Source organism: Lissotriton helveticus, chromosome 9 (assembly GCF_964261635.1).
Source record: "Lissotriton helveticus chromosome 9, aLisHel1.1, whole genome shotgun sequence".
NCBI classification, from domain to species: domain Eukaryota; kingdom Metazoa; phylum Chordata; class Amphibia; order Caudata; family Salamandridae; genus Lissotriton; species Lissotriton helveticus.
In genome coordinates, this window is record NC_136070.1 from 47,907,573 (window position 1) to 47,979,661 (window position 72,089).

Sequence of the window (72,089 nt, forward strand, 5' to 3'; positions counted from 1 at the left end):
AGTTTGGTATCCCTGAACTCAGGGTTTAATAACGCATCCGTTTGGGTGGATGGTTTTTAGACTCTGTGTTTGAAAATAGCGCTTTTAGAAAGTGGCTATTTTCTTGTCTGACTGTCTACTGGTCTCTGCTGGTTTGGTGTACGTGTGACAGAAGCTGGGTGGCTCCAGAGGTCTGAATGAGTCAGTGTGGGGTGAGTGGGGCATTTGCATTGAGAGTAGGGGAAGAGTAGCTCCTGATAGCCTGCCCTGCCTGACACAATGCTGACTCCACCTCCTGCCAGGCGACTGATGACTCTGTGCCTGCCAGGGACGATCCTGGCCCCACCTCCAACCGGGCGACTGATGGCCCTGCCCCTGCCAGTGACAATGCTGGCTCCGCTTCCTGCTGGGCGGCTGAAGACTCTGCCCTGCACAGTGAATAGGCCAGGTGCCTCGGCCTGGCAACACCCACAACAAACCCAGGATGGGGGGAAATTCCCCTGCATGGACAAAGGGATCAAAGCCAAAAAGGGGTATAAGAAAAGGACCCCTGAACCAAGAATTTAGATCACTTCTGACAAGGAAACCTGAACCAAGGACAAGAAGCCTGCTGATCCAAGGACTTGCCTACCCATTCTGCCAGTGTGCTGTTTGTTGGGGGAATCCTGCAGTTGCTTCTTTATTTTTGCCAAGGAACCAGGAGAGAGGAACTGAGTGTGTACTCTCAAGCTTTGCCAAGGAAATCTCCAAGGGTTGGAAGAGTGCCAGCCTCCTGTTGAAGCCACAGGGACAAAGGACTTCATTTATTTGCTGAAAGTGTTTGTTGCTGGAACCTGAAAATCCAGCACCTCTGAAGAATCCAGCAATCCTGACGCAGACGGACGCCGCTGAATCCACCTCGACATTGTGAGTGCAGCTCCCGTGTCCCACACCTTCGACGCCAGCCGCCGGGCCCGATCGACGCTAGTAGCGAAGCCGCTGCCGACGCCTCGACACCGAGCCCTCTCAACGCCGTGAGCGCTGCTCACTCTTGCAACGTCGTTACGTCGGTAAGGTTTCGCCGAACAACCCTTGTAAAAGGCCCCCCTCCCCACCCCCCTGTTTGTTATATGGCATGTCCATAGTTGCCATACCCGCAATAGGCATTCCAAAACTGAGCGCTTCTAAAACTCTTTCGCTCTTTACCTAGGTTAATCTAATTGTAATTGGGGCTTTGTATCATCCAAACAGGCTTTTTTCGTCTGAACTAAACCGCCCATGGGAACGCAAGCGGAGTTGAAAATCACCTTGCTTTCCGCTTTGCTCGTGTTCCAGTGATCAGTGCAAGACAGGTAAATCATTAGCAATAAAGCTGATAGTTTCTAAACCGCTGTTGTTATTTTTAAGAGCGGTGTAAAGACAAACATCAAACTTTAGTCTGTATCATTTATTAGGTATTTATTTGGAACCTGCAATCATTTTGAATCACTTCCATCTCTTAAAAAACAAGCGGAACGGAGGGAGTCTGCGTTTTACAGCCTGGCGTCTGTTACCTTTCACCTCTCAAATTGTATTACACAACAGGTAAATTCCTATTAGAAAGCGGAACTAAAAACTTGGTATGCAATTCCAGACGCACTTTCCAAGTATAATATTGGATTTTATCTCATAATTTGTAGCTGATGTACGAGATAGAGCCGCCTGTTTGAGAGGATAACAAAGGAAGCGCATACCACTGTTTTTCTTTACTCCCAGCGTCCTTCTGATCACCGGTTAAAAGGTAAACAACAGTATTTAGGAGTCTCTACTTAGATCTAGTACTCAGACCAAGTCCATAATCCTTTGAGTAGCTAGTGAAATAATAGGATATATATATCTTTTTCTCTCTAGCCTAAATTGAAACATCGTTCTTTTAAAGAAAACAACGAGGAATTCTGTCCTTTATTTTTTTTTAAAAGCGTGAAGAGTATTTGTGGGCAGTGGTAGGAAGACAGCAGTGATTACTGTCTAAACAGGTAAGAATATCATCTGTTGTAATCACCGTATTAGACTAGAGAGATATTTTATAATATTCCAATGAACATATTTCTCTCATTGAACAGCCATCACATACCGTCTCCAGCTATAAAAGGAGAGGTGCCTTACCCGCCCCATCTACCACGTACCTAATAATCTATAACTTCTCTATTTTAGGTAAGGTTTTTCAGCAATCAAATCCTAAATGTCAATAAACGGTTGTAGTTTCCTCACCTGAATATGATTGCTCATTTGAATTTGCTAATTAATTATGGACCTTGCAGTCAATCACAAGTGAGAATTCTAAAAGATTTGGAATAGTAGTTTCTAGAGTAGATATCACAATTAATTACTCTAGCCTAGGCATAACTAATTCCTTTACCCATGCAATACTACATATGGATGTGATATATGCAGTCAAGATAAATAGGGAATAATCTCTGGTAAATATTTCAGTATAAAATTCTGGAACTATAGGATCTCCCATAGACACTGGTCTTTTAAAAATGTTACGCCTCTTTCTACCATATGACCACCCTCGGGATTCATCCCGTGTTTTTGTTAATGTGATATTTATCAAATATGTTAGTGTTTTCCAACCCTTTGCTCTTATATCTTTGTTGTACTTGGATATAAAGTCTGGCTATGTAAAGAAAAAGAAAGTAAAAAAAGAAAAGAGAAAAAAAGAAGGAAAAGCTTGCTTAAAACGGAATTATCTCTTATATATGTAAATAGTAGCACTTGCAATGTACTGTTATGTGTTTGTGATTTTGTTTTATCTTTTTTTAGAAATAATGGCTGATATCGAACTGTCCTGAGGAAGACAAATGTTTTTGTCGAAACGCGTAGACTTACAGCCTTAGATACTTCCTGCATTGGAGAAATTATTTTTAAGAAAAAGTCTTCTATTCCACTTTTTATGTATACTGATATGTTTGTTTGATATATATTGTTCGAATAATTCATGTTTATTCATATCATGCAATTATCTTTTTATTGAATCAGATGTATCCACATATCTTTTATAATTATATTAAAAATCAACCCTTTTGATATCATTACAGTCCATTGCTTTTTTAATGAGTTGTCCATGAGTATGTGTTTCTTTCAATAGCCAGTGCTTGTTCCTATTTGTCTGCCTGGGTAGATACCTTTGCACAAAAACTGTTTTCCCTGACCCAGGAGTACGATCCAAATCAGGGGGTCCTTGTTACCCACAAAATATTACCCACGGTATATCCGTGTGGGACTTTTTTTCTCTTCCACTTGATTATCTGTTTGTTGGAAACTATCCCGTTGTCATATGTTTATGGTTTTTATGGTGTTTGAATTATTTGAGATAACTGTCACCATTCTTTAGAATTTGGCGTAACATTTCTCCCACATAACCCTTAGGGTAAACCTCTTGAATTAATAATGTCTAACCTTCAAACGTTTGGTTTCTCGGATGAGGACTTTGCTACGTTGGTAGGCACTAGTGTAAATTTTGGTAGCAACCAAACAGGTAATCCACAAAATAGTAGTGATTACAATAAACTATTAGATCTTCAGAAGAAACTAATTAGAGTGGAAGCCCATGGGGAATTTATGTTGAATTACCTTAAGAATGGCATAATCCCTATGGGTCTGAGAATTCGGAACATTCCAGGTCTCTTTGTAGATATAAAAACTTTTCTAGTTAAGTGGAGCATGATTGCCAGCCGTTGCTCGAGAGATCTTATGATTCTTATCATTTCCACATCTAAAGATTTAGTGGCTGAAATAAAAAAAGAAATAGAAGAACTGGAAGACAAATTGAAGAAATCAACTACCTCGGAGGAGGCAGAAAAACAACTAGAGATAATTAAAAAAGACATACTATCATTCTCTGAATATTTAAAAAAAAGAAAGGAGGACAAATTTGTCAAAGACAAAAGATTCTACTCTGTAGGAAAAACATATCCCTACATTGTGGAAGGCTTTTATAATCCGGAATCACAACCAGGAACGAATAACCATACCTTCCAAAATAGAATCAATAACTTCTCTCATTCTTCAGCCTCTAATTCAGAATCAGAAGGGGAAGATAATGTGGGTTATCAAGATGATAGACCCTTTGACCCCAGAAATGGCCAAAGAAACTCTCGTCGTCCTTTTTTAGGTCACCGAGGGGGGAGGGGTGGCCGCCAGAGAGTGAGGTTTCAAAATCACTCGAGGGGCAACTACCAATCCAATCAATACGCCCAGGAACCTCAGCAATACCTAGAGACGAGAAGCAAGCAGTATTGGAGGAACGGGATGTAATCCCAATATTCAATCTATCCTCCCATACCTTGAATGCCCCAGACCTATCATTACTTTCCAAAGGTCTATCTTTTGTCCCTCATGCAAATTTAAACACTTTTGAACTGTATCGTGACATTCATTCTTTTCTTCGAAAAGTTAGATTAAAAAAATTCTTCCAACAGGCCGACCCCTTAGAACTAGACAATACTAGGAACAATATTGTAGCCCTACCATCTACCTTCACTCCCTCTTTACAGCAGGTAGGCCCAGAAGTGGGTATTTTTGAAAAAGTTGTATTGAAACGTTTAGAACAAGCTTTGAGGTTTATACCAAAACCTAAGTACAACATTTCAAAAGAAGAACATCAATCCCTTGAGAGCCTTAAGAACAATGACACCATCGTCATTAAAAGTAGTGATAAAGGCGGAGGGATAGTTCTAGTGGACTGCAATACCTATGAGGAGAACATGATTAGGATGTTAAATGACCCGATTTTTTATAAAAAAATAAAAACCAACCCTACGGAAAGAATAGTGAAAACCATCAATAGGCTGACCACGAAAGCATTAAATGACGGCGTGATAAATAAAAAGGAATACGAGTTCCTGAACAATTCTGACCGAAAGGTATCCTGTATATATGGATTGCCTAAGATCCATAAGGACCAGGAAAATCCCCCATACCGTCCGATTGTCTCTACAATCGGTACTCCACTAGAAGCACTTTCGAAATATTTAGATCAGATTTTACGTCCGTACATCTCTCTTTCGCAATCTTACGTAAGAGATACTGGTGACATCATTGCGAAAGTTGAAAATTTGGCCTTCAAAGAAGATAAAGACATCTTAGTGACTCTCGACGTAGAGTCTTTATACAGTAATATACCACAGGCAGAAGCTATTGAGGCCACAATGTGGTTCATTGATGTATACAAGATTCCCTGTTCTAAACCGTTCATTAGAGACTGTCTCTCTTTAGTTTAGAAGGAAAACGTTTTTGAGTTTGGTAAGGATCTGTTTCTACAAATCAAAGGAGTAAGCATGGGGGCTTCAATAGCTCCATCAATAGCTAACATCTATATGATCTTGTTTGAGAACAAATTCATCTTTAATGAGGTAGCACCCTTCTTTGAGTCTGTTTCCCATTGGTACCGTTACATTGACGATATCTTTTTTGTCTGGACCGATGGGAAACAGACTCTGGAAGAATTCCTTTTGTGGCTGAACCTGGTGGATGAAAATCTACGATTCACGGCACACATTAATGAAAGTAATGTTGAGTTCCTAGATATAAATATTAAAAACAAAGAGGGAGCCCTCGAAGTAGACTTATATACGAAGCCTACCGCTCGAAATACCCTTTTGCATTATACGAGCTATCACCCACGCTGCCAGAGGGACAGTATCCCCTTCTCGCAATTTTTGCGAGTGAGGCGGAATTGTACTAATATTAGGGACTACGACACTCAAGCCGAGATCATGAAACAAAGGTTCATAGAAAGAGGTTATCCTCGTCGCCTAGTTAGAGTTGCTTACAAGAGAGCAAGATTTTATGATCGCGATACCCTTCTAAACTCACAGAAACAGAAAGCAGATCCGAAATTAGTATGTATTACCAAACACTCAACCTTGAATTCCACGATTAGGCAGATCATAAATTCGAACTGGCATCTTTTAAATGTTACAGATAACCAGAACAAATTACAAAAAACAATGTTTGCCCACAAGCGAAATAAAAACTTGAAAGATTACGTGGTCCATTCACGACATAAGGGCAATACCATGAATATTCCCTTCATTCAAAAATCCATTGATGGGGCAACTGCCATTAAGGGTACCTCACGTTGTGGTTCCTGCCAATCGTGTGAAACCATCATAACAGGCGAGACTATAGATTTTAACAAGATAAAGATCCAAGCCAGAGAACTTTGGACTTGTAACACAAAAATGTGGTATATCTACTCACATGTCCTTGTAATCTTGGATATGTGGGTGAGACGTCACGCATGATTAAGACCAGGCTAACCGAGCATAGGTCAGCGATTAAAACAAAAAAGGTCACAGCTCCGCTAGTTAATCATTTCATTGAATTTAACCATAAACCTGAAGAGTTGAAATGGCGCATCTTGGAAAAAATCCACGCACAACAAAACCAAGGAGGAGACGCTATTCGCAGAAAACGGGAAGTTTTTTGGATCTTTACCCTTGGTACTTTTGTCCATGGATTAAATCAAGATTTGCTGTGGGAAAACGCAATTATATGACATCACTGCTATTCTCCATCATATAATTGCTATGGATAACGGTTAAGAATATATGTAATAGGATACTGCCTTTCTCCATTCAGGTAATATTTACTCTTCCCCCTCCTATAAAACAACATTGCCCGCGTCCTCTTTTGGGTTACTCTATAAAATTTGTAAGTGTCGCTATTTAAATATGGATCCCGCATTTGTCCGCTTTAATATTTCCCAAACATCTAGATAGTATTCACTGAAGGACGATGTCACTTTAAATAAAGGCGGAGCACGTATGAGGGCGGAACACCTTCAGAGTATAAATACTAGTAGAAAACGGACTACAGGAAATCATTGTTTCCTGCACGAACCGCTGAGGAGGACAGAGCTACTTCGAAATCCGCGTCTCATACGTCGGTAAGGTTTCGCCGAACAACCCTTGTTAAAGGCCCCCCTCCCCACCCCCCTGTTTGTTATATGGCATGTCCATAGTTGCCATACCCGCAATAGGCATTCCAAAACTGAGCGCTTCTAAAACTCTTTCGCTCTTTACCTAGGTTAATCTAATTGTAATTGGGGCTTTGTATCATCCAAACAGGCTTTTTTCGTCTGAACTAAACCGCCCATGGGAACGCAAGCGGAGTTGAAAATCACCTTGCTTTCCGCTTTGCTCGTGTTCCAGTGATCAGTGCAAGACAGGTAAATCATTAGCAATAAAGCTGATAGTTTCTAAACCGCTGTTGTTATTTTTAAGAGCGGTGTAAAGACAAACATCAAACTTTAGTCTGTATCATTTATTAGGTATTTATTTGGAACCTGCAATCATTTTGAATCACTTCCATCTCTTAAAAAACAAGCGGAACGGAGGGAGTCTGCGTTTTACAGCCTGGCGTCTGTTACCTTTCACCTCTAAAATAGTATTACACGACAGGTAAATTCCTATTAGAAAGCGGAACTAAAAACTTTGTATGCAATTCCAGACGCACTTTCCAAGTATAATATTGGATTTTATCTCATAATTTGTAGCTGATGTACGAGATAGAGCCGCCTGTTTGAGAGGATAACAAAGGAAGCGCATACCACTGTTTTTCTTTACTCCCAGCGTCCTTCTGATCACCGGTTAAAAGGTAAACAACAGTATTTAGGAGTCTCTACTTAGATCTAGTACTCAGACCAAGTCCATAATCCTTTGAGTAGATAGTGAAATAATAGGATATATATATCTTTTTCTCTCTAGCCTAAATTGAAACATCGTTCTTTTAAAGAAAACAACGAGGAATTCTGTCCTTTATTTTTTTTTAAAAGCGTGAAGAGTATTTGTGGGCAGTGGTAGGAAGACAGCAGTGATTACTGTCTAAACAGGTAAGAATATCATCTGTTGTAATCACCGTATTAGACTAGAGAGATATTTTATAATATTCCAATGAACATATTTCTCTCATTGAACAGCCATCACATACCGTCTCCAGCTATAAAAGGAGAGGTGCCTTACCCGCCCCATCTACCACGTACCTAATAATCTATAACTTCTCTATTTTAGGTAAGGTTTTTCAGCAATCAAATCCTAAATGTCAATAAACGGTTGTAGTTTCCTCACCTGAATTGGATTGCTCATTTGAATTTGCTAATTAATTATGGACCTTGCAGTCAATCACAAGTGAGAATTCTAAAAGATTTGGAATAGTAGTTTCTAGAGTAGATATCACAATTAATTACTCTAGCCTAGGCATAACTAATTCCTTTACCCATGCAATACTACATATGGATGTGATATATGCAGTCAAGATAAATAGGGAATAATCTCTGGTAAATATTTCAGTATAAAATTCTGGAACTATAGGATCTCCCATAGACACTGGTCTTTTAAAAATGTTACGCCTCTTTCTACCATATGACCACCCTCGGGATTCATCCCGTGTTTTTGTTAATGTGACATTTATCAAATATGTTAGTGTTTTCCAACCCTTTGCTCTTATATCTTTGTTGTACTTGGATATAAAGTCTGGCTATGTAAAGAAAAAGAAAGTAAAAAAAGAAAAGAGAAAAAAAGAAGGAAAAGCTTGCTTAAAACGGAATTATCTCTTATATATGTAAATAGTAGCACTTGCAATGTACTGTTATGTGTTTGTGATTTTGTTTTATCTTTTTTTAGAAATAATGGCTGATATCGAACTGTCCTGAGGAAGACAAATGTTTTTGTCGAAACGCGTAGACTTACAGCCTTAGATACTTCCTGCATTGGAGAAATTATTTTTAAGAAAAAGTCTTCTATTCCACTTTTTATGTATACTGATATGTTTGTTTGATATATATTGTTCGAATAATTCATGTTTATTCATATCATGCAATTATCTTTTTATTGAATCAGATGTATCCACATATCTTTTATAATTATATTAAAAATCAACCCTTTTGATATCATTACAGTCCATTGCTTTTTTAATGAGTTGTCCATGAGTATGTGTTTCTTTCAATAGCCAGTGCTTGTTCCTATTTGTCTGCCTGGGTAGATACCTTTGCACAAAAACTGTTTTCCCTGACCCAGGAGTACGATCCAAATCAGGGGGTCCTTGTTACCCACAAAACACTCTTGCAACATCATCATCGACATCGACGACAACGCCGTATCCTGCTTCGCCCCGTGAGCGCTGCTCCTGCCTGACATCTGTCGACGCCGCTGCAGATCGCCCCGACTCCGAGGCCCGATCGACGCCGAAGACGCGACGCCGGACATCTCGACGCCGCTGATCATCGTGTGCTTCACTTTTCCAAGGTACTGTGTTGTGGGGTTCTGTGCGACTCCGGGCTCGACGTAGCGCTCCTCGCGGTCGACGCCGAACCTTTGGATTAACTTTGCCTCGACGTCGTGTGACTCCCGTGTGGGTTACATTGTTGCCAAGAACTGTGTTTTAAAGAAGAAGAGTTGCTTTTGTTACTAAAGACTTTGTGCTAAGAAGAAACTACGCTTGAACTATTATTTTTTCCTTCCAAGAGTATTTATTAAGATTGTGGTATATTTTTGTCGTTATTTGGTCTTGTGCTAAGCCTTATATAAACATCCTTATTTTTATAATACTACTGTGTCGTGTCCATTTGTAGTGTATTCACTTTATTATTGTATGTGGTCATAAATGCTTAATGCACTGCCTCTGAGATAAGCCTGTCTGCTTTGCCAAGCTACCAAGGGGGTGAGCAGGGGTTATCTAAGTGTGTGATCCCCTTGCACTGACTAGAAAATGTGTGTCCCTATTTGTCAGAAGTGTATACCTCTGCCAACTAGAGACAGCTGCTTCTAACATTGGTGGGTCAGCGGTGAGGATCTGAACTTTGCATTTATGACCCATGTGCAGTGATTAGTGTGCGCTACATAGTGAAAGCAGACCATAGCGCAGCCACAATCTACTTGGTTGGATATTCTATTTTTGTTCTCCGCTTTCCTGGAGCTTGATTTTTTAAACTGCCAGTTTTGACCATGAGTGATGCTGGAGTCACTACCCCTGTTGTTGTGGAAGAGTTTGATAGGGAAAAGATCAACGACTACCCGTTAAAGATGCTGAAACACTTTTGCAAGCAGTTCAAAGTCCCTACCACAGGCCTCAAAAATAAGCCAGAATATCTCAAAGCATTGGAGGCCTGGTTAGAGGCCAGAGATCCCTCTGATCCGGTGGTGGTACCGACAGGGGAAGGGGAAGAGGAAGTGCCCGTGAATGGGCCTGGATCCCCTCCCGGCAGCAGTGTTTCCTCCAAGGGTCTTTCTCCTGAAGAATTGGAAGACAGGGCGAAGGAGCGAGTATACCAGTTAGAAATGGCAAAACTTAAGATAGATGGGCAGTTGGAGTTAGAGAATGCAAGAAGCAGGAGAGAAGCTGATATGGAGATCAAAAGATTAGAGTTTGAAAGAGAAAAGTTAGCTTTTAAGCGTGAGAAAACGGTGAGGGAAATGGAGCTCAAAGCTAAGAATTTAGAATTGAATCCCTCTGGTGGCAGCATCCCATCTGTGCCTGCAGAAAGTAGGTTTTATTTTCCCAAAGATGTTATCAAAGATTTTCATAAGAGTGAAGATATTGGCCAATGAGTTAGCATTGTTGGCCCACCGGGTCCCTGAGAAGGATTGGGGAGCGGGGTTGTGGGGTCGCTTTGTGAATGAGGGAAGAGATACCCTGTTAGACATTCCTGTGGAGGATAGGATGTCTTATACTCATATGACAGATGCTTTAATGTTGAGGTATGGCCTAACCCCAGAAAAGTACAGACAAACCTTTAGAGAATGCAAGAAATTGCCTGGTACCACGTGGGTTGAATATGTGTCATTTTTTTGCAGAGCCATGGATGGTTGGGTAAAGGGCAGCAAAGTGGAAAGTTATGATGCTCTTTATGATTTGTTTGCTTGGGAGCACTTGTCTAATAACTGTTTTCCAGAGCTGCGCCAGCACCTTATTGATAGCAAGATATCTAACCCTAGAAAACTTGCTGAGGAGGCGGACCGCTGGGTCAGTACCAGGGTCCACAAGGGTCCAGTGGGAGACTCAGCCAAGGGTGGGCAGGGTCCCCAGCAGAAGAGTGGGGGGGGGACAAGGGTAAACAGAAGGAGTTCCAGAAAGGGCCCCAAAGTAATCCCCAAGGGAACCAAGGGAAGGGTTCCCAGCCTCCCCCAGTGAAGAAGTCAGAGGCCCGACAGGTAAACCTGTTCATAGGGGCCCAATGACCTGCTACGCTTGTAAGGAGGTGGGACACCGTTTTTATGATCCCCAGTGTCCCTTGAAGAACTCTAATGCACCACCCCGTGCACGCCCCCGTCAGTTGGCGAGTGTAGCCCTGGGAGGGGAGGAGATGGTTGCCCCTGGTGGTGAGGGTCCCCCAGAGATGTCCCTGGTCTCTTTAGGAGACATGGAAATGGTCCCTCCACCCCCTCTGCCTAGTAACACTAAGAAATATAGGCAGTGGGTGACCATTAATGGCCATAGAGTGGAAGCCTTCAGAGACACCGGAGCGAGTGTGACAGCTGTCAAGTGTCACTTGGTGTCCAGAGAGCAGGTGGTCCCCCACGCATTCTACCCTGTGATAGCTGCTGACAACTCCCAGAGAGAGTGTTTGGTAGCTCAGGTTCCCTTTGAATGGGGGGGGGGGGAGTTTTAGGTACTCTTCAAGTTGCTGTAAGGCCCGCCATGCCTGTTGATTATCTCCTGGGCAATGATTTGGAAGACTCCCCTTGGGCTAAGGTGGAGCGAGAGACACATTTGAAAATGTTGGGTGTGCCACAGTGGGTGTGTGCAACCACTCGATCGATGACAGCAAGTAAGGTTGTTGATGGGGTCCCGGAGCCTGAAAGTATCGCCCAGGACCCAGCTGTGAAGAGAAGAGGCAGGGGGCGTAGGAAACCATCCCCCGTAGTTCCTGTGGTCCAGGAGGAGGCAGGCCTTGAGGGGGATGCCCTGGAGCCTACAGGGGAACAAGTTGCTGAACTGGGAGACCTGCCCGAGCTGACCCACTGGCAGCAGGATGGTGGTCCCTCCAGGGAAGAATTTTGTGCAGAACAGAAAGTGTGCCCTTCTCTTGTGGGTATGAGGCAGCAGGCCTCAGCCCAGACAACAGGTGATCAGTCAGGGTCACATTTGGTCTACTGGGAGAACGATCTCCTGTATAGCGAGCCTAAGGCTGCTGAGCCTGGGTCAGCCCGTGTGCTGGTGGTACCCCAGCGCTTCAGAGCCTTCCTACTGGGTTTGGCTCATGACGTCCCGTTAGCTGGACATCTGGGGCAAGACAAGACCTATGACAGGCTTGTCACCCATTTTTATTGGCCTCACATGAGAAGGGATACAGATATCCATTGCAAAACCTGTCAAACTTGCCAGGCAAGTGGGAAAAGAGGGCGGAAGCAGAAGGCTCCCCTCCAACCTTTTCCCGTCATCAGTACCCCCTTTGACCGGTTGGGGATTGACATTGTTGGGCCCCTGGACCCCAAGACAGCCATGGGCAACAGGTTCATCCTGGTCTTGGTGGACCATGCCACACGGTACCCGGAAGCCATCCCTCTCAGAACAGTGACGGCCCCCGTGGTGGGACGGGCACTGATGGGTGTTTTCTCCCGAATGGGGTTCCCCAGAGAGGTGGTGTCAGACCGGGGCATCAACTTCATTTCCAATTATATGAAGTCTCTGTGGAAGTAGTGTGGGGTAACCTACAAGTTCACCACTCCTTACCACCCTCAAGGTAATGGGTTGGTTGAGAGATTCAACCATACCCTTAAAGGCATGATTATGGGTCTTGAAGAACCAATGAGGTGTAAATGGGACGTCCTCTTGCCATGCCTGCTGTTTGCTTACCGTGAGGTGCCACAGAAGTCTCTAGGTTTCAGCCCCTTTGAGCTTTTGTATGGACACCCGGTAAGAGGACCTTTGAGTCTGGTCAAAGAAGGCTGGGAGCAATCTCCCAGGAAACCTCCCCAGGATGTATACAGTTACATGCAGGCCTTTAGGTACCAGACTCGGCGCTTCAGAGATCTTGCTCAGGCAAATCTGGAGGCCAGCCAGGAAGAGATGAAGCGGTGGTACGACCAGAAGGCCACTCTGGTGGAGCTTCAGCCTGGTCAGAAAGTTTGGGTCATGTCCCCTGTGGAACCTTGTGCGCTCAAGGACAGTTGGACTGGACCATTTGAGGTTGTGGAGAAAAAGAGCGATGTCACAGGTGGACTTGAAGTCTCCCAGGAACCCCTTGCGGGTCCTGCATGTTAACCGTTTAAAACCCCACTTAGAAAGGTCCGAAGTGGGCATGCTCCTAGCTACAGATGCTGGAATGGAGGAGGAGAGTGAGCCTCTTCCTGACCTCCTGTATGCAAAAGAGCAAGATGGGTCAGTGGATGGTGTTGTCCTCTCTGACACACTGACCCCTGAACAGCAGCAAGATTGTCGCCAGCTGTTGGGACAATTCCCTGATCTGTTCTCCTTGATTCCTGGTGTCACTCAGTGGTGTGTCCATGATGTTATGTTATGTTATGTTATGTTACGACTATTTATTGTGCGCACAGATACTCCAGCCAAGGAGCGTCCTGGCGCAGAGACAAGGTAGCCCGTAACACAACGAGAGGCTAAGAACAGAAACTAAGAAACAGCTAAAACAAGAAGGTTTTTATAGCCCTCCGAAAGGTCAGAAGGTCCTCCAGCAAGCGGATTTCAACAGGCAGGGAGTTCCATGCTGACGCAGCCATTACCCTAAACGAGCGGCCTCCCATGCGGCTGAGCCTGAATCTGGGAACCACCGCAAGGGCCAGACCTTGAGAGCGGAGGCTACGGGCAGGGACATAAAAAGACAGACAACTCGACAGGATTTCCGGGCCTGTACCTCTCAAGATTTTAAAAGCAAGGCACAAGACCTTGAAGAGGATGCGCTTCCTAACCGGAAGCCAGTGTAGGGAGCGAAGGACACCAGTCACTGAGCAGAATCTGGGCAAACCAACAATCGCCCTCGCCGCAGCATTCTGAACCCGTTGTAGACGGGTTAGTTCAGCCTGGTTAGCCCCAGCCAGGAGAGAGCTGGCGTAATCCAGGCGGGAGATGATAGTAGCCTGGATCACCAGCTGCCTGGTCGGGGCATCAAAGAACTTGAGAACAGGTCTCAAGCCCCTCAGGAGACCAAAACAACAGGCCGCGGTTCTTTTAGTATGGCCTATAAAGGAGAGGCCCGCATCCAGCCATACCCCCAGATTTTTCACTTCCGATACCGAGATCGGAGTAGGTCCCAACTCTGAGGGCCACCAGTGGTCACCCCACAACTCCACTCCCTTCCCGACGACCATCACCTCTGTTTTAGTGGCGTTTAGCTGAAGGCAATTGCCTGTCAGCCAGCTAGCCACCGCCTTCAGTCCGGACTGAAACCTGGGGGCCTCAATTTCCGCATCCCCGCTGAGAGTAACCGCCAGCTGAGTGTCGTCGGCATATGAGACCAAAGTAAGGCCCCACTGCCTAGCGACATCAGCTAGCGGTCTCACGTAAAGATTGAACAACGTGGGACTCAGCGAGGACCCTTGCGGAACCCCCATGGTTGTGGGATGTGGACACCGGGGACAGCACTCCTGTGAAGCACAAGGCTTACAGAGTGACTGACAAGGTCAGAGCATACATCAAGGAGGAGGTCTCCAAAATGTTTGCCTTAGGGGTGGTTGAGTCCTCTAGCAGTCCTTGGGCCAGCCCAGTGGTCTTGGTCCCGAAGGCTGCAGCGCCTGGTGCTTCACCAGAACTTCGGTTCTGTGTGGATTACCGAGGACTCAATTCAGTCACCAAGACTGACGCGCACCCCATCCCCAGAGCTGATGAGCTCATCGATCGTTTGGGGGCTGCCCGGTACCTTAGTACATTTGATCTAACGTCTGGGTACTGGCAGATCGCCTTGACTGATGGGGCAAAAGAGAGGTCAGCATTCTCCAAACCAGATGGGCACTACCAGTTCCGGGTTATGCCCTTTGGGATGAAGAATGCCCCTGCCACCTTCCAGAGGTTGGTCAACCAGGTATTGGCTGGACTGGAGGATTTCAGTGCCGCCTACCTGGACGACATCGCAGTGTTCAGCGCCAGCTGGGAGGAATACTTGCGCCACCTCCTGGAAGTGTTGTTGGCCCTGCACAGAGCAGGCTTCACAATCAAAGCCAGTAAGTGCCAGATTGGGCAGGGTTCAGTGTGTACTTGGGGCACCAAGTAGGGAGAGGCAAAGTGGCCCCCCTGCAACCCAAGATTGATACCATCCTGGCGTGAGCACTGCCCAAAACCCAGACTCAGGTGAGAGCCTTCTTGGGTCTCACGGGTTACTACAGGAGGTTCGTCAAGGATTATGGTAACATTGTGCACCCCTTGACTTCGCTGACTTCCAGGAAGCAGCCACGACTTGTGATCTGGACTGACGCCTGTCAGACGGCCTTTGACACCCTGAAAACTGCAATGTGCACAGCACCCATACCCCAGGCACCCGACTTTTCTAAAGAATTTGTTGTCCAGACGGACGCTTCAGAGCATGGTGTGGGGGCTGTTCTAGATCAGGTGAATGAAGAGGGCCGAGACTTACCTGTAGCCTTCATCAGTAGGAGTATACTTCCCAGGGAACAGAGGTGGAGTGCGATAGAGAGAGAAGCATTTGCTGTGGTCTGGGCGCTGAAGAAGCTAAGACCCTACCTGTTTGGGACTGACTTCCGGGTTCAGACAGACCACAGGCCCCTCAGATGGTTGATGCAGATGAGGGGTGAGAATGCAAAACTGTTGAGGTGGTCCATTTCCCTACAGGGGATGGACTTAATAATAAAACAGCTTATAAAGCGCCTGGTAACACCTTCACGGCGTGTCCCCGCGCTAGTGAGGAAAAAGTAACCAACAATAACAGAGACTGCCCACCCTTCCGTGAACCCTACATCCTATACAGATGAGTTTTTACCAATGCTCTAAATTTGACTTCAGCGCCTTCTAGTCTCATCTCCAAAGGGAGATTGTTCCAGCTCCGTGCCGCAAGCACACTAAAGGAGCGCCCCCCCATTCTTGCTTTCTTCACTCGAGGAACCACCAGCAAGCCCGTTCCTCCCGAGCGAAGAGCTCTTGAGGGTTCATATTTATGCACCAAGTTTTGCAGGTAAGAAGGAACCCTATTCCATACAATGCGATGGCAGATCAGGAGGCATTTATAAAGCACTCTTTCCTGACCGGCAGCCAGTGCAGAGTATCCAGGGCCAGACTGGAGGCTGCTCTCCTAGGCCGCCGCAGAACTAACCGTGCGGCAGAATTTTGCAGAACTTGCAGCCGCCCCAAACTTTTCTCTGTGGCCCCCAGGAATAGAACATTCCCATAATCCATCCGGAAGGTCACCAGGGCCTGAGTCATGGTCCGTCTGGCTGGCTGGCTGGAGGTCAAGCGTTTTATTTAAGGTCTTCAAGACTTCAAAACACTTCCCAACTAACCGGCGGATATGCCCTTCATAAGAAAGGGTAGGATTAACCCATACCCCCAAGTTTTTAGCCTCCTCACAGGGTACCGGGGTGGGACCCAAACATGGCGGCCACCACTCGGCTGTCCAACTGCTGGTCTCCCCGCCCACCACCATCACCTCCGTTTTAGAGCCATTCAATTTTAGGCAATGGGAGTCCATCCAATTCACCAGAGCCTGCATGCAGGCCTTAAAATTGGGCGCTGTCATTGCGGGGCCTTGAGATAGGGATAACAGCAGTTGGGTGTCGTCGGCGTAGGATACCAACTCCACTCCATACGCCTGGACGACCCGGGCCAGGGGGGCCATATACAAATTAAATAGAGTGGGGCTCAGGGCAGAGCCCTGAGGCACCCCCTGGTCAAGTGCCAGTTCAGCAGAGCGGGCAAATCCCTGCTGGACCTGGAAGTAGCGGCCCGTGAGGAAGGACTTTAGCCAACCCCCAGCAGACCCGGTGACACCACCATTGCTAAGACACTGTAGCAAGATGGAGTGCGCTACAGTGTCAAAAGCGGCACTAAGATCTAGCATCACCAGAGCCATGGTGTGCCCGCATCTGCTCCCTGTCTCAACGTTTCAGTAGTTCTCAGAAGGGCCGTCTCAGTCGAAAACCCCGACCGGAAGCCCGACTGAGAGGGGTGTAAGATCTCAGCCTTCTCCAGGTGCTCCACCAGCTGACGGTTTACAACCTTCTCAGCCACTTTGGCCAAATAAGGAAGAAGAGATATAGGTCTTAGATTTTCAAGAACCTCCATACCCACATTAGGCTTTTTCCTAATGGGCAGGACTATAGCCTTCTTCCAGTCTGCTGGGAGCTGTTGGGAGGTAAAGGAAACCTGAACTACATATCTGAACAGGGGTTCAAGTACATCCAAGCCCTCAGCAAGAACCCTAGGGGGTGCGGGGTCCCGCGGGGAGCCTGATTTTACACTACGACAGATGCTGCGCAGTTCTTCAGATGGAGGAATGCAAAAGTGCTCCAACCTCTCCGCCGACCCTCTCCATCCCAGTGGTTCCATGAACTGAAGGCTACTAACCAGCTGTTTGGAGAAAGAGGCATAAATACTCTTTACTTTGTCAGCAAAGAATTCAGCCACTCGATTACATTCCCCCTTAGGATCGGTAGACTGGGAATTCACGCCAGGTACCCGGGATATTTCTTTAAAAATTTTAAACAGCTCCTTCGAGGAGTTCTCCGCCTCCTCTATCCGAATGTGATAGTAGGCAGCTTTGGCCCCTCGCACTTGCTTTTGATATTTCCTCATAGCTAATTTGTAGCAGACCTTATTCCCAGAACAGGATGTCAACCTCCAACTGCGCTCCAGCCGTTTACATTCCGATTTTACCAGCTGTAAATCTGGTGTGAACCATGGAGCAGTCCTGGCTCTTCTACCACAAGTCTTGGAGCTGCTCAGTGGAGCCGTGGAGTTCACGGCGTCTAGGATACGCTCATCAAGCTTAGAGTTCACACACTCAACATCGGTGCCATCCAGCGGGCCCCCTATTTGTATCAGCCTGTTAAAGCTATTTTGGGCGAACTGCTTCCATTTACGGTACGTAAAGTTTTTAATGTCCGCTGCGCGCTCCTCACAGCCAGAGCTACTTATCTGAACGGGAACTAAGTAATGGTCTGACCATGGGATAGGAATAGGGATGTCCACAGTCACCCCCTCCCAACTCGCAAACACAGGATCCAGTAAGTGACCCATAGCATGCGTAGGAATGGAATTCTTCAGCTCAAGCTGTAGTTCCTGAAATTCCTGACGAAGGTCAGTAACATCTTTCATATGAGTGTTTTCAAAATGCATATTAATGTCCCCTAAAACTAAGATTTTACTCCGCCTAATGGTTAGGTGGGCAGCGCTCTCCACAATACTAGACCTAAAATTTCCAAGGCTTCCTGGAGGTCTATATACTAGGATCCCAGATATAGAGTCCTGCGAGCTAAGCTTCAAGTTGAACGTTCCAGCTTCGCATCTATCTATAGGGATTGGGAGTAGGGTACATTCTAACGGGGACTTTACAATGATTGCAATCCCCCCGCCTCTACCTCGTTCCCTATCAACTCTGGCTATGGAATACCCTGGTGGAACAGCACTAACGATATCGGGATCAGAGTGCTCGTCCAACCAGGTCTCCGTTAGGAAGAGAAAATCTAGCTTCTCATCCAGCAGGAGATCCCATATTTGAGTCGAGTGCTTACTTAAAGATCTACAATTGAGTAAGCCTCCCTGGGCTCTCAGTCCTCCATGAGAGCTAGCGGGCTCTCTAATACCTTTGAATGGGCAGTAGGGGCAACTATGTATCGCATGTGCCTCCATAGAATTCCTGCAGGATACATTTATTGGAGGACACAGACGCACAAGTTCCTGGCTATCATAGTGATAAAGGTGGAACACCGCCCTGGTACAGATCACGCCAATGCTGATGGTCTGTCCAGATTTTTCCGCCTTAGTGATGAGGCCTCCCTAGGGTAAGGGTAGTTCTCCCCACATTTCAGCTGGAGGGGACACGTGTTAGACCTGGCATCATTGGCATGAGTCTCTCCTCCATTTTTTTCTGTTTGCCTCCTCTGTTTACGATGTTTTTGCTGGTATATGGCTTTGGGCACTGTGCCACTGCTGATCAGTGCCACAGTGCAAGTGCTCCCTATGTAAAATTGATGTATTGATTGAATTCCATGTTTGGCTTATTTGGTTTACTATCAGTCCCTAGTAGAGTGCACCAGGAGTGCCAGGGCTTGTAAATACAAATGCTGCTAGTGGGCTTGCAGCACGTGTTGTGCCACCCACAAAAGCAGCCTAGTAAAAGTATGTCTAAAGGTCTGCCATTACTAGACCTACGTGCGCAAGTACACACACTTGCCAGTCCCTAAAACCTTCCCTTAACTTCATGTTAGTCACCCCTATGGTAGGCCCAAGGGCAGGGTGCATTGTAGCATAAGGTAGGACAAGCCTGACAAGGTTGGCATGTCCTAATAGTGAATTACAGCCATATTCGTTTTTCACTATTGTAAGGTTACCTGCTCTCCATCAGTTAGAATGGGCTGCCAGGATTATTAATGCTATAATCCTAGCGGGCTCGGGGAGCATGGTGCAATGTCGAGTTTGGTATCCCTGAACTCAGGGTTTAACCACTTTGATGCTAAGGTACCTGATAATCTTCCATGTAATTTCCATTGAAATCAATGGAAACTCCATGACGAGTTACCCTTGTCATTAGCATCCAAGTGACCCTGATTAATAACGCATCCATTTGGGTGGATGGTTTTTAGACTCTGTGTTTGAAAATAGCACTTTTAGAAAGTGGCTATTTTCTTGTCTGACTGTCTACTGGTCTCTGCTGGTTTGGTGTACGTGTGACAGAAGCTGGGTGGCTACAGAGGTCTGAATGAGTCAGTGTGGGGTGAGTGGGGCATTTGCATTGAGAGTAGGGGAAGAGTAGCTCCTGATAGCCTGCCCTGCCTGACACAATGCTGGCTCCACCTCCTGCCAGGCGACTGATGACTCTGTGCCTGCCAGGGACGATCCTGGCCCCACCTCACATCTGTCGACGCCGCTGCAGATCGCCCCGACTCCGAGGCCCGATCGACGCCGAAGACGCGACGCCGGACATCTCGACGCCGCGGATCATCGTGTGCTTCACTTTTCCAAGGTACTGTGTTGTGGGGTTCTGTGCGACTCCGGGCTCGACGTAGCGCTCTTCGCGGTCGACGCCGAACCTTTAGATTAACTTTGCCTCGACGTCGTGTGACTCCCGTGTGGGTTACATTGTTGCCAAGAACTGTGTTTTAAAGAAGAAGAGTTGCTTTTGTTACTAAAGACTTTGTGCTAAGAAGAAACTACGCTTGAACTATTATTTTTTCCTTCCAAGAGTATTGAGATTGTGGTATATTTTTGTCGTTATTTGGTCTTGTGCTAAGCCTTATATAAACATCCTTATTTTTATAATACTACTGTGTCGTGTCCATTTGTAGTGTATTCACTTTATTACTGTATGTGGTCATAAATGCTTAACGCACTGCCTCTGAGATAAGCCTGTCTGCTTTGCCAAGCTACCAAGGGGGTGAGCAGGGGTTATCTAAGTGTGTGATCCCCTTGCCCTGACTAGAAAAGGTGTGTCCCTATTTGTCAGAAATGTATACCTCTGCCAACTAGAGACAGCCGCTTCTAACAGTCACATGCTTCCAGCAATTGCTTGTGGTGGTGAATGTGAGTTAGAAGCATTCCTTAAAAAGGTTACTTAGTGCCGTGTGTTCTTACTGGAGGCCCTGTTTAATATCTTATGGGGCAAATTTCGAGTAACATAGCGTGGTGAATATATCGTCATCACATCCATGAGGTACAACGGTACTAATTTATTTGCAGTCTTATTTTTTTTTGCTAACAGTTATGATAAACTAGATGTAAATATCACACTTTTAGGTAACGTTTTATCAACGTCCAGGAGTAATCTGTAAAAGTACGAATGCCCTGTAATTTCTTTGTAAAATTCCAAGGTACTTGCCTGTACCATGAGGAAAACTGAGCAACTCTGCTATTACCATCGAATATGAGAATGCGATAGACCTGCAATTCTGCTGAGTCAAGGCTTCATTTGACAAATGAATTAAGTGGCTGCCGTGCTGCAGTTTTCTGGCACTGGTATGTCGCAGATGAATGCAACTTTAGCAGCCTTTATTCTGCTAGAATGTGCTTTTGCTATACTTGGTCATTGTTGGCCTGCCAAAGGATAATCACAGCAAGCCACAATCCCTATTGCTGAAGAAGTGATCCTTGCATCTGAATTGCATATTGCCTGTCCAGAATTAAGTGTGTTTAAAAGTATAAATCCAGATGTAGTCCAAATCTTCATAGCTAGGGAATGTTGTCTGAGGAAGGTCCCTGGTATCTCAAGGGATGGTAAACGGAAAACTGATATAACTGAAGGTAGCAAGCATATTACTCGGACACACCAGAATTCTGTGACAGTCCATGGGTTGGCCATTTAACAACTCTTGTAGCAAACAGACTTTCCAAGCTGACCTGATTGGCACACCATGAAATATTTTTAAGGGCATATTTGGGCTGTGTAGAAGGTTCTTTGAGTCCCCACATGACCGCATTAAGATTTTGGAATGGAATTGGCTGTCTTATTTAGTCACAGGTAATCCGTTTTTGAAAATAAAATTCAGTTCTGTTAAAATTTGTATCCTAATTTTAAAGCTCTAGAATTTGTTTAAGATTGTTAGTTCTCCACCCAGTAAATCAAACGTGGCAAATGTGTGTAGATACCCACATATTTATATTTGGAGTTCAGATACATGTAGGTGTAACATCTTTATGTAGCAACATTTTTACCTGTTCTAGTATTATACGTATAAAATACTACTCAACACTTTAATGTGTTTTGGGCACTTTTCTAATGTGTATTTATGAAGAGCACTTTCACCAGTAGGGTATCTTGGTGCTGAACAGGTGTGCAGGTGTACACATCACCCTGCTTAGAGTATGTTGATTAATTGAAAAGCGCGGTTGTCTGCTTTTTGTGGAATTCAAGAGAAGAAGAGGATTGTCTGATATGGAGTGGGGGGGCCATCGTTCCACTCTTTATAATTTATAGAGCATTTTGGACCTTTTCTAAACTAAACAAAATGGGGATACCACCAATTGAGAGCTGCTAGAACTGCCAATCGATTATACATATGGTCTTTACCCTCGCATACATATTAAACAACTATGTGCTGATATTAACAGAAATATCCTCCTATAAATATATTATTTACCCCAACGACTACGTTTTAGGATTCAAGCAACATCAGACTTACCACGATAAATAAACAGATCTTCTCGTTAGATCCATTGTCACAGGGAATACGTTCAGATTAACTGACATAACCTCATCAAAAATTATAAATCATTGTCGAATAAACTGGATATTTTGATTCAGAAGAAAAAGGCACCCGAACTCTCTGTAAAGTAGATTTTCCACAAACTCATCAATAGAGCTACTTAAACAGCCACCTTGAGATGATCTATCAACCTACCCGTTGGCTTGTACATACTCATTCTTGCATGCCACACTCCTGATCACATACCCCACCCACATTATAGTGACATTCATCTCATGCTATCTCGCTCCATTAGACTACATGGTAGTCAGACCCACATCTCCATACCCACATGCTTTCCCCCATTTCAAAAGATTGTATCATGTCTATGAAATTAAAAATAGATAAGGAAAGCGACTTCTTGACAATAGTATCTTCTCTGCTCTGTTTCTTTGTCTGCACTATCACCCCTAACTTTATGCTCATATTAGTATATGAGTATAATTTTTCTCTCTGTTGCCATACAGTGCTATATTATGTTGTCATTATTTGCTTTTGACTCATTTACTTGGTTTCATTTCCTTGCCTACCATGTGTTATAGAACTCTTACGATTTTATAAAGGGAGTAAGAGTTTAAACCTGACAGGAGCAGATGACCTGGGCAAGCAAGTCCAAAAAATATTTGATGTACATGGTACATAAAGAAAAAGAGACAATACTACACGATCACCTGGAATGAAAGTAATATTTTCAAAGAAAATCACCATCCTCTAGATGGTATTGAATGGGGCAGTCATACATTACGCTGCCAAACTGATCTCACACCAGCTGGCTTTTCAGCGAGGCGGACATATGAAGTGGTTGGGTAAACTATGAAGTTCAAATCATATCATAGAAATTCACAAAAAGGATGCATATATCTCTGGGATACACAGGGCAGAAAAATACATAGAGACATTTAATGACAAGAGAAATATTCCTATATCTGAAATTACTTCAGTTCTGACATGGATAAATGTAAATTAGAGAGCTGCAGGGTACGAAAAATCATAAAAATGTTACTAGACCTGTAGGTCTAGTAACTTGAATAATCTACTCAACCTAACTGTAATGTACCTGAGTTGTGAACTGGTCTCAACACGATTGTCACACAGTCCACTTTACAAAATCCCCTAACTTCAGTCACAGAATGAAAAGTAAATGCAGGAAGACAAACTGACTTTTGACTCTCTGAAGTCCGAGCAAATGTGACAAGATAAGAAGATTTAAAGGCATCTTTATTGCTCATTTACTTAGTGAGCAAGCATAACACCCATTGTCAGCTCCCAGAAAGGGCGAGTAGGCCCTAAAAATAGCCAATCCTGATTAAATCTGACTCGCCATAGCTAGTGGATTTTTTGAGCCCTGAGCTACAAATAATAGACCCAATAGGCACTACTGTGACAGACACATAACAAAACATGATATAAAATTGCCACTTAACCCCTTCACTGCTAGACCTGCCCCCCATGTTCTAAGCCTTTTTAGGTCGAGGACCGAAGGCTGCGCTTGTGCAGTCTCCGGGAGGAGATTTAATGTGTTGGAGTATGGGGGCTTGATCCCGCCTCTCTACTCCATTCTCCTCTATTGTCTGGCTTCCTAAACGGAGGCCAGCCATTGGAGGAGAGGGGAGTCACTCCAATAAATCCCCATCTCTTTCGGATTCGTGGCGTGTTTTTTTGCGTTCTTTCAACTGTAAAAAAATGTAAATGTAAAATGTAAATTGATACTTGTATAGCGCACTACTCACCCGCAAGGGTCTCAAGGTGCTTGTACGAATACCGCTGTGGAACCCATCCTGGTTTTCCCTGTGAGGTGTCCACTCCTGGGCACCCCCAAGGTGGAGACCAGGCATCCTTAGCGTTGTGGGGGCCGTTGTGGGGGCCGTTGTGGAGATTAAGCAAGCTATTGCCCAGAGTTGCAGAGTGGGACCCCATGATTGGAATAGGCACTGAGGCGAGAATTATCAGGTCTGTGGAATTTTGAGCCCAAGACCCGCCGAGGTGGGAATTGAACCCTGGTCCCGGGCTAGACCTCTGCATCAGGGTCTGCCGCTCTAACTATTGAGCCACACTTCTCCACTTCTCCACTGTGACGTCATCCGTCACTCAGAACGCCAAAACACGCCCCGATTCCGAAAATTTCAGAAGCTTGTGGCCGCCATTTTTTTTTTGTGCCGTTTTTCTTTTTTTCTCTAGTGCTACGTTATTTTTTTGGCCATCGCTGAATCACGGAACAGCAGACTTTCGTGCGTACTAAATCACTGCCCGCAATGTGGCATGTCACAAAGAAACTCCCAGTGAAGGTGAGCCGTTGCTTTCCCGGCGCAGTGACCGCGTGCGAGGCGAGCCACTGCAGCGCAGCACCCCGCGGACAGCCTACCCCGGCCGTTGCTAACAGCGCTAGAGCCCGCAAGCCTGAAGCAGCACGCGCTCCACCCCTCCCATTGTTGGCGCCGCACTCCAGCCGCCTCGCGCTGCTTTCCTCCCTCCTCATCCTCTGGCTGGGCTCTGATCCGCTGGGCTGGGAGCTGAGAGGAGGAGCTGCCTGACAGCATGCAGGAGCAGTTATGAAAGCAGCCACTAGCACCTCAGTGGAAGGCAGGGGCAGCCGAAGCAGCCTCCCGAGGCTGGGAGATAACAGACGAGCGTGCCTGCGGCTTTCCGAGGGACATTCCGTTTTGCCACAGTTCTTTCAGAGTGCTGCTACCTCTGGGGTGTACGGATCCCTGCGAGGTCCCCTCCTAATTAGGAACGGCCCCTCCAGTTCTCTACTATGTGGCACGGCTGTGAGCAGGGCATGGTGGCTTGAGGGAAAGAAACCGTGGTCCAGGTACCCAGCCGAGCCTTCGGAAAAAGGTCGAATATTTAGTTGCTGCTCTGCCTGTCACTGCATGTTCTCTTAAAGATGACCGCAGAATGACACCAGGAGTGCGAACTTGGGGGGGGACAACGCTGCCTCCAAACGTGGGAATGTGGACTCCGCTCACTGGTCCTTATACTAGCGCCAAGAAGCACACCCTGCTTATGTTGACCGGCGCCACACCAAAGTGCGCTCTAATGAGGTAAGGAACATCTTTAGCTGTCATTTCCCGCATGTAATGATCTAGAGTTACATATAGTAACAAGTATAAATAGCTATTAAACCATGTGGAGGATTAGAGCAATGACGAGTTGATTGATTCCACATGCGTATATTCAACAGAGAACTTGTCTGCATTAAGCATTTATAATTCTAGTTTTTAAGGCAATGGACACGGTTCTTGCTTCAGGGCGCCCTCTAGCGGCTGCAGTCTAGATCTTTTACAATATGCCGCTACCTTCACACGTAACATGACCAGCGGCTATAAACAAGATCGTGGAAATGATGACACCATATTTCTAATACGCAGAGAGCTGGGGGTGATCAAGAGCGCAGATGAGAGAGTAACTCCATGGATAAGAGATGTACTTCAGTACTCCCTAAAGTGAGCAGTACACAAAATGCGGCCATAGGCTGGTCTGTCTAAAAGTAATACACTTTACTCCGTGAGGTAATGTGGGAGCGAGCCGTGCTCTTCACGTGTAGCGGCCAGGGTCGGACTGGAACAGTAAATAGGCCCGGACATCAAAGTAAATGTGGCCCACGTTACAGAATCAGATAGCTAAAGATTGGCCCACGTAGGTTTGAACCTGTGAAGTCACGCTCTGTAGGTATTTTACAACGTATGGTAGACTGTCAGCATTTGTGCTTGCTACAGGCAACGTTTGCGGTAATATCAGGCAAATCTACAGTAAAAAAATCACCAAACTACAACACAGAACAGGCCTACAAACAGTCAAACAACCGACCCACACACACACACTGACCTGTCAGACCACCCCATCTGGCACTGCATGATTGCCCCATGGGTTAGTCCGACTCTGTAGTGGGCCAGGGCTGTGGCGACTTTATTAGCAAAATATTGATGTTGTTGCAAAGCAAGGATTGTACTTAACAGACGGTCACATAGGACCCTGTTAATGACATATCCATTATATGCCTGTATGTTGTTTGTACGTGTTGTTTCCAATACGACTGCTTTGTTAATAATATATCTGTTCTATCCCTGTATTGTGTTTGCTTCTGTTGTTTCCAATAGGATTATAAAGGCAGCATGCAAACAGACTCCATTGTCTTGTAGGGGTCGACGTGATTAGAAGAAAAGTCACCCAATGTCTCTCTAATCTGCATAGAATAGGGCTCTGTGTGGGGGGGGCTCTGTGTGTATGTGGGGCTCTGTGTGTGTGTGTGTGTTACTTGCTTTGTGTGTGTGAGTGGCTCTGTATGTGTGTGTGGGGCTCTGTGTGTCTGTGTGTGTGTGTGTGGGGGGGTAAACAACATTTACAACGCAACTTTTACAACGCACTACCATTACAACGCATTTTTTACAACGCAAAAACTTTTACAACGCATACCATTACAACGCATGTTTTTACAACGCAAGTACTTTTACAACGCATGCCATTACAATGTAAGTATTGGTAAGTATTTAATATTTTATATGTTTTTTTTTTTTTTACGTTTTCAGCTTTTGGGTAAAGGGGTATTTTTAGGGTTTAGGGTCAGTTTTCAGTTTTTGGGTAAAGGGGTATTTTTAGGGTTCAGGGTCAGTTTTCAGTTTTTGGGTAAAGGGGTATTTTTAGGGTTTAGGGTCAGTTTTCAGTTTTTGGGTAAAGGGGTATTTTTAGGGTTTAGGGTCAGTTTTCAGTTTTTGGGTAAAGGGGTTTTTTTAGGGTTCAGGGTCAGTTTTCAGTTTTTGGGTAAAGGGGTATTTTTAGGGTTCAGGGTCAGTTTTCAGTTTTTGGGTAAATGGGTATTTTTAGGGTTTAGGGTCAGTTTTCAGTTTTTGGGTAAAGGGGTATTTTTAGGGTTCAGGGTCAGTTTTCAGTTTTTGGGTAAAGGGGTATTTTTAGGGTTCAGGGTCAGTTTTCAGTTTTTGGGTAAAGGGGTATTTTTAGGGTTTAGGGTCAGTTTTCAGTTTTTGGGTAAAGGGGTATTTTTAGGGTTTAGGGTCAGTTTTCAGTTTTTGGGTAAAAGGGTATTTTTAGGGTTCAGGGTCAGTTTTCAGTTTTTGGGTAAAAGGGTATTTTTAGGGTTCAGGGTCAGTTTTCAGTTTTTGGGTAAAGGGGTATTTTTAGGGTTCAGGGTCAGTTTTCAGTTTTTGGGTACAGGGGTATTTTTAGGGTTCAGGGTTAGTTTTCAGTTTTTGGGTACAGGGGTATTTTTAGGGTTCAGGGACAGTTTTGGGTTTATGGGATACAGGGGTATTTTTTGGGTTCAGGGACAGTTTTGGGTTTTTGGGGTACAGGGCTATTTTTAGGTTTCTGGGTTAATTTGGGTTTTGGGGATACAGGGGTACAGGGTAAAAAAATTAAATTAAATAAATTAAATTAAATTAAATTATATTAATTACAATTAATTTAAAAAAAATATAATAAATACTTACCAATACTTACATTGTAATGGCATGCGTTGTAAAAGTACTTGCGTTGTAAAAACATGCGTTGTAATGGTATGCGTTGTAAAAGTTTTTGCGTTGTAAAAAATGCGTTGTAACGGTATGCGTTGTAAAAGTATGCGTTGTAACATCATACATCCGTGTGGGGGGGCTCTGTGTGTGTGGGGGGGCTCTGTGTGTATGTGTGTGGGGCTGTGTGTGTGTGGGGGGGCTCTGTGTGTGTGTGGGGGGGCTCTGTGTGTGTGTGTGTGGGGCTCTGTGTGTGTGTGTGGGGCTGTGTGTGTGTGGGGGGGGGCTCTGTGTGTGTGTGGGGCTCTGTGTGTGTGTGTGGGGCTCTGTGTGTGTGTGGGGGGCTCTGTGTGTGTGTGTGTGTGGGGCTCTGTGTGTGTGTGTGGGGGGGCTCTGTGTGTGTGTGTGTGGGGCTCTGTATGTGTGTGTGTGGGGCTCTGTGCGTGGGGCTCTGTGTGTGTGTGTGGGGCTCTGTGTGTGTGTGCGTGGGGCTGTGTGTGTGTGTGGGGGGGCTCTATGTGTGTGTGTGTGTGGGGCCCTGTGTGTGTGGCTCTGTGTGTGTGTGTGTGTGTGTGTGGCTCTGTGTGTGTGTGGGGGGGGCTCTGTGTGTGTGGGGGGGCTCTGTGTGTGTCTGTGGGGCTCTGTGCGTGTGTGTGTGTGTGTGTGTGTGTGGCTCTGTATGTGTGTGTGTGTGGCTCTCTGTGTGTGTGGCTCTCTGTGTGTGTGGTTCTGTGTATGTGGCTCTGTGTCCGAGGCTCTGTGTCCGCAAATAATCTCTACTACTCTCTAATGCTCACCTATTTCCATTGTAAATAACAATACCATTTATTTATGTTTAAAAAAAGGAATAAAAAAATGTCATGAGCAATGCCAATAGCTCTACCTTTAATAATGCCGAGACCATTGCATTGTAAATGCTTGTTGTAATATGCAGTTTCCCAATAGAGTCTCTATACTTGAACTAATCAAATCAATTTTCTCTCGTCCACACACTTGACTTGAAACCCTTTATTTTTCTAACAAACTTTGGCAAAATGTCTAGTCATACCACATGTTGAACATCTTTGTTTAAGTGCTGGGCAGAGCTTACTTGAAGCTAAATGTAAGGCACTGTCACACCTGTATCTGTATTTTTCTTAGATTTGTTAAAGTTTCTATTTTTGAATTTGCCTTTTACTTCCTCACAAACTACTTTTTTTCTGCTTTTAAGGCTTTTTCACTGCGACTAAAAAGTTTGCTTTCCTCGCAATTGCAAAAAGTTCCTCAAAATCAGCATCCCCATTGATCCACAACCTCTCCTGGATTGCTGGATCACAAGTGTGCATGACCACTTGAACACATATCAGATATCTTTGCAAATGATCAAATTTGCAATCATGAGCTAATTTTTTTAAGTGCTGCTACACACTCATCGATAGTTTCCCTGGAAATAATTTAAACCTTACAATACCACTGCATACCTTAGGAGCAAAATGGTTACCAAAATCTTGTAAAGCATTTTCAAGAACATTGGAATCCCCACTACCAATACTCTTTTACATTTGCCCAAACACCTTCAACCCTTCCGGCCACACTGAATGTAAAACATTTTTCTTTCAGGTTTCATCTTTCCAATCCTCATCAAAAGTGTCTAACAAAAATGTAAAGTACGGTTTCCATTCTTTCCACTTCATGCATTGATTATCTTCCGCAGGCTAAAATGCTTGAGGTGGTTGAAGCGCAAAATTTTGGGTTACCATATTGAAGGTATGTAACTAAAAGACAGAAGAGGAGAAAAAAATACATAAATAAACCACCAATATGTATAATCCACCACAGTGTCCCCTCTTCACCCAGGGACAAGTTCACTGAAGGTAGATTATTGCAAAATATGATATCTTTGAAGAAATATCAAGGGTAAATTGTAAATGCAGTGTCCACTCTTCACCCAAAGGGGCTAGTCCACTGCTAAGCCAGAATTTAAACAAATCCGGATCCTAACACCAGAAGATAAAAAAAGAATGATTCCAGTGTTTTTAAAAATGTGCTTTTTCACATTTACTGTTATTGACACCTGAGAAATGAAGAAGTTTGTGCCTATCATCATATAAATCTGATCGACAATACCGCTTCTGACACTATACAAATCTGATTGACCGTTGCAAAATGCTGCTCCTTAGCACAAATGCCGGCTGACAGGAACTTCCCCAAGATGGCGGCAAGCACGGCACAGCACGACGTTCACCTAGCACTGGCACATAGATGTCGGAAGAATGCTGGGGCTGTACACTTCAGAAGGTTGTACCAGTGGCGGCTCCTCAAGGGAGTGCTGCAGGGAGGGGCGGGGGATGGTCAGGGTGGGGGGTAGTAAACTCTGGCATACGGCCAAATGGAGTTAAGTAAATAAATAAAATGGATTACAGTGCGCGCACGGCAATGCCAAATGGCGATGCAGCGCGCAAAGTTATTTGTTTTATTTATTTATTTACTTACTTACTTAACTCCGTTGGGCCGTATACAGGAGTTTACTACCCCCCACCCTGCCCTTCCCCTGCCCGTCTCAGCTCCCTGCAGCACTCCCTTGAGGGGCCACCACTGATTTCTGGTTGCAAGAACACTGGGGCTGCGCACATGGGCTGCGCACATAACAAGCATGTAGACTGCATGGGAAAGAAACACTCCCACATCCACAATGAACACTCCAGCTTTTTTTGGACTAATACTCAGTTCCCGATCCATGTGCACAGAAGGAATGCACGTATTTTTAAAAGATGCATTGTAAGAAAAAGGAAGCAAAACCCCAAAGGATATCAACTTCAACTGCTCCCCCCCCCCGCATTATTGACTCAGCTAAATCTCTAGGAATCACCCAGGACAAACATCTGAATATGAAGTCTCATATTAGCAATGTGTGCAAGGGAGCTAACCACCTTCTGAGAACACTCAGGAACCTCAATCCTTTCCTACCTCAAGCAGATTTCAAGCAAGTGGTCCAAGCGCTTGTTTTACCGAGGCTTGACTATGGCAGTGCTATCCTATGTGGCTTCCCAAAATACTCTTTGGCCCCCCTAAAGGCATCATTGAACGCGGCGGCCAGATTGATAACGGGCACCAAGAGAAACGCCCACATCTCCCCTGTCCTAAAATCTCTAAACTGGCTGCCCTACGAAGCTACAATTCAACTAAAGAGTGCCTGCTTATCGCACAAAGCCCTCCACTTCAAAACCCCCAACTACCTTGCGCAAAAGCTAGAACTATCCAGAGGGGGTAGACCATCGAAGAGTGCTAATTCCCTCCTCCTGAAACCCCAGATCTTCTGCAAAAAGAGAACATGCCAACGAGCCTTCTCGGGCGCTGCACCAAAAATTTGGAACTCTCTTCCACCGGAAATCCGTAGAATCTCTTCCGAGGTTGCCTTCAAATTGGAAGCAAAAAGATTCTTCATGAATAAGTTCTTACCTTAACAAGAGGAGCGACTGTCAGCTCTAATCACATCGGACATTCTACAGTATTGGTTGTCAATCTTGTATTTTACTGTTGTATTTGCTCTCCTTTTGTCATTATGCTTCATTGACTAGCCCAATCTTCGCTTACCCCAGGTTTATATAAGGTCTTTTATGTATGCACTATTTGATTCAATGCCTATGTACATTCCCTATTTGACTCACGTACTGATCTGTTTCCTCATTTCCGTCAAACTGTAAAGCGCTCTGATATCCTTTGGGATCAAGTTCGCGCTATATAAAACTAAATAAATATATAAAGAAATAAACGTTACCTCCCTTTCCGAGTATGACAGGATTCTCCGATAGAAATCTTATGCGCTGAGAAGTAAAGAGTCAGAAGATCTTAAACATTCATTCCAATATCCGGATAAAGCGCTACCTTGGCATCCAAAGGCATGCGAGAATATAAGCTCATAATCAAATCCAAACAAGTGGCGAATCGGCGGGTTCCAGGTATTTCAACAACTCTTCGCCAGAATATGGTAGAATCCAGTCTTTATATCCAAGATGTGTTCATTGAAGTTGAAACACCTCTTACAACAAGTAGCATCCGTGAACTTCCGCACACTCCAGCCGCCTCCAGTCTACTGACAGCAACGCTCCAGAGTACTGGTACTAGAGCAGATGGAATGGAAGCAAAGCTTACAAAAGTAAACTTAGTTACACACGAGGGAAGCATTTGCCAAACAAAAGAAATTTAACTGATAACACAACACTTGCAGTGAAGTTTCCAGGTGAATGAGCACTCACACATGAAGGTGGGAAGAGAAATAACTCATTGAAGTGAGGAGGGATTCGCCCAAGCACAAGATTCTTTCAACCAGTATAAGATGTCTCAGGAAGGGTAACATTCAAGTATTTTTTTCTCTAAACTCCTGGACACACAACAATGATCCATTATGGACACCGTTGGGGAATGATTTCGGGCAGAAAGGACCCAATTTAAAAATGCTCAGGTAGATCCTGAAGAGATGCTGGGTGTACAAATGGGTCAGTAGAAAAGACAGCATTTCAGGAAAAGAATTCCTAAATAGGTGGGGATAACTGCCAAGCCAACTTTATTCATAGTAACATAACATGTGTATTTGTAAAGCGCACGTTCACCACTACAGGTATCTTGGCGCTGAATAACTGATGTTTGTTGTTACCCAATGGTACTCATTTTATCAACCTCAGATGGATGAAAGGCTGAGTGGACCCGCCGGGATTTGAACCTGTGACCATGAGGTCAAACACAGGCGCCTGCAATAGACGCATTAGTCCACTGAGCCACCAGACCCGGTCTAATTTCTCCCCCAAAAACTAGGTCTAGGAGGCACGGAGCGAACTTGGGGGAAAAAGTGTAATTTTAATTCTGCACAGTGGAGCAACTCACAAATATTTATGGAGTGCCTTCAACGTGACTATACCTCACAGCATGAATCTAAACCTTTGCATCAAGGTTGTGGTAAAACAGTTTTTTGAGACAAACACATGTGAAAAGACATATTTTGGCATAACCTGTGTATGCGGGTGGAATGTGATATGTGTTACCATGGTTGGTGCAGGGGTATCGTGATTTACTTGGGGCTTTGACCCACCCCGGAGTTGTGTGTCAGAAAAGTTTCAATCAAGGATATGATTGTTCAATGAGGTGTTTGTGTGAGGGCCATAGGGGAGATGTTTGTATAACTTGATTGATGAGAACGTATTTTCCCAACTGCTGTGTGACTTCAATGTATAGGACTATAAAAACTGCCTTAAATGAATGTGCCCCTCTGTCAGACATAGAAACTTACTCACCATCCTTTTAGTTCTGAGTTTTGACAGCAGAATCCTTTAACAAATCTATTGCTACTCATTTACATAAAGTGAACTTTGGATCCACCCCCTGTCAGCCATTGGCTTCCTTTGATCAGCCGGCTTCAGCCATTGGCTTGAGACTTTGTCCATACATCTTGGCTCAACTCAGTGAAGCACTCACCTCTCACCTAATTGTATTGGCTATTTGGGTGTATTCTTCCACCACCTCTCAGGTGCCTGCATTGAACTGCGTGAGGGGCTACTTCACAACTACAGCCCTCTTTGTCCACGCCTTCCGGCGCTCTGCCACGCGTCTCACTCTCTCCTTCTTCTGTAGGGCACTACTGGAAATCAAATTTCGCCATGGCAAAAAAATGCATCAGCGGCAGAATGGCCAGTCCATCCCTGCTCTTCTGTTCCTCCTCTGTTGACCTTGTGCACTCCTCATTTTCCATGCCTGCCAGACTCTGGTATTCTATTCCCATCCCTCCGCCCTTCCACTGTGAGCTCTTTGTTGCCACAACCCGCCCTTCTCGTGAGTGCCGCTGTGACCATGTATTGTTTATTCACAGAAACAAACGCCAAGTTCTGCTTTCGATGCAGCATTCTTTTGGTTTCTATTTCTAAGGAAGGTCGGGTTACAAGGAAGCCATCTTTATTGTCCCTGCGTTCTGTCTTATGGCATAGAAACTAAAGAAGGACTACAGTTAATACTTCCTGGCATTTAGCGCGAATTTAAAATAAATTCAAAAACAAGATTGCATTGAAAGAGAGGGGGCTTCAGTACAGAGCTCATCATGTTTCGTGTCTGACTTTGATGTGCTTAGGGCACATGCTTTAGCACATTAAAGCCAGGCCTATTGGTTTTCCCAGTGATTGCTTTTTTATGTCAGTAAAACTTGTTAATAGCAACATTTAAGATATTATTGATGCCATAGAAAAAAAAACTATACAATAGGTAAATGTATGAAATATATTTTTATTAAAAAGACAATCAATACACATACAATCTTCCCAGCTGAAGTGGTGGCGAAGAAGACAATTGATAAATTAAACAAGCATTAGAAATCCAATAGGCCTAGTAAACAAACTTTCATTTTGTAAGTTTTTATTTTGCTTTTAAAAACACTGCAAGATGGCTGCCCTGAGTTCGCACAAAGGCACAACAGCCTTCTCAGAATTATTTTTAAAGCAAAATCGTATTATTTCAAGATGGCAGTCATGCGTGCACACGAAAATTTTCACACACCATCTTTTTATTTTGTATTTTTTTTATTATTACTCAATTTTTTCACGATAATGGCATGCTAAAGGGGATTGTGAGCGTAGCTCTTGCCACGGTATCAGTAAACAGCTGCCAGACACAAAAAAGAATACAAACTTAAATAAACAAGCATTTGCAATGCAAATCGGTCTCGCCATTGGGATTTTATAAGTATTGACAAACCTGACATTAGTTAGTAAATGACGTTGCAGAGTTGTGGCATGCTGGTGACTTGTGACTGCCAGAAGGGCTCGTTTTTTTAACTTTAATTAATTTGCATACTTCAGATGCAAATACGGTTGCTTGCAGTTCTCATTTACAGTATTTAGAAACTGCAGAATGGGAACGTATGCAAAAGTGACCACATAGCTCTAGAGGGCAGAGAGGCACTGCGCCAGGCGGAAGTGCGCCAGAGGGGGCTCAGCTTCAGCAGACATGGGGCCTAATTTATGAGGCCGTGCATCACTTTTACGCCGCTGGTGCGTCACTTTTTGTGACGCACCAGTGGCGTAAAAAATATGCCTTGTTGACCATATTTACAAAGTGACGCATCTAGGTAGATACGTCACTTTGTAAACCTCTGCGCCACATTATACCTGCGCCAGGTATAATGTATGCAAGGGGGGCGTATTGACGCAAGAAAGGGTCGTAGAAGTGATGCAGTGAAATCTATAAGATTTCACTGCGCCACTTCTAGGACACAAATGCATCAATTTCTTACGCCTGCCTCACAGCAGGCGTAAGACTGACGCAGGCCCTTTCACATGGGCTTGCCCCATGTGAAAGGACACATTGCTGGAGTTGCGTCACTTTTGTGACACACTCCAGCAATGCATCACTTTTGCGCCGGACAGATACGTCAGAAATACTGACGTATCTGTAACTCCTTGCGCCATGATGCATTATACTGTAAATATGATGCATCATTTGTCTCGCAAGGATAGCGCAGTGAAAAGTGACGCATCGCTGTTTTCACGCAGCGATGCGTCACTTTTCATAAATGAGGCCCATGATCTTTGCCGTCAGGGGCTCTTCTTTGCGTTTCCTAGCTAAGCAAAATGTATAGAGGGTGAGGCATGCACTCAGCTTGAATTAAAAGGGTAGTGAGAACAGTAAAATGTTGAAGAGTTACTTTCATCATTGTGGGCAATAATAAAGATAGCCAAGGCACCACGTGATATAAATATGGCTGAGACCCTTCTTTGTCACATTTTTTGTAAATCAACAAATGTGACTAAAAGACAGCCCCTGGCACCAACCATGCCGTGTTTAATGAAACATTTAATTGTTAGCATTGTAATACTTGGCTAAGGTGGAAGATTGTGACAACAACTAACCTCTCAAGTCTGAGGAAATGTAAACAACGTGTGTAGGAAGGTGGCTACCTGACTATGGTTACCCCAGATTTTTTGCCTGTGTTTAGCTGGTTTTTTGACTTAGTTGACCTGGTTCCCTGCTAATCAGGGCCCCAGGCCATCTGCTCTCTCTGTAAAATGGATTCCATGTACCCTAGGTACATACCAATTGGAAATGGACTCCTTGTCAGCCCCTGTATAGTGCACTATAGGTGCACAGGGCACAGGAGCCACTAAGGCCTACCAGGGGCTGCAGCATATCTTTTGCCACCCCTGGCTGGTTCTTAAATTGACACAACTGGCTGATCACTCAGCTGGGGTAAGGTGGTGTACACACCCCTTGCTTAGATATAGTATACCTATGTCTAAACCTATATCTGGACACATGTAAACCTGTGAGCCACTCCTATAGACAGGCCTCACCAATCCTGGAGGCTGGGTGCATGGTTTTTATGTGAGATGGAGCTCTAGCATGAGCTGAGCCTGTCTGCAGCCGTCGGGAACAAATCCCTAAGCTGTTTCAGGATAATGCCATACCATATACTATTAAGTGCCTTATAATCCTCGCGGTTATTTAGCAACTCTGGTTTGGCTTTATCAAAACATGTCGTGTAAGGTGTCATACGCTTTGGAATACCATCCCCTCGCCAGTTCTGGCGACGGGGATGGCATTCCACCCCTCTAGAGGGGTAAGACATGTTACTTCACTTTAATGCGGTTGATTTCTCCAAAGGCCTTAAGATCCACAAAATGGATGCCTCTGCCACAGACAAATGTCTGGACCCCTGGAGCTGACCGAAACCCAGTCAAGGGGGTCCTGGACAAAGGGTTTCCTGTCACAGGAGGGTGTCACCGCCCTCCAGACAGGAGATAGTGTATTGTAGCAGGGAGGTTTGAAAGAAACCAGACACTGCCTGGGGCGCACAAGGCTGCCCCTTGCATAATCCGGCCAAACCGGTTCTGGGGCACTCCAGCCCTCGTGCCAGGGCGGCCTGGATCAAAGGAAGGGGGTGTATCCACCCACTTCCTGGGTCCCACCCATAGGAGGGGACCTAGCAGGTAATCACGCCCACCAGATTCGAATAAGAGTGGGAGCAGTGCCAATGCACATCAGATTTCCTGGAAGAAACATTTGAAACGATATTCTGGACCCTTCGCCCTCCATCTCAACGTGGAAGCCCGAAGAATCTCCCTTGTGGTCAAGGAGTGACCACCCTGCAGCAGCAGGCACCATCCAGCCCTCGACGTCTACTTAGTTGCAGTTCCCGCCGGAACTCGAGCGACTGAGATCGACGAGATCAAGCCTGCCCAGCTTCTAACAGCCCGATCCACAGTCCCTGCAAAGCTGAGACCCGTGGAGGCGACCGGAAGCGTGGGGCACGCCATCTTGAAGTGACCATGAGACGCTGACCGTGCAGCCCACGAGTGACCCTTGAAGCTGTACACCGGGGTTTGAGAAGCCCCCACCCTGAGCTACTCCTGAGCCGAAGTTCAGCCCTCCACACTCGACGAGTGCTGCGTGGGGCCCTTTGGCACGATTTGGCTCAACGCGTTGGCCCGGTCACTTGCCAGCTGGCTTGTGGTCCCTGTGCCGACGAACTACCAAAGAAGACTCGTGAATCTGGTTGCTCCAGATCCACACCAGCTCCCCTGAAAAGGAGCCCCGACTCTGACCTTCCTGGTCCGAGTGAGAAGCAATCTTCCGATCCTGCGTGGATTGCTCTTACCAAGGCTTGTTTGCTCCAAACCTGAAGCCGACTGCACCGACGGTGAGAGCCTGCGTGGGACAGATCGTGACCTGCTCCTGGACGTCGCAGATGCCCCAGAGCCCACGTGACAGCGGAGAGAAGCTCCTCGACGACCACCTGATTGCGCCCGACATTGCCTGGTTCCGTCCTGGTTCCACCCTGGTCACTGCTGAGTGACCCAGACTCTGTCCCCTCTGCTTTCAGGTACTCTACAACTTGAGTCCACCCTTGGACTCCACCGGACACTTCGTCTTCACCCTGCCTGCAGCCCTTTCAGCTTCAAGCACCAAGAGCCTGCGTGTCAAAACCCGACGCCACTTCGACCCTGTGCACCCACTTCCTGTGGGTGAGGTAACTTTGCTCCGCCGGTGTTCCCACACTGGTGCACACCTCTAGGGTCTGTGTGTTAAGTTTTGTTCCTCTAGGTTCAGCGGAAGTGTCCTTAAACTTTAACTCTTTGACTTTTACGCACCATTGGTTAACATTGGTGCATGCGTGCGCTTTCCGCACATCTCCCGAATCCCGAGGGCCATTCCCGACTTCAGCATTGCTTGTCCTGACTGCTCCCAGCGATTCCCTAGGCCCTAGGCCTAACCACTGTTCGAGTGGCCTCTCTTATACCACTTGTTTAGTATATGGTTTGAGTGGCCCCCCGCCCTCATCCATAATTGTGCAACTTGTATGTTTAAACAGTGCTTTTTGATTTAACGCTTGTGCCCCTTTATTCATAAAGAATACTGGGGATTGTTTTTAGTAATAAACACATATATTTTTATAATATATACTTGTGTGGTGTCCTTTCATTTGATATTACAGGATTGTATATGGTAAAACAGCTCGCTTAACACGACCTCTTAAGTTAAGCCTTTAGGCTGCTTAGTCCATGCTACCCCTAGGATAGCTTGTCTAATAAGGTTGACTTACAACCAGACACCATAAGGGGATTGTTTGGTCAGGTAGTAGGTGGTTCCAGAATTGGAAACATCCCCTACCAGGCCAACTTCTCACATTGGTGAGCAGCGGTGCGGATTTGAGCTTGCTGATGTTTTACCATTGCAATCTTTATATCAAATTGAAAGATCACATCAAGTACCTCTAGGTACATATAAAATCAAAAGCTTAGCATATTAAGTTCTACTGAACTTAGTAGTTGTAGGTTGAAGGGAGTAGCACACCCCTGACTACAACTCACTAGCAAGGTCCAGTAGGAAAACACTTAGTGTAGGTAAGTGTACCACTTACACCTCACTAGTAACCATGTCTGACACAGGAAAGGCCTCAGGGTCTAGTCCTGTGACAGTTGACCCTACCCAGGCAACTTTTGGATATGACAAACTAACCCGCAGAGACTTGATTGCCTTGTGCAAAGCAAGAGGGTTAAAAAGGGGCAGAAGCCCCACCTGCCTAATCCTGGTAGAAATCCTAGAACAGGATGACTTAGAGAAGGCAAAAGCAGCTTCCCTAGATACAGGAACTGGAGGGAACCCCCCTGCAGTTGATCCCCTTGAAGAGGAGGATGATGATGACTTGGATGAGGACTCAGATGTTGAGGACTTAGGAGTACAGGATCAGGGTAGCCAGGTTCCAGTTGGTAGGCTTAGCCAGGCCAACTTGGACCTACTGGGGACTGGAGAGGGCCAGCACCTCCCCAGAACCCAACATATGATTCCCCCAGGCAACAGAAGAGTGAGATCTCCCTCAGGGGACTCTCATCTTTCTAGTGCCTCCAGAGAATCACAGAGAGGCATGAATGCTTCTCAAAAGTTAGAGCATAGGGCCAGAATGAGGGCTGTCAAACTCCAGATAGAGAGGGAGGAGGTAGCCTTGGCTCAAGCTAAACTTGCCTTGGCAAGAGAGCAAAAATTGTGTGGCTTAGATGCCACTGGTGGCAGCAATATTCCTAAAGAGAAACCCAGGTCCTATGATAGTAGAAACCTGACAAAGATTGTGCCCCCCTACAAGGAAGGGGATGACATCCACAAGTGGATGACTGCTCTTGAGAGAGCCTGCATGGTACAGCAGGTTCCTGAGGAACAGTGGGCAGCAATCTTATGGTACTCCTTTTCAGAGAAAGGGAGAGATAAGCTCCTCACTGTCAGACATGAGGATGCAAACAATTACAAAGTCCTGAAGAGTGTCCTAATAGATGGGTTTGGCCTAACCACTGAACAGTACAGGTTGAAGTTCAGAGACACCCAGAAGACACAGACTCAGGACTGGACTGATTTTGTAGATTGTGCTACTAAGGCTCTGGAGGGTTGGCTACATGGCAGCAAAGTACATGACTTTACAGGATTGTATAATTTGATTATGAGGGAGCAGATCCTAAGTAATTGTCAGAACCAGCTCTTACACCAGCACCTGGTGGACTCTGATCTGACCTCTCCCCAAGAATTGGGAAAGAAGGCAGACAAATGGGTCAGAACCAGGATTAGGCCTAAGAATCAGGACAGTAACCAGAAGAAGGAGTCTACCAAGCCTCAAGATAAGGGTGGGGATAAAAGTAAAGAAAAGACTTCCCCAGGGCCCCAAAACTCCAAGGATGGGGGTGGGTCCCAAGACACTTCTTCAACTGAGAAAAAGCCCTATTGTTATCCCTGTAAACAGGTGGGGCATTACAAAACAGACAGCTGTTGTCCCAAGAATAACAATAAAGAAAATATACCTCCAAAGCCAGCTTCAACACCTCCTGTTACTGTCAGCAGTAATCCCCCAGGAAGTGGAAGCACACCCAGGAATCTGGGTGGGTTTACTTTTGGAAATCAGGTGGACCCTGGCCTATCCAGGTCCCCATCACCCAATGATCTTGTTTATGAGGCTGGCATGGGGTTTGCCAACTTCTCTGCTTGCCCAAATACTTTGAGCAAGTATAGACAAGAACCCATCATCAATGGTTTAAGAGTTGAAGCTTTTAGAGACACAGGGGCTAGCATCACCATGGTGGCTGATGGCATAGTCCCCTCTAAGCAACTTTTACCTGGTGCCACATACCAGGTAATAAACATTGATGGCATCCAAACAAATCATCCCATGGCAGTAGTAAGTCTCAGCTGGGGAGGTGTCACTGGCCCAAAGAGAGTGGCAGTGTCCCCAAACTTGCCTGTAGACTGTCTACTGGGGAATGATTTAGAAATCTCAGCCTGGGCTGAGGTTGAACAGGAAACCCATTCTAGAATGGTGAATTCCCATGGAAAGGTTAGTGAGGCTGTACTGGCTACAGCCCCAATCCAAGATGTCCTTCCTGAAAAGGTTGGTAGGGCTGAGAAACTCTCTGCCCCATCTTTAGTAAAAGCTCTTCCTGAACAGAATAGCAAAGCTGTTATGATAACAGCAGAAACCCAAACTGAGTCTCCTCCTGAAAAGGTTGGTGGGGCTGTGATGGCCACAGCCCAAACTCAAACTGACATGTGTGTTGTGAAACCTGAAATGATGGATAACTCCACACAAACTGAGAGCATGGAGGAGGAAGAGAAATCTCCCCCTCACCAGACTTTAGGACAGGATCAGCCTCCTCAGGGAACTGATCTTACCCCTGATGAAGGAGCTGCCCCAGAGGTGGTTGGGCCTAGCCTGACAGAACCTCTGATGTCAGTGGACCCTTCTCAGGTGGGACCCAGTCTGGAGCAGGTAACCTGCCCCTCTCTACCTTGCCTTAGCCAGCCCAGGGCTGCAGAGGACAAGAAGGACAGTGAGACCCAGAGGGCCCCCTGTCAAATAAAGCACCCCCATCAAAAGATTAGGTGCACCAAAACTAGTAGCCCTAGTAAGGTGAAAACTTTAAAAACTCCTGAGGGAGCCCCCTTAAAAGTAGTTAGGGACCTCCCACAGATGGATTCTGTTGGGCACAGCCAAACCTGGGACCCAAGGGGCCCAAACCTGAACTGTCCCTCCAGCAAGCCAAACAGAGGGACCCAACCTCCAGCTTTAGGTAGCCAGAGGCTGACCCTGAGAGCACAGTGCAACTCAGTTAAAGAAAGAAAGGCACACCTGGTGGAAGATAATTGGAGGAAGCCAAGCCCTAACTTAGTAGAGCCTAACTTCAATACTCCATATCCAAACCAGCCTTTAACTTTGCATAAACACACCCAAGGTAGTGATTCCCTATGGTGGAGACCCTCTAATACCCAAAGGGTGAGGGACTGCTTAGTGGACCATGAGACAGGGGGTACCCATGCTAGTGCAGGTACTTCCTTATATGGCCACTCAGGCAATATAGGCTTACCTGGCCAAGGATAGCCTTATCTCCTTTCGTTTGGGGGGGGGTTATGTAGGAAGGTGGCTACCTGACTATGGTTACCCCAGATTTTTTGCCTGTGTTTAGCTGGTTTTTTGACTTAGTTGACCTGGTTCCCTGCTAATCAGGGCCCCAGGCCATCTGCTCTCTCTGTAAAATGGATTCCATGTACCCTAGGTACATACCAATTGGAAATGGACTCCTTGTCAGCCCCTGTATAGTGCACTATAGGTGCACAGGGCACAGGAGCCACTAAGGCCTACCAGGGGCTGCAGCATATCTTTTGCCACCCCTGGCTGGTTCTTAAATTGACACAACTGGCTGATCACTCAGCTGGGGTAAGGTGGTGTACACACCCCTTGCTTAGATATAGTATACCTATGTCTAAACCTATATCTGGACACATGTAAACCTGTGAGCCACTCCTATAGACAGGCCTCACCAATCCTGGAGGCTGGGTGCATGGTTTTTATGTGAGATGGAGCTCTAGCATGAGCTGAGCCTGTCTGCAGCCGTCGGGAACAAATCCCTAAGCTGTTTCAGGATAATGCCATACCATATACTATTAAGTGCCTTATAATCCTCGCGGTTATTTAGCAACTCTGGTTTGGCTTTATCAAAACATGTCGTGTAAGGTGTCATACGCTTTGGAATACCATCCCCTCGCCAGTTCTGGCGACGGGGATGGCATTCCACCCCTCTAGAGGGGTAAGACATGTTACTTCACTTTAATGCGGTTGATTTCTCCAAAGGCCTTAAGATCCACAAAATGGATGCCTCTGCCACAGACAAATGTCTGGACCCCTGGAGCTGACCGAAACCCAGTCAAGGGGGTCCTGGACAAAGGGTTTCCTGTCACAGGAGGGTGTCACCGCCCTCCAGACAGGAGATAGTGTATTGTAGCAGGGAGGTTTGAAAGAAACCAGACACTGCCTGGGGCGCACAAGGCTGCCCCTTGCATAATCCGGCCAAACCGGTTCTGGGGCACTCCAGCCCTCGTGCCAGGGCGGCCTGGATCAAAGGAAGGGGGTGTATCCACCCACTTCCTGGGTCCCACCCATAGGAGGGGACCTAGCAGGTAATCACGCCCACCAGATTCGAATAAGAGTGGGAGCAGTGCCAATGCACATCAGATTTCCTGGAAGAAACATTTGAAACGATATTCTGGACCCTTCGCCCTCCATCTCAACGTGGAAGCCCGAAGAATCTCCCTTGTGGTCAAGGAGTGACCACCCTGCAGCAGCAGGCACCATCCAGCCCTCGACGTCTACTTAGTTGCAGTTCCCGCCGGAACTCGAGCGACTGAGATCGACGAGATCAAGCCTGCCCAGCTTCTAACAGCCCGATCCACAGTCCCTGCAAAGCTGAGACCCGTGGAGGCGACCGGAAGCGTGGGGCACGCCATCTTGAAGTGACCACGAGACGCTGACCGTGCAGCCCACGAGTGACCCTCGAAGCTGTACACCGGGGTTTGAGAAGCCCCCACCCTGAGCTACTCCTGAGCCGAAGTTCAGCCCTCCACACTCGACGAGTGCTGCGTGGGGCCCTTTGGCACGATTTGGCTCAACGCGTTGGCCCGGTCACTTGCCAGCTAGCTTGTGGTCCCTGTGCCGACGAACTACCAAAGAAGACTCGTGAATCTGGTTGCTCCAGATCCACACCAGCTCCCCTGAAAAGGAGCCCCGACTCTGACCTTCCTGGTCCGAGTGAGAAGCAATCTTCTGATCCTGCGTGGATTGCTCTTACCAAGGCTTGTTTGCTCCAAACCTGAAGCCGACTGCACCGACGGTGAGAGCCTGCGTGGGACAGATCGTGACCTGCTCCTGGACGTCGCAGATGCCCCAGAGCCCACGTGACAGCGGAGAGAAGCTCCTCGACGACCACCTGATTGCGCCCGACATTGCCTGGTTCCGTCCTGGTTCCACCCTGGTCACTGCTGAGTGACCCAGACTCTGTCCCCTCTGCTTTCAGGTACTCTACAACTTGAGTCCACCCTTGGACTCCACCGGACACTTCGTCTTCACCCTGCCTGCAGCCCTTTCAGCTTCAAGCACCAAGAGCCTGCGTGTCAAAACCCGACGCCACTTCGACCCTGTGCACCCACTTCCTGTGGGTGAGGTAACTTTGCTCCGCCGGTGTTCCCACACTGGTGCACACCTCTAGGGTCTGTGTGTTAAGTTTTGTTCCTCTAGGTTCAGCGGAAGTGTCCTTAAACTTTAACTCTTTGACTTTTACGCACCATTGGTTAACATTGGTGCATGCGTGCGCTTTCCGCACATCTCCCGAATCCCGAGGGCCATTCCCGACTTCAGCATTGCTTGTCCTGACTGCTCCCAGCGATTCCCTAGGCCCTAGGCCTAACCACTGTTCGAGTGGCCTCTCTTATACCACTTGTTTAGTATATGGTTTGAGTGGCCCCCCGCCCTCATCCATAATTGTGCAACTTGTATGTTTAAACAGTGCTTTTTGATTTAACGCTTGTGCCCCTTTATTCATAAAGAATACTGGGGATTGTTTTTAGTAATAAACACATATATTTTTATAATATATACTTGTGTGGTGTCCTTTCATTTGATATTACAGGATTGTATATGGTAAAACAGCTCGCTTAACACGACCTCTTAAGTTAAGCCTTTAGGCTGCTTAGTCCATGCTACCCCTAGGATAGCTTGTCTAATAAGGTTGACTTACAACCAGACACCATAAGGGGATTGTTTGGTCAGGTAGTAGGTGGTTCCAGAATTGGAAACATCCCCTACCAGGCCAACTTCTCACAACGTGGTACGCGAGTAGCTTTGCCAACGATCGCAAGGCTTGTCAAGTGTGGATTAGAACTATTCAGACACACACAATGGTCACTAAACCACATACACCTATGTTGTCCAGGAAGCGTGTACGGCGTCCCCTTGACCTACAGCCCTCTCATTGGTAGGTGGGTCCCGCCTTTTCTCCTCACCCGTAAGACGTTAGCACCCCCTTCTTGACCAGCACGACCAGGGAGGAACAGAGTCCATACGATAGTGCAGAGAGGCACTGTGCTAGGCGGGAGTGTGCTGGAGGGGGCACCGCTTGGGCAGACATGATCTTCGTCGTCCGAGGTTCTTTGGCACAAAACACAGACCAAGTGTAGGAATTAAAAAAAAAAAAATATATATATATATATATATATATATACATCTGTTTTAAAATTAGTAAAGAGTCATTATTTCTTAGAGTGTTTGAATACAAAGGGCCTTATTTATGAGACCTTGCGTCACTTTTACTCCCGCTAGTGCGTCAATTTTTGTGACGCACCAGTGGTGTAAAAAATGCACCATGATACGTCATATTTACAAACTGATGCATCTTGGTAGATGCGTCATTTTGAAAACCCCTGCGCCACATTATACCTGCGCCAGGAATAATGCATGCAGGGGGGCATTCCGATGCAAAAAAGGGTGGTAGAAGTGACGCAGTGAAATCTATGAGATTTCACTGAGCCACTTCCAGGACGCACATACATCATTATCTTACGCCTGCCTCATGACTGGTGTTAGACTGACAGAGGCACATTTACCATGAGACTTGCCCCATGTGAAAGGACGCATTGCTGGAGTTGCGTCACTTTTGTGACACACTCCAGCAATGCGTCATTTTTGCGCCTACAGATACATCAGAAATACTGATGTATCTGTAACTCTTTGCGACATGATGCGTCATACTGTAAATATGACGCATCATAGGTGTCGCAAGAAGGGCGCAATGAAAAGTGACGCATCGCTGTTTTCTCGCAGCAATGCATAACTTTTCATAAATGAGGCCTAAAATGTCCTACTCCAGGTGAGGCTCGAACTCATAACATCGGCATTGCTTACGGCAAGTACAGCTGTTAAAGTACGGCACTCTTACCAATTTTGCTACTGTAACACCTAAGTGAAATCTGAACAACTCTCTGAAGAGAGTACAAACATGAGTACTGGTGGAAATCTGTTTGAAATAAATTTTACACGTTGATAAGCACTATGCATTAACACACTAGCACTAACATATGCAAAAATGTTTTATATTTCTAAAATATGAGCACACATTAAGAAGAAAAATTAGTAATAAAGAAGACAGGCTAAAAAGAAAATTACCATTTCTATGACCGTGTGCGGATCAGAATAAACGAGCCTGCTGGATGCATTTGTGAGAAGAAGAGCACCTGAAAGCATTGGGCCAATTCACAGAACTAACTTAAGACAAAATCCTAGACTTACTACCATTTTGGTATTCACAGAAGACACTTACTCACTTCGGTATTCACGGAAGCTAGGACTCCTAATTTCTGTGAATACCGAAATGAGTAAGTGCCTTCTGTGAATACCAAAATGAGTAAGTGCCTTCTGTGAATACCAAAATGAGTAAGTGCCTTCTGTGAATACCAAAATGAGTAAGTGCCTTCTGTGAATACCAAAATGAGTAAGTGCCTTCTGTGAATACCAAAATGAGTAAGTGCCTTCTGTGAATATCAAAATGGTAGTAAGTTTAGGATTTTGTCTTAAGTTAGTTTTGTGAATCGTGCCCATTGTAACGTGATACACAGACAGAATCATGTTTAAATAAACGTCAATTTAAGGCGCGTCCCCTCTTCTCCTACGTCTAGATGACAAACTATCCTTCGCTACAACGAAAGGGATGATGGTGATTGCACTGTGTGTTTAAGAGGATGCGCGCTTGAGTGTCTGCGCCATCATGCTTCAAGACCTGGTACTATGTGAAGTAAGGGTGATTTTTTTTGTTTGAGTTGAGGCGGTCTAGGCTCACCTGAGCAGAGTTTAATTGAACAGAGGTATGCTTCTTGGAACTGCACTTTTGCTTTTATAGACGGTCATTTAGGTTTCGGATGTTTGTACATCTAAAGTGCATTCATTGCAGGCAGGCTGCACGAAAGTGGTAGGAATTAACCAAAATGCAACCCTTGGGAGGAGAAAAATATCAACACACCGCTTTAGTGAACTCTGAAATGTTCCTCGTTTCTGAACAGAAAATGCTAAGCAGTTCTAGGGCCCGATGTAGGTAATTCATATTTACCTACTCTTAAATACCGAATTTTACCGATTCGGTATTTAAGAGTCGGTAAAATAGATGTACCGAGATGTAGGTAAATCCAGATGTGGATTTACCGATTCTTTAAAAGTCGGTATTTACCGATTCGGTAAATACCGACTGGTAATGCTCCATTCATTCCTATGGGCTTTGAAGCCCATAGGAATGAATGGGGCATTACAGGTCGGTATTTACCGATCGGTAAATACAGATTTTTGGCAAGGGTGCAGGGGGTGTCACTTTGACACCCTCTAGCACCCCCAAAAAAGGTTCGGGGGCCATATGGCAGGCATACCTGCCCTAAGGGCAGGTCTGCCTGTCATATGGCACAGGTGTGCATGCACACATTTGCATGCTCACCTGAATCGGTATTTCACCATCAAATTGAATTTGATGGTAAAATACCGATTTCTTAGGCCTTGTGGGACTCATCAGAGTCCCACCTACATATCGATTTTACAGAATCTGTAAATATACCGTTCTGTAAATTTACCGACCGGTATATTTACAGATTCTGTAAAATTACAGATCGGTAAATTTACAGAACGGTAAATTTACCGATTCTGCCCCCTACATCTCAAATTCCTTTTACCGGTCGGTAACGGCCGAATTCGGCCGTTACCGACCGGTAAAACCCTACCTACATCTGGCCCCTAGTTTCTTACCAATGCGGCTCCTTGGGTTGTGGGCTTGGGCCTGGCATGCCTGCACAAGCATGCATCTTCAGCCCCAGCAGGAAGGGGGAGGCGGCTCCAGCACCAAGTCCCAACTATGGCTTTGTCGGGCCTGCCTCTAAACGACTGCGCACTGTTTTAAAACAAGCATTTGCAATGCAATATAACTCGCCTTTACGCGAGACGTATTGCTTTGGAAATGGGAGTGCGGGAGTCAAAGAAGGCACGAACAGGAGTGGGGGGGGAGAGGGGTTGGCAAAAAATCACAGACTGCGTGAGCGGGCGGGGGGACACAGGGAAAACAATAGTGTTTGAGTGAAGGGGCCAATAGCCTCGGATGCAGGGCCGGCGCTAGGCATGGGCAGCGTGGGCAGCTGCCCAGGGCCTCGCACTCGGCCCACCAGCATGGTGCCACGCAAGGGTGATGTGTCCTGTCGGTTCCCTGGCGATCCATTTCAAAGAGAGGTGTCATCTTTCTTTGAAATTGAGGGCCCCCCTCCCTTGGCCTCTCGGTGATGGTATCTGGATACGTAAGGTAGGGAGACGCTCCCTTCAATTGAAAGGAGACCCATTCACAGACACTGTGGGAGGCCCATTGTCCATCATTTTGGCGCCCCCATAGTTTTAACTTTTAGCCCACAAGCAATTCTCACACCTATCGGACTGAAGGTGTGAGAAACGCTTGTGGGCTCAAAATTAAAACTGTGGGGGGGCGACAAAATGCGGGACAATAGGCCTCCCACAGTGTCTGTGAATGGTCTCCTTGCAAAGGGCCACTTATCTACATTAGAGAGGCCTCGCACATTCCCTTTCAGCCCAGGGCTCGCAAATCTTAGAACCGGTCCTGCTCGGATGTATACAAATTAAGCCATGGCCGTCAGGAGGAGGGACTAACAAGTTGAAAGCCAATCAGAAGGCAGCATTTAGGCTGGAAGCCAAACAAAAAGATGGGCGGAGCTTACGCGAAGCTTCCCGACTATAGTATACACTGCATGCCTCGCAAAGCGTACAGCGCATACGCTGCAACGCTAGGCGAGATGTAAAAACGGGGAGCAGGATGTTGGTGTGAAGATGACGGCATGTAGAGTAGGCAGGGGCTGAGACAAATGGGCAAAAAGCAAGCGACCTAGTAAAAGTGCAAATCTGCCGCACCCTGACCATAAAAAAGAAGAAGAATATATACATTAGAAATAAAGTGGCGAGAGACCAAGATAGAGAGCAAGGAACGCCATGCATTCCAAGAAGTGCTGAAATGCAAATAAAGAAATAGTCCCCTCACATCAACAGTGGAAGGGTACAAGCATTCAGAATTGATGTAAAGCAGCAAAGCTCTAGTGGCAGAAATAGGGAGATTGGGTAAAAAAGGCATTGAATAACGAAAAGGGGACTTAGTGGGGCAAGAAAGCCATAAAATCACGAGCATTGCGATGACCCAAAGCTGCATTGCAGACGATGGGTCTTCAACAACAGGCGGTTAAAGCTGCCAGTAGATTAAGACCTAAAGAGAAGTCAGACAGTACCAGAGAGTATTAGAGAAGAGTAAAACATAGAACATGGCATTGATAAACAGGAAGTAGTAGGGAAGGGTACAACCCAGGGCTTGACCGGGATGACTAAGCAGTAAACAGGAGGTAGTAGAGACGAGTAAAACCTAGGTTTTGACTGTGATGCCTAAGCAGTAACCAGGAGTTAGTAGAAAAGTATAAAGCCTAGGGTTTGACTGTGATGACTAAGCAGTTAATAGGAAGTAGTAGGGAAGGGTAAAATGTAGGGCTTGACTGGGCTAAGCAGTAAACAGAAGGTAGTAGAGACGAGTAAAACCTGGGTTTTGACTGTGATGACTAAGCAGTAAACAGGAAGTAGTAGGGAAGGTTAAAACCCCCAGGGCTTTACCGGGATGACTATGCAGTAAACAGGAGGTAGTAGAAAAGTATAAAACCTTGGGCTTGACTGGGATGACTAAGCAGTAAACAGGAGGTAGTAGAGATGAGTAAAACCTGGGTTTTGATTGTGATGACTAAGCAGTTAATAGGAAGTAGTAGGCAAGGGTAAAACTTAGGGCTTGGTTGTGGTAACTAAGCATTAAATAGGCAGTGATACCGGTCAGAACTATTTTATGCTATAAAATTCTAAGTATATGTACGTCAAATAAGAGCTGGTTTACTCAGCTCCTGGAGCACCAATATTAGGCAAACTGTCATTTCTTATTGATAGAAGTGAAAAGAAATGCAGAGCCCAACGCGTGTCTCCCATTACAAGACAACCAACAGTGACATTGACAAATCCAAATTCCAGGTGATTGACCAACCCACCCCCTCTCAGTCTAAACCAATTAGAGAAGCTTCTCCATAATTAAATAATCACCAGAGCTAAATCTGTTGATCAACTCAGAAAACCACTAACAGATCGATGATTGAATGGGTTACTGGGTTTAACAATGATTTCAGTTGAAAGAGATGGGTCAAGAAACTTCCATTGATTCTGCTGAAATGTGTGGTGGTTGAGACCGTGGCGTGTTCTCGCTCTGACTTTGGCTAAGGGAGGTTTTTGCGGGGCCTCCTTTAGATTATGGACAAGGGGGCGGAGTCAAATAAAATGCATAATAATGCTATGCATATGTGCATGGGCAAAATGATGCCAGGTGAGGGTCTGCAGCCTTAAAATGAACCAACATCACCCTACTTTTGACATTAACTCTAAGTTTAACCCTTTCACAAACCCCAAACACCCAGCTCCTAAATCAAACCCAATCTCAAAACCCATTTGCAGTCGCAAACCCTAAATCTTAAATCTAAACCCTCAGTTCCAAACTCTAAAGCCAAGTCCAGCTCCATTCCAACCCATCCCCTCAAACCTAAACCAAATCTCTAAAAATCTGAATTCAAACCCATAACTTCAACCACTAAAGTTCTAAACCCTAAAATGAAAGTCCAAGCCCAGGAGCTGATCACATGCATTGTGAAACTCTGCTTCAGACATTCCACCGGCCAGTCTACAAAAGAGCGGGAAGAAGGACTCGTCTTTGGCCTAATGTTACGCAGTCTTTTAGGCCAAGCAGCCCACCTGGAACCCTCTGCAAGCATTTCCTCATCCGCACCCAACTGATGACTTTGTTTTGTTCACAGTTCTTATAAATGGCAGCCTACAACACCTAGTAGGTAGCCTCTAAGCGCTAGGAGTGCAGATTATTCAACAATGCTTCAGACCCTAAGTGTAGGCAGGTCCACAGTGTGGTGTGTCAGAGACCCTCAGCTAAACACTGAAAACAGGAACCAGTCTGCAGAATCTTACAGGGGGGTCGAATAACCAGCGGGAGTAGGTATTGTCTATGGTACACAGAGGACTAGCCAGAAAAAGTAAAGCACCTCCCTCTTTGAACTATATTCACAGGGTGATTGAATCACGCATTTCAACCGTTTCTAACAAGGTCTTCTGAAACTGTTTCTAGAAGCAAAGTCTATTTCCTTTCTTCTTCCTTTCTTTCTTTACTCCTTTTAATCTTTCTTTCCTTTTTTTACATTCCTTTACTGCCTTCTTTTCTTTGCTTTTATCCATTTGCTTCTCACTTACCTTTTTTCTTTTCAATGTTTAGCATTTCTTGGTCTCTAAACATGTTTGGTCACTTCTCCACCCCGTTGTCCCCCACCCCATGCTCTGTTATTCATTAGCTTCGGCTCCATCTTGATATGTGTGAGTCACAGATTAAAGCTATGATGGGCTGTTGAGAAATATTTAATTTCTCCAGTTACCTCTCCCCACCTTAAAGTTGGTGCATCAAGTGCTCCTCTGTTGCCTTGTCACAAAGCTGCTGTTTCTATAGTGCTTTTAAACAGTGAAAGATTATTTGGAGTCCATAATAGGAACAGTGAGAGTGCAACCCCCTGCATGGATTCTTAGGAGCAAGAAACGGTTTGGTAACAGTGGGGACATTTTCTCTTACTCATGGAGGTGGAGTGAGGTTGGAGTATCTGATCTCCCTTACTCATGGAGGTGGAGTGAGGTTGGAGTATCTGATCTCCCTTACTCATGGAGGTGGTGTGAGGCTGGAGGCTCAGAACTTGCTTACTCATGGAGGTGGTGTGAGGTTGGAGTCTCCGATCTCGCTTACTCATGGAGGTGGTGTGAGGTTGGAGTCTCAGAACTCTATTACTCATGGAGATGGTATGAGGTTGGAGTCTCCGATCTCTATTACTCATGGAGGTGGTGTGAGGTTGGAGTCTCAGAACTCACTTACTCATGGAGGTGGTGTGAGGTTGGAGTCTCCGATCTCGCTTACTCATGGAGGTGGTGTGAGGTTGGAGTCTAAGAACTTGCTTACTCGTGGAGGTGGTGTGAGGTTGGAGTCTCAAAACTCACTTACTCATGGAGGTGGTGTGAGGTTAGAGTCTCCGATCTCGCTTACTCATGGAGGTGGTGTGAGGTTGGAGTCTCAAAACTCACTTACTAATGGAGGTGGTGTGAGGTTGGAGTCTCAAAACTCACTTACTAATGGAGGTGGTGTGAGTTTGGAGTCTCCGATCTCCCTTACTCATGGAGGTGGTGTGAGGTTGGAGTCTCCGATCTCTATTACTCATGGAGGTGGTGTGAGGTTGGAGTCTCCGATCTCGCTTACTCATGGAGGTGGTGTGAGGTTGGAGTCTCCGATCCCGCTTACTCATGGAGGCGGTGTGAGGTTGGAGTCTCAGAACTTGCTTACTCGTGGAGGTGGTGTGAGGTTGGAGTCTCAAAACTCACTTACTCATGGAGGTGGTGTGAGGTTGGAGTCTCCGATCTCTATTACTCATGGAGGTGGTGTGAGGTTGGAGTCTCCGATCTCTATTACTCATGGAGGTGGTGTGAGGTTGGAGTCTCCGATCTCTATTACTCATGGAGGTGGTGTGAGGTTGGAGTCTCCGATCTCTATTACTCATGGAGGTGGTGTGAGCTTGGAGTCTCAGAACTTGCTTACTCGTGGAGGTGGTGTGAGGTTGGAGTCTCAGAACTCGCTTACTCATGGAGGTGGTGTGAGGTTGGTGTCTCGGAACTCGCTTACTCATGGAGGTGGTGTGATGTTGGAGTCTCAGAACTCGCTTATTCATAGAGGTGGTGTGAGGTTGGAGTCTCAGAACTTGCTTACTCATGGAGGTGGTGTGAGGTTGGTGTCTCGGAACTCGCTTACTCATGGAGGTGGTGTGAGTTTGGTGTCTCGGAACTCGCTTACTGATGGAGGTGGTGTGAGGTTGGTGTCTCAGAACTCGCTTACTCATGGAGGTGGAGTGAGGTTGGAGTCTCTGATCTCGCTTACTCATGGAGGTGGAGTGAGGTTGGAGTGTCTGATCTCCCTTACTCATGGAGGTGGTGTGAGGCTGGAGGCTCAGAACTTGCTTACTCATGGAGGTGGTGTGAGGTTGGAGTCTCCAATCTCGCTTACTCATGGAGGTGGTGTGAGGTTAGAGTCTCCGATCTCGCTTACTCATGGAGGTGGTGTGAGGTTGGAGTCTCAAAACTCACTTACTCATGGAGGTGGTGTGAGGTTAGAGTCTCCGATCTCGCTTACTCATGGAGGTGGTGTGAGGTTGGAGTATCCGATCTCGCTTACTCATGGAGGTGGTGTGAGGTTGGAGTGTCCGATCTCGCTTACTCATGGAGGTGGTGTGAGGTTGGAGTCTCTGAACTCGCTTACTCATGGAGGTGGTGTGAGGTTGGAGTCTCCGAACTTGCTTAGTCATGGAGGTGGAGTGAGGTTGGAGTCTCAGAACTTGCTTACTCATAGAGGTGGTGTGAGGTTGGAATCACAGAACTTGCGTACTCATGTAGGTGGAGTGAGGTTGGAGTCTCAGAACTTGCTTACTCATGTAGGTGGAGTGAAGTTTGAGTCTCAAAACTCACTTACTCATGGAGGTGGTGTGAGGTTGGAGGCTCAGAATTTGCTCACTCATGGAGGTGGTGTGAGGTTGGAGGCTCAGAACTCGCTTGCTCATGGTGGTGGTGTGAGGTTGGAGTCTCAGAACTCGCTTACTCATGGAGGTGGTGTGAGGTTGGAGTCTTAGAACTCGCTTACTCATGGAGGTGGTGTGAGGTTGGAGTCCCAGAACTTGCTTACTCATGGAGGCAGTGTGAGGTTGGAGTCTCAGAACTTGCTTACTCATGGAGGTGGAGTGAGGTTTGAGTCTCCGATCTCGCTTACTAATGGAGGTGGTTTGAGGTTGTAGTCTCTGATCTTATTTACTCATGGGGGTGGTGTGAGGTTGGAGTCTCCGATCTCGATTACTCATGGAGGTGGCGTGAGTATGGAGTGTCGGAATTCCCGTACTCATGGAGGTGGTGTGAGGTTGGAGTCTCAAAACTCACTTACTAATGGAGGTGGTGTGAGGTTAGAGTCTCCGATCTCGCTTACTCATGGAGGTGGTGTGAGGTTGGAGTATCCGATCTCGCTTACTCATGGAGGTGGTGTGAGGTTGGAGTGTCCGATCTCGCTTACTCATGGAGGTGGTGTGAGGTTGGAGTCTCTGAACTCGCTTACTCATGGAGGTGGTGTGAGGTTGGAGTCTCCGAACTTGCTTAGTCATGGAGGTGGAGTGAGGTTGGAGTCTCAGAACTTGCTTACTCATAGAGGTGGTGTGAGGTTGGAATCACAGAACTTGCGTACTCATGTAGGTGGAGTGAGGTTGGAGTCTCAGAACTTGCTTACTCATGTAGGTGGAGTGAAGTTTGAGTCTCAAAACTCACTTACTCATGGAGGTGGTGTGAGGTTGGAGGCTCAGAATTTGCTCACTCATGGTGGTGGTGTGAGGTTGGAGGCTCAGAACTCGCTTACTCATGGAGGTGGTGTGAGGTTGGAGTCTTAGAACTCGCTTACTCATGGAGGCAGTGTGAGGTTGGAGTCTCAGAACTCGCTTACTCATGGAGGTGGTGTGAGGTTGGAGTCTCAGAACTCGCTTACTCATGGAGGTGGTGTGAGGTTGGAGTCTTAGAACTCGCTTACTCATGGAGGCAGTGTGAGGTTGGAGTCTCAGAACTTGCTTACTCATGGAGGTGGAGTGAGGTTTGAGTCTCCGATCTCGCTTACTCATGGAGGTGGTGTGAGGCTGGAGGCTCAGAACTTGCTTACTCATGGAGGTGGAGTGAGGTTAGAGTCTCCGATCTCGCTTACTCATGGAGGTGGTGTGAGGTTAGAGTCTCCGATCTCGCTTACTCATGGAGGTGGTGTGAGGTTGGAGTATCCGATCTCGCTTACTCATGGAGGTGGTGTGAGGTTGGAGTGTCCGATCTCGCTTACTCATGGAGGTGGTGTGAGGTTGGAGTCTCTGAACTCGCTTACTCATGGAGGTGGTGTGAGGTTGGAGTCTCCGAACTTGCTTAGTCATGGAGGTGGAGTGAGGTTGGAGTCTCAGAACTTGCTTACTCATAGAAGTGGTGTGAGGTTGGAATCACAGAACTTGCGTACTCATGTAGGTGGAGTGAGGTTGGAGTCTCAGAACTTGCTTACTCATGTAGGTGGAGTGAAGTTTGAGTCTCAAAACTCACTTACTCATGGAGGTGGTGTGAGGTTGGAGGCTCAGAATTTGCTCACTCATGGTGGTGGTGTGAGGTTGGAGGCTCAGAACTCGCTTACTCATGGAGGTGGTGTGAGGTTGGAGTCTTAGAACTCGCTTACTCATGGAGGCAGTGTGAGGTTGGAGTCTCAGAACTCGCTTACTCATGGAGGTGGTGTGAGGTTGGAGTCTCAGAACTCGCTTACTCATGGAGGTGGTGTGAGGTTGGAGTCTTAGAACTCGCTTACTCATGGAGGCAGTGTGAGGTTGGAGTCTCAGAACTCGCTTACTCATGGAGGCAGTGTGAGGTTGGAGTCTCAGAACTTGCTTACTCATGGAGGTGGAGTGAGGTTTGAGTCTCCGATCTCGCTTACTCATGGAGGTGGTTTGAGGTTGTAGTCTCTGATCTTATTTACTCATGGGGGTGGTGTGAGGTTGGAGTCTCCGATCTCGATTACTCATGGAGGTGGCGTGAGTATGGAGTGTCGGAATTCCCGTACTCATGGAGGTGGTGTGAGGTTCGAGTCTCAGAACTCACTTACTCATGGAGGTGTTGTGAGGTTGGAGTCTCAGAACTTGCTTACTCATGGAGGTGGTGTGAGGTTAGAGTCTCGGAACTCACTTACTCATGGAGGTGGTGTGAGGTTGGAGGCTCAGAATTTGCTCACTCATGGTGGTGGTGTGAGGTTGGAGGCTCAGAACTCGCTTACTCATGGAGGTGGTGTGAGGTTGGAGTCTTAGAACTCGCTTACTCATGGAGGCAGTGTGAGGTTGGAGTCTCAGAACTCGCTTACTCATGGAGGTGGTGTGAGGTTGGAGTCTCAGAACTCGCTTACTCATGGAGGTGGTGTGAGGTTGGAGTCTTAGAACTCGCTTACTCATGGAGGCAGTGTGAGGTTGGAGTCTCAGAACTCGCTTACTCATGGAGGCAGTGTGAGGTTGGAGTCTCAGAACTTGCTTACTCATGGAGGTGGAGTGAGGTTTGAGTCTCCGATCTCGCTTACTCATGGAGGTGGTTTGAGGTTGTAGTCTCTGATCTTATTTACTCATGGGGGTGGTGTGAGGTTGGAGTCTCCGATCTCGATTACTCATGGAGGTGGCGTGAGTATGGAGTGTCGGAATTCCCGTACTCATGGAGGTGGTGTGAGGTTCGAGTCTCAGAACTCACTTACTCATGGAGGTGTTGTGAGGTTGGAGTCTCAGAACTTGCTTACTCATGGAGGTGGTGTGAGGTTAGAGTCTCGGAACTCACTTACTCATGGAGGTGGTGTGAGGTTGGAGGCTCAGAATTTGCTCACTCATGGTGGTGGTGTGAGGTTGGAGGCTCAGAACTCGCTTACTCATGGAGGTGGTGTGAGGTTGGAGTCTTAGAACTCGCTTACTCATGGAGGCAGTGTGAGGTTGGAGTCTCAGAACTCGCTTACTCATGGAGGTGGTGTGAGGTTGGAGTCTCAGAACTCGCTTACTCATGGAGGTGGTGTGAGGTTGGAGTCTTAGAACTCGCTTACTCATGGAGGCAGTGTGAGGTTGGAGTCTCAGAACTCGCTTACTCATGGAGGCAGTGTGAGGTTGGAGTCTCAGAACTTGCTTACTCATGGAGGTGGAGTGAGGTTTGAGTCTCCGATCTCGCTTACTCATGGAGGTGGTTTGAGGTTGTAGTCTCTGATCTTATTTACTCATGGGGGTGGTGTGAGGTTGGAGTCTCCGATCTCGATTACTCATGGAGGTGGCGTGAGTATGGAGTGTCGGAATTCCCGTACTCATGGAGGTGGTGTGAGGTTCGAGTCTCAGAACTCACTTACTCATGGAGGTGTTGTGAGGTTGGAGTCTCAGAACTTGCTTACTCATGGAGGCAGTGTGAGGTTGGAGTCTCAGAACTCAAAAGGTCATGCAAACTCATCAATAAATCAACGTGCATCAAGGGCTTGTACTTTACAGTAAAAAGTGCATTATTTTTGCACAAAACACAATAGTGTACATAAAATGGAGTGGGCACTTTACGCACTGCACCGCATCTCATGGTGCATTTCAGGCAAACAGACTCATCTCGTCCACCAACACAGGTTTAATTCTGTAACTCAATGTGCAAACGGCTCTTGGTGGAATATTAGGGGCACTGTCCCTGCGGTGTGGCTGACCCTTCGCCCAGGAGTCGGATTAGTTTTAGGTGATATTCGTGAAGTGCTGGCCTGGCCTGCATGGGCCAGTCCATGGCAGGGGCAGTGCCACTGTTGATGGTGAGCCTGCATGCACGCCCCACCGAGCAGAGCTCTGGTCTCTGCTGCTGCCCGGCCAGTGTTATGGTGAACCCAGCGTGTGCGCATGCGCTCCTGCTCAGGTGAGTACCCTGGTGGAGCGGCAACACTCAAGTTGTGCTGCTCTTGTCTGCTGGTTCTTGCTTGTGGGGTCTTCCTTGGACTCAGATACAAGTCCCCACCCACCCAAAGCTGGGAGAGCTCCCTGTACCTCAATGGCACTTGTCAAGCTTCAATATCTGACAAGTGATAGCCAGCTGGATGGAAAATCTGAAGGCAGTCGTGGTAAATTCAGCACCTCGTGAGGTTAGGCACTAGCATTCTTCAGTGGGACAATCCGCAAACTTGCAAATGGCCCTCTGGAGTGCCTCAAAGTTGCAGGCACTACGGCTTCCAAGTTCCCGGCATGCTCCGCAGGGACACTCAGATTACCTACACATCATCCTCCAGCTTGAACGAAGTCGGTCTTCCGAGACGCTGCTGCAACAGTTTGATTTCATCACTGCTGAAGCGCCTCCACCATTCCCCTCTATGAACCAATGAATTCCTTACCCAAGGGTATCTCTAACACCCCTCCAAATCTGACTGTCCCCACCTTCTTTCAAGGAGGGTCTCAAGCCAGCTTCTCCTGGCAGTTATAGAACTTCCCAAGTTTCTGGTTCGAACCCGGCACAGCAGGGATGGTGGGTAACACCCCACCCACAGACCACAAAGAGTTTCTTGGTCGCCACTGCTATACAACCCCAGCTTCTGGTAGAGAAATCTTGGCACCTTGATTTTAAGTTTTTGCACAATCTTTATACTAAAGTTGCAGACAGCGTTTGTGCATTCCAAGAGTCTGCTCTCGAGCAGTTTTGGACAGTTCTTAACTTTTGCTTATTCCTCCCAAAATAGTCCAGCTGTATCTTGTAAGGGAGGAGCCAAAACAAGAGAAAAACAGAAGTAGAGGCTGACCCACTTAGCTAATTGTTAATCTGTGGGGTGTAACCCGTGCAGTGAACAAAGGGTCAGAAAAAAAGGCTGGGGTATTTCCATGAGCTTTAAAAAGATCCTCTCTCTCCTCTACGCCACACCCTAGAGTTTATCCCACTGCAAATGATGTCAGAATTGTCATGGTGGAGCACTGCAATCCATATTGATATCGGGGGCTCCCTCCACCCTCCATCTTAGGTACCACTTGCATTTAGGAAATACAAATATAGTCCTTCATTGCCACTACCACCTGTAACAGCCACACTCCATTCAGAATGTCTACACACAGAAGTAACACATGCAGACACGTCATCCATGCCACACCTGGATCGAACAAGTACCTGGGAGTCATGCCCTGGAAAAAAAACAGGTGCATGTGGTGTGCCCCTCCAGACCACAAAGCCGCTCTGGGTCACAGTCCATGACACTGGAAGCCCCCAGTGCACTGATTATCATGCGAGCTGAAGCAAAAATCACCTATATAACTTGCTATGATGAACCCTGGGCTGGGGTGCAAACTTTCCAGAGCCAGGCAGGTAGCCATTTGCATTCTGGTACCTGAAGAAGTTTACTAGGGGAAATAAAAACAAAGAGCAGCATGACCCCAGAAAGGAACTGAGTAATGATTATGAACTCCAAAGTGTGGGATTTCTCCCAGCCAACCTTTAAGAATTGGCTGCGACTGATGTGCTGGATTTGCTTAAGAACACATTTTGGGGTTTATCGGGCGCAAATCCTTACCAATCTCTCTGCTGGAAGGCCCAAATCTCTGGGCAGGTCTTTGAAAAGTCTCTACATCTCAATAGTGGGAGATTTTAAAAACCTTTTACTTCTAACTTTGAGCTTTATAATTAGGATTTTTTAGAACCCTGCTTATAGGATTTTCCTGAAGCCCTGAGTCTGGAGCCCGGTGCTTGGGACTTCACTGCGCCTGGTCCATTTAATGTGTCTGGGTCAGTAATTGATAACTGATCTGATCCTGAATGTGGAAGTTCCCTCATCTCAAGATTTGAGAATTCTCAAAGATTGGCTCTTCTAAGTTCTCGGAGACCTCCTTTCACACTTCTGTAAGACCTGATTTTGGATGGCTAGAAGATCTTGTCTCAGATTCTACAAGGCCTCCTTTGGGATATCTTTTAAGACAGACCTTAGGATTTCTCCATCTCCAGACTTGGGAATTTCTTTGACCTGGGCTTTGGGATTCCTCTTCATTTAGCTTCTGGGAGGCCTCAGAGCATGCACTTTGGCTTGTTTTCGAGGTCGGCTTTTGGGATTTCTATAACAACAACTTTTGGAATTTTTCTGAACCGTTTTTTGACATTGTTTGGCCTCTGAGGTTATTATTATCAGAATTGTTGTTCTTGCCGCTGTCATTATTGTTTTGTTGCTGTTATAATTATTATTATTAATCTATCATTTGCTCTAACACATTTTCTGTCCCTTTATGTTTGAGACATTTTTTTTTATTTCCCTGAAGCACGCATTTGGATTTTTTAGTCCAACCTTTGCAGTTTTTTGGGTCTGGCCTAAAGATTTTCTCTGAGCCCAGCCTCAGCCTTGGTCCCACCTCCATTTGTTTTGAATGATAACAATGGTTAGCGACTGCTTCGTAAATCCAGCCGGAGATCTTCATCATAACAATATATCCTCCCTGCTAGAGGTGGACGACCCACTGTAAGCTCCAGCCAGCCGGGCTCTGGCTCCGCTCGAGGTTCTTTTGAATTTTTGAGCCCATAACGAGCCAAGCTTTCATGTGGCTTCTTCCTGCCCTCCTCCCTCTGCCCAGGATGTGGCGTAAGGCCAGAGCTGCAGTCTGTGGCACTGGGCCCCAGATTCGAATCTCGTCCTCGGATCAACTTCCTGTGATTCTGAGCAAATCATTTAGGGCCAGATGTAGGAAAATCGTATTTACCGATTCATAAATACCGAATTTTACCGATTCGGTATTTATGAATCGGTAAATATGAAGGAGGGAGATTTAGGTAGATTCGGTAATTGAATTACCGAATCTGTAAAAATCGGTATTTACCGAATCGGTAAAATTGGCCCCCTACATGTCAATTCTTAAATACCGGTCGGTAACGGCCGAAATCGGCCGTTACCGACCGGTATTTGGGCTCCTACATCTGGCCCATAATCTCTCCCCATGCCTATTATCAATGCAATGACCTTCTGTAATACGTGCTCATGTAAAGCGCTCCAATACCTTCTGGTGGAGTTTGCGCTATATTAAAAAAATTGCAGAAAAATGCGCTAAGAGGTAAAAACAATGCCTTAACATAAGGGAAGACAAATAGATAACCATTTACTGGCTGATTTAGACAAAATGAAACCAGACAACCTTATTAAATTGCGGCTCCCTGCTTACACTGTGTGATCTTAGACAAACATCTTTATTTCACAAAAACTCTTTTTTCTTCACTATCACCTATTAAAGCACTTTCAAATATGTGAGTTCACGCTACAATTGTACAAAACAATCACGTTTAAAAAGTACTTCTCTGTTCAGTGCTATGATGTGCCCTATTTATGTCAACCCTTCCACATGTTAAGGAAATAGACTTTTTTGAATTTTGAAGAGACTTCATCATACTTCACATGGTTTGCTGTATGATTTATATGGCAAGCATTTTCAGGGCTCGGCTCGTGCACGGGCTCTAAGATACGAGCCAGCCCCTTGCCTCCACTCCGCTCTTCCTGTTCATTTGTGGTCTCACCCACCTCTCCCCCCGCCCTTTGCTGTCTCCGTGTCTTTGTCTGCATTGATTGGGCTGTGAGATGAGCGAGGGGCTCCCGGGTGGTGGTCGGTCATGCTTGGTGGCCACTGGCTTTGCTCCCCATTCGTCTTGGCACGCGCATCTCCTATGCAAGCCCACGCGCAGGTCGTTAAAGGCTGGTGGTCGTGGTGGCGCACTAATGAGCTGGCCTCCCTCTGCCCCCCAGAAATAACGAGCCCGGGTTCACGTGCGCGCGCCCACGCGCGTGCCACCCGAGAGGGGGTCGCCGGATGCCTCTGCATTAAGCCACCGGTTTGTACCTTGTCCAAAAGGCGCCATCATTAGCCGCTGTCCACACAGGGGGCCTGCGACGCGACGCGCGCGGTGCACATTTGATTAGGTGCATTTTTATGGCCCTCCGCTGCCTCGGTCGCTGGCTTTGCAGGGGCCCCTCTGTCGTGAGAGGCTGGCCTTTCTTGTTCAAGGGAGGGCGCTTCCCCCGGCTGCAGCCGGCTTCTGCCGAGTGGGCAGCGCACGTTTAGGGTAATTCGCTTTAGAGGTGACAATTTAATAAATATGGATTTTGCAGTGAATTTTAATGAGCCTTATTTGGCGCCGAAGAGGGCCCGTCCGCTGCTTCAGCACCGGGCTTGTAACTGCACACACATTTCGTGGGCTCGCATTAACCCTTGCGTGTCCCACACTTCCGCTCTCTGCATCTTTCCCTTACTGGGCGCCATGTCAACGCGGGCTGTCTGCAGGGCAGCTGCACGTCTAGGACGGGCATTGTGCCCCCCCTCAGACAGGTAGGGTCTGGCGCTGGTGGCACCTGGCGCGACTATCTTTTCAGCGCCCCCTCCCCATGACCTCCTCCTCGGATTTCTTCACAACCACCCTGGAAAAAATGCCCCTCACTTCTCCATAGCCCCACTTTCAAAATACATTTTCATTTGTTTTAAAGCGCTGAGAAAGGCTGGCTTTACTAATCCTCTCAGCTATACACATACAATACAGATCTGTTCTTTGCAGCAGGCACATTAACCATCTACGCTACTTTATGGAGAGTCAAAACTGCCACCAGACAAAACTACCCTCTCTCTCTCTAGCAGGGACAATAATGATGAGTTATCATAACATTTTTATTGCTGCCTGAAAGCTGGACTCATAAAGAACTCTGCAGCTGGTGCTTTTAAATCCTACATTATTGCTAAACACAGCTAAATCCTCCAGGTCAGCACCCAGTGCAGCTGCACCAGTCGCACCGCGCTAAAGCCGCCCTGTCCACAAATCTCTGCCCGCCTAACCTGGTGCACAGGTCTCGGTTCTCGGGTTGGAACTGGTGCCTGCCCAAAGATCAGAATTGTTTTTGTGCAGGAAGGTCACGGTGTCCAGTTCCCCACAAACAATCGTGTTTACGACATATGCACCCTTGCACTATGGTGCCTGCGTTGGCGCTAGCTAGTCAAAAGTGCGCCAGTGCCAGCTCAGGCAAAGGACAGGAATACGCTGCATGATGTTAAATATGGTGCGTCGCCTTTTCACGCAGCGCAGTCATGTGACCTCCTGCGTTGCATCACGTGAACGTTTGATAAATATGCCCCTCAGTGTCAGTCCTACACCTTGAGCAGCAGTCTTACTCATTTGATGCAAGTCTCACATCTTGATGCACAATCTCACAGGTGCACGTTTCACAAGGATGAGCGCACGCTCAGTGGGCGTGAACACCTGAGATTGGAGGATTTGTTTTATTATTGATTCCCCTCCCCCCCCATCCCTTTCAAGGGGATTCGCAGTCACAACATATGATTGAGAATCTACCTGGAAGAAGCTGGGTGAAAAAATGAAATCAAATGAATGTAGAAGTGTAACTAGATACCATGGTAACTAACAGGCCATGTAACATTATATTTAACGAAAAGCTTCTGTCACCTGTGGCTTTTTAGAAATTGTCCTGAAAATACACAATTGTTACATCCTGTTCTGAAAATTATCTTCGGGTGCAACACTCTTGGACAGGGTCAGTCTTACGTGACATACTTTCTTAAAGTATGTAGGGCCTCATTTATGAGGCCGTGCGTCACTTTTAAGCCGCCGGTCCGTCACTTTTTGTGACGCACCAGCAGCGTAAATAATGTGCCTTGTTGCAACATATTTACAAAGTGACGCATCTAGGTAGATGCGTCACTTTGTAAACCCCTGCGCCACATTATACCTGCGCCAGGTATAATGTATGCAGGGGGGGCGTTCTGACGCAAGAAAGGGTCATAGAAGTGACGCAGTGAAATCTATAAGATTTCACTGCGCCACTTCTAGGACACAAATGCGTCAATTTCTTACGCCTGCCTAACAGCAGGCGTAAGACTGACGCAGGTCCTTTCACATGGTGCTTGCCCCATGTGAAAGGACACTTTGCTGGAGTTGCGTCACTTTTGTGACACACTCCAGCAATGCGTCACTTTTGCACCATACAGATACGTCAGAAATACTGACATATCTGTAACTCCTTGCTGTAAATATGAAGCATCATTGGTGTCGCAAGGAGGGTGCAGTGAAAAGTGACGCATTGCTGTTTTCACGCAGCGATGCGTCACTTTTCATAAATGAAGCCCAAAGCTTTTTGGAAAAGTTATGTTATTTTGGACATAAATTAATTGGATATTGGACTATTTTCAACATCCTCTCACACCAGGGTAGGGATGTCTTAGCACTTTACATCACACACACCTAAGAAGACAATGAATCATACATGTGTAAATCAGTTTATAGAAAATATTGCATAATCCAAAGGGGTCTACAGGGTGTAAAATTCATCTCAGCCACACTGGTAGGCATTTTTTAAGAGTGCTTGGTCTGGAGAAGCAGAAACTCAGGATTCAGAACATAACACAGTGGTTAGGGTTGATTTTAACAATACACATTTATTTTTATCCAAAGAAACCTTTTTTAGCAACATCAGGATAATGAAAGACTGGGAAAAAAACAACAACTTTCTATCCTGTACAATGCAATTTGCCTGCAGCTGTTTGATGGTAGTTCATAGCTCATTGTGGTAGATTGCAATAGTAACGTATAAACTTCACATTAACAAAACAATCTGTGTGACAAAAGCAGTAAGCCAATGAGATATGCACATAAAATACTGGGGCATATTACCAACAACTAGCGATAATTTTTGTCTCTAACTTGTTTAGAGACAAAAATTATCGCCGCACATCGGCGATTTTTATCGCAGATAAACCTTGCTATTAGCAAGGTTTATCGCAAATGCGATAAAAAACGGCCGCAATGCATGAATATCGCTGAAAAGTCAGCGATATTCATGCATTTTCGAGCAAATGCTCTTAGCCATGTTATCCACCTCCCATTGGATGACATGGTGAAGAACTGCTCAGGGCAGGTGTTAGCTTTTGGAGATATTCGCGCTTAGCGCGAATATCTCCAAAAGTTGGTAATAGGAGATAGTGATGTTAGCGACTGTTTCCAGTCGCTAACATCTTGGCACGCCCACTTTGCATGTCATTAGTGATAAATATCACTGACATGCAAAGCGGGGCCCAAGATGTTCGCTATCTCCTATTAGCTGTCACTAACTGGTGTTAGCGACAACTTGGTAATAGGGAGATAATTTTATCTCCGCTTTCTTGGCTTTTAAAGCCAAAAAAGCGGAGATAAACCCCCTTGATAATATGCCCCACTGTTCTTACGTCTGCAGGGTACACGTTCTTCACAACAGGCATATTAACCCTCTGCGCTTCTTTAGACGAGTCAAAACTGCCACTAGACGAATCGCTTTTCTCTCTCCTGCAGGTACGTTACTCACCGGAGTTATTTTGGAACTTTTATTGTTGCCAGAAAACTGCTGAAGATAAAAGGAACTCTCCAGTGCTTTTAAAATTGATGCAGTGCTACAAAACCAGCACCAACTTAAGAAAACACCCCCTAATCCTTCCAGGGTCCCGAGGAAAAGCCCGATGCCCGGTACGGCCAATCCGGCCTCGGTCACCTTGCTTGAGGTCCAGTACCCACAGTGCCACCGTGCATGAGGTGCAGTACCCACAGTGTCACAGTGCATGAGGTCCACTACCCGCAGTGCCACTGTGAATGAGGTCCTGTACCTGCAGTGCCACCATGCATGAGGTCCAGTACCTGCAGTGCCACCATGCATGAGGTCCAGTACCTGCAGTGCCACAATGCATGAGGTCTCGTACCTGCAGTGCGACCGTGCATGAGGTCCAGTACCCGCAGTGCCACCGTGCATGAGCTCCAGTACCTGCAGTGCGACCGTGCATGAGGTCCAGTACCCGCAGTGCCACCGTGCATGAGCTCCAGTACCCGCAGTGCCACCGTGCATGAGCTCCAGTACCTGCAGTGCCACTGTGCATGAGGTCCACTACCCGCAGTGCCACCATGCATGAGGTCCAGTACCCGCAGTGCCACCGTGCATGAGCTCCAGTACCTGCAGTGCCACTGTGCATGAGGTCCACTACCCGCAGTGCCACTGTGCATGAGGTCCAGTACCCGCAGTGCCACTGTGCATGAGGTCCAGTACCTGCAGTGCCACTGTGCATGAGGTCCAGTACCTGCAGTGCCAAAGTGCATGAGGTCCAGTACCTGCAGTGCAACCGTGCATGAGATCGAGTACTTGCAGTGCCACCGTGCATGAGGTCCAGTACCTGCAGTGCCACTGTGCATGAGGTCCACTACCCGCAGTGCCACTGTGCATGAGGTCCAGTACCCGCAGTGCCACTGTGCATGAGGTCCAGTACCTGCAGTGCCAAAGTGCACGAGGTCCAGTACCTGCAGTGCCACTGTGCATGAGGTCCAGTACCTGCAGTGCCACTGTGCATGAGGTCCACTACCCGCAGTGCCACTGTGCATGAGGTCCAGTACCTGCAGTGCCACTGTGCATGAGGTCCAGTAGCTGCAGTGCCAAAGTGCACGAGGTCCAGTACCTGCAGTGCCACTGTGCATGAGGTCCAGTACCTGCAGTGCCACTGTGCATGAGGTCCACTACCCGCAGTGCCACTGTGCATGAGGTCCAGTACCCGCAGTGCCATTGTGCATGAGGTCCAGTACCTGCACTGCCACTGTGCATGAGGTGCAGTACCTGCAGTGCCACCATGCATGAGGCCCAGTGCCCGCAGTGCCACTGTGCATGAGGTCCAGTACCCGCAGTGCCACTGTGAATGAGGTCCACTACCCGCAGTGCCACTGTGAATGAGGTCCAGTACCCGCACTGCCACCGTGCATAAGGTCCAGTACCTGCAGTGCCAAAGTGCATGAGGTCCAGTACCTGCAGTGCCAAAGTGCATGAGGTCCAGTACCCGCAGTGCCACCGTGCATGAGGTCCAGTACCCACAGTGCCACCATGCAGGAGGTCCTGTACCAGCATGCATGAGGTCCAGTACCCGCACTGCCACCGTGCATAAGGTCCAGTACCTGCAGTGCCAAAGTGCATGAGGTCCAGTACCTGCAGTGCCACAGTGCATGAGGTCCAGTACCTGCAGTGCCACTGTGCATGAGGTCCAGTACCCGCAGTGCCACCGTGCATGAGGTCCAGTACCTGCAGTGCCACCTGCATGAGGTCCAGTACCTGCAGTGCCACCGTGCATGAGGTTCAGTACCTACAGTGCCACCGCGCATGAGGTTCAGTACCTGCAGTGCCACCGTGCATGAGGTCCAGTACCTGCAGTGCCACTGTGCATGAGGTCCAGTACCTGCAGTGCCACCATGCATGAGGTTCAGTACCTACAGTGCCACTGTGCATGAGGTTCAGTACCTGCAGTGCCACCGTGCATGCAGTTCAGTACCTGCAGTGCCAGGCAGTGCCACCGTACATGAGGTCCAGTACCCGCAGTGCCACCGTGCATGCGGTCCAGTACCCGCAGTGCAACCGTGCTTGAGGTCCAGTACCCGCAGTGCCACTGTGCATGAGGTCCAGTACCTGCAGTGCCACCGTGCATGAGGTTCAGTTCCCACAGTGCCACCGTGCATGAGGTCCAGTACCCGCAGTGCCACTGTGAATGAGGTCCAGTACCTACAGTGACACCGTGTATGAGGTCCAGTACCTACAGTGCCACCGTGCATGAGGTCCAGTACCCGCAGTGCCACCGTGCATGAGGTCCAGTACATACAGTACCACCATGCATGAGGTCCAGTACCCGCAGTGCCACCGTGCATGAGGTCCAGTACCTGCAGTGCCACCATGCATGAGGTCCAGTACCTACAGTGACACCGTGTATGAGGTCCAGTACCTACAGTGCCACCGTGCATGAGGTCCAGTACCCGCAGTGCCACCGTGCATGAGGTCCACTACCCGCAGTGCCACCTGCATGAGATCCAGTACCTGCAGTGCCACTGTGAATGAGGTTCAGTACCGCAGTGCCACCGTGCATGAGGTCCACTAACCGCAGTGCCACTGTGAATAAGGTCCAGTACCTGCAGTGCCAAAGTGCATGAGGTCGAGTACCTGCAGTGCCAAAGTGCATGAGGTCCAGTACCTGCAGTGCCACCGTGCATGAGGTCCAGTACATACAGTACCACCGTGCATGAGGTCCAGTACCTGCAGTGCCACAGTGCATGAGGTCCAGTACCTGCAGTGCCACCGTGCATGAGGTCCAGTACCTGCAGTGCCACCGTGCATGAGGTCCAGTACATACAGTACCACCGTGCATGAGGTCCAGTACCTGCAGTGCCACCGTGCATGAGGTCCAGTACATACAGTACCACCGTGCATGAGGTCCAGTACCTGCAGTGCCACCGTGCATGAGGTCCAGTACATACAGTACCACCGTGCATGAGGTCCAGTACCTGCAGTGCCACTGTGCATGAGGTCCGGTACCTGCAGTGCCACAGTGCATGAGGTCCAGTACCTGCAGTGCCACCATGCATGAGGTTCAGTACCTGCAGTGCCACCATGCATGAGGTCCAGTACCTGCAGTGCCACTGTGCATGAGGTCCAGTACCCGCAGTGCCACCGTGCATGAGGTCCAGTACCTACAGTGCCACCGTGCATGAGGTCCAGTACCTGCAGTGCCACCGTGCATGAGGTTCAGTACCTACAGTGCCACCGTGCATGAGGTCCAGTACCTGCAGTGCCACCGTGCATGAGGTCCAGTACATACAGTACCACCGTGCATGAGGTCCAGTACCTGCAGTGCCACAGTGCATGAGGTCCAGTACATACAGTACCACCGTGCATGAGGTCCAGTACCTGCAGTGCCACCGTGCATGAGGTCCAGTACCTGCAGTGCCACAGTGCATGAGGTCCAGTACCTGCAGTGCCAAAGTGCATGAGGTCCAGTACCTGCAGTGCCAAAGTGCATGAGGTCCAGTACCTGCAGTGCCACCGTGCATGAGGTCCAGTACATACAGTGCCACCATGCATGAGGTTCAGTACCTGCAGTGCCACTGTGCATGAGGTCCAGTACCCGCAGTGCCACGGTGCATGAGGTCCAGTACCTGCAGTGCCACAATGCATGAGGTCCAGTACCTGCAGTGCCACTGTGCATGAGGTCCAGTACCCGCAGTGCCACCGTGCATGAGGTTCAGTACCTGCAGTGCCACAATGCATGAGGTCCAGTACCTGCAGTGCCACTGTGCATGAGGTCCAGTACCCGCAGTGCCACCGTGCATGAGATCCAGTACCTACAGTGCCACCGTGCATGAGGTCCAGTACCTGCAGTGCCACCATGCATGAGGTTCAGTACCTACAGTGCCACCGTGCATGAGGTCCAGTACCTGCAGTGCCACCATGCATGAGGTTCAGTACCTACAGTGCCACCGTGCATGAGGTCCAGTACCTGCAGTGCCACAGTGCATGAGGTCCAGTACCCGCAGTGCCACAGTGCATGAGGTCCAGTACCTGCAGTGCCACAGTGCATGAGGTCCAGTACCCGCAGTGCCAAAGTGCATGAGGTCCAGTACCTGCAGTGCCAAAGTGCATGAGGTCCAGTACCTGCAGTGCCACCATGCATGAGGCCCAGTGCCCGCAGTGCCACCGTGCATGAGGTCCAGTACCTGCAGTGCCACTGTGCATGAGGTCCAGTACCTGCAGTGCCACCATGCATGAGGTTCAGTACCTACAGTGCCACCGTGCATGAGGTCCAGTACCTGCAGTGCCAAAGTGCATAAGGTCCAGTACCTGCAGTGCCAAAGTGCATGAGGTCCAGTACCTGCAGTGCCACCGTGCATGAGGTCCAGTACATACAGTACCACCGTGCATGAGGTCCAGTACCTGCAGTGCCACAGTGCATGAGGTCCAGTACATACAGTACCACCGTGCATGAGGTTCAGTACCCACAGTGCCACCGTGCATGAGGTCCAGTAGCTGCAGTGCCACCGTGCATGAGGTCCAGTACCTGCAGTGCCACCGTGCATGAGGTCCAGTACCTGCAGTGCCACCGTGCATGAGGTCCAGTACATACAGTACCACCGTGCATGAGGTTCAGTACCCACAGTGCCACCGTGCATGAGGTCCAGTAGCTGCAGTGCCACCGTGCATGAGGTCCAGTACCTGCAGTGCCACCGTGCATGAGGTCCAGTACCTGCAGTGCCACCGTGCATGAGGTCCAGTACCTACAGTGCCACCGTGCATGAGGTCCAGTACCTGCAGTGCCACCATGCATGAGGTTCAGTACCTGCAGTGCCACCGTGCATGAGGTCCAGTACCTGCAGTGCCACCGTGCATGAGGTCCAGTACCTGCAGTGCCACCATGCATGAGGTTCAGTACCTACAGTGCCACCGCGCATGAGGTTCAGTACCTGCAGTGCCACCGTGCATGAGGTCCAGTACCTGCAGTGCCACCGTGCATGAGGTCCAGTACCTGCAGTGCCACCATGCATGAGGTTCAGTACCTACAGTGCCACTGTGCATGAGGTTCAGTACCTGCAGTGCCACCGTGCATGCAGTTCAGTACCTGCAGTGCCAGGCAGTGCCACCGTGCATGAGGTTCAGTTCCCACAGTGCCACCGTGCATGAGGTCCAGTACCCGCAGTGCCACCGTGCATGAGGTCCAGTACCTACAGTGCCACTGTGCATGAGGTCCAGTACCCGCAGTGCCACCGTGCATGAGGTCCAGTACCTGCAGTGCCACCATGCATGAGGTCCAGTACCTGCAGTGCCACTGTGCATGAGGTCCAGTACCCGCAGTGCCACCGTGCATGAGGTCCAGTACCCGCAGTGCCACCGTGCATGAGGTCCAGTACCTACAGTGACACCGTGTATGAGGTCCAGTACCTACAGTGCCACCGTGCATGAGGTCCAGTACCCGCAGTGCCACCGTGCATGAGGTACACTACCCGCAGTGCCACCTGCATGAGGTCCAGTACCTGCAGTGCCACTGTGAATGAGGTTCAGTACCGCAGTGCCACCGTGCATGAGGTCCACTAACCGCAGTGCCACTGTGAATGAGGTCGAGTACCTGCAGTGCCACCGTGCATGAGGTCCAGTACCTGCAGTGCCACTGTGCATGAGGTCCAGTACCTGCAGTGCCAAAGTGCATGAGGTCCAGTACCTGCAGTGCCAAAGTGCATGAGGTCGAGTACCTGCAGTGCCAAAGTGCATGAGGTCCAGTACCCGCAGTGCCACCGTGCATGAGGTACACTACCCGCAGTGCCACCTGCATGAGGTCCAGTACCTGCAGTGCCACTGTGAATGAGGTTCAGTACCGCAGTGCCACCGTGCATGAGGTCCACTAACCGCAGTGCCACTGTGAATGAGGTCGAGTACCTGCAGTGCCAAAGTGCATGAGGTCCAGTACCTGCAGTGCCAAAGTGCATGAGGTCCAGTACCTGCAGTGCCAAAGTGCATGAGGTCGAGTACCTGCAGTGCCAAAGTGCATGAGGTCCAGTACCTGCAGTGCCAAAGTGCATGAGGTCGAGTACCTGCAGTGCCAAAGTGCATGAGGTCCAGTACCTGCAGTGCCACAGTGCATGAGGTCCAGTACCTGCAGTGCATGAGGTCCTGTACCTGCAGTGCCACTGTGCTTGAGGTCCAGTACCTGCAGTACCACTGTGCATGAGGTCCAGTACCCGCAGTGCCACCGTGCATGAGGTCCAGTACATACAGTACCACCGTGCATGAGGTCCAGTACCTGCAGTGCCACAGTGCATAAGGTCCAGTACCTGCAGTGCCACCATGCATGAGGTTCAGTACCTGCAGTGCCACCATGCATGAGGTCCAGTACCTGCAGTGCCACTGTGCATGAGGTCCAGTACCCGCAGTGCCACCGTGCATGAGATCCAGTACCTGCAGTGCCACCGTGCATGAGGTCCAGTACATACAGTACCACCGTGCATGAGGTCCAGTACCTGCAGTGCCACTGTGCATGAGGTCCACTACCCGCAGTGCCACTGTGCATGAGGTCCAGTACCTGCAGTGCCAAAGTGCACAAGGTCCAGTACCTGCAGTGCCACTGTGCATGAGGTCCAGTACCTGCAGTGCCACTGTGCATGAGGTCCACTACCCGCAGTGCAACTGTGCATGAGGTCCAGTACCTGCAGTGCCACTGTGCATGAGGTCCAGTAGCTGCAGTGCCAAAGTGCACGAGGTCCAGTACCTGCAGTGCCACTGTGCATGAGGTCCAGTACCTGCAGTGCCACTGTGCATGAGGTCCACTACCCGCAGTGCCACTGTGCATGAGGTCCAGTACCCGCAGTGCCATTGTGCATGAGGTCCAGTACCTGCACTGCCACTGTGCATGAGGTGCAGTACCTGCAGTGCCACCATGCATGAGGCCCAGTGCCCGCAGTGCCACTGTGCATGAGGTCCAGTACCCGCAGTGCCACTGTGAATGAGGTCCACTACCCGCAGTGCCACTGTGAATGAGGTCCAGTACCCGCACTGCCACCGTGCATAAGGTCCAGTACCTGCAGTGCCAAAGTGCATGAGGTCCAGTACCTGCAGTGCCAAAGTGCATGAGGTCCAGTACCCGCAGTGCCACCGTGCATGAGGTCCACTACCCGCAGTGCCACCATGCAGGAGGTCCTGTACCAGCATGCATGAGGTCCAGTACCCGCAGTGCCACCGTGCATGAGGTCCAGTACATACAGTACCACCATGCATGAGGTCCAGTACCTGCAGTGCCACAGTGCATGAGGTCCAGTACCTGCAGTGCCACTGTGCATGAGGTCCAGTACCCGCAGTGCCACCGTGCATGAGGTCCAGTACCTGCAGTGCCACCATGCATGAGGTTCAGTACCTACAGTGCCACCGCGCATGAGGTTCAGTACCTGCAGTGCCACCGTGCATGA